This window comes from Cannabis sativa, unplaced genomic scaffold (genome assembly GCF_029168945.1).
Source record: "Cannabis sativa cultivar Pink pepper isolate KNU-18-1 unplaced genomic scaffold, ASM2916894v1 Contig3, whole genome shotgun sequence".
Classification (NCBI taxonomy): Eukaryota; Viridiplantae; Streptophyta; class Magnoliopsida; order Rosales; family Cannabaceae; genus Cannabis; species Cannabis sativa.
The window spans coordinates 3,896,347-3,968,435 of NW_026870039.1; the positions used below are offsets into that span (position 1 = coordinate 3,896,347).

The 72,089-nt window shown below is 32.6% G+C and overlaps 4 protein-coding genes and 1 pseudogene across 4 annotated transcripts; all 5 read right to left on the reverse strand.

The window, feature by feature from the left end:
• Positions 1 to 23,826: 23,826 nt before the first annotated feature.
• On the reverse strand, positions 23,827 to 24,596 carry LOC133033164 (pathogenesis-related protein 1B-like). Its single transcript, XM_061107785.1, has one exon. The coding sequence runs from the start codon at positions 24,517 to 24,519 to the stop codon at positions 23,959 to 23,961; it is 561 nt and encodes a 186-aa protein (XP_060963768.1). The 5' UTR covers positions 24,520 to 24,596; the 3' UTR covers positions 23,827 to 23,958.
• Positions 24,597 to 33,110: 8,514 nt separating this feature from the next.
• On the reverse strand, positions 33,111 to 39,442 carry LOC133033118 (protein SCO1 homolog 1, mitochondrial-like; annotated as a pseudogene).
• A 2,914-nt stretch (positions 39,443 to 42,356) lies between these two features.
• LOC133033165 (pathogenesis-related protein 1B-like) lies at positions 42,357 to 43,120 on the reverse strand. The gene has a single exon (XM_061107786.1). The coding sequence runs from the start codon at positions 43,044 to 43,046 to the stop codon at positions 42,486 to 42,488; it is 561 nt and encodes a 186-aa protein (XP_060963769.1). The 5' UTR covers positions 43,047 to 43,120; the 3' UTR covers positions 42,357 to 42,485.
• Positions 43,121 to 53,788: 10,668 nt separating this feature from the next.
• LOC133033166 (pathogenesis-related protein 1B-like) lies at positions 53,789 to 54,539 on the reverse strand. Its single transcript, XM_061107787.1, has one exon. The coding sequence runs from the start codon at positions 54,458 to 54,460 to the stop codon at positions 53,900 to 53,902; it is 561 nt and encodes a 186-aa protein (XP_060963770.1). The 5' UTR covers positions 54,461 to 54,539; the 3' UTR covers positions 53,789 to 53,899.
• An 11,425-nt stretch (positions 54,540 to 65,964) lies between these two features.
• Positions 65,965 to 66,872, reverse strand: LOC133033239 (pathogenesis-related protein 1-like). Its single transcript, XM_061107911.1, has one exon. It carries the CDS (start codon positions 66,604 to 66,606, stop codon positions 66,076 to 66,078), a length of 531 nt encoding a protein of 176 aa, XP_060963894.1. The 5' UTR covers positions 66,607 to 66,872; the 3' UTR covers positions 65,965 to 66,075.
• Between the last annotated feature and the right edge of the window lie 5,217 nt (positions 66,873 to 72,089).

Sequence of the window (72,089 nt, forward strand, 5' to 3'; positions counted from 1 at the left end):
GCAAAGAAATTCTTCTCAAAACTGTTGTTCAATCTCTTCCCGCTTATGTTATGAGTGTGTTTCTCATTCCACTACTTGTGATGAAATTGAAAAGTTGATGGCTCATTTTCGGTAGAAAAGCACGAGTAGCAAAGGCAATGGGATTATTTGGATGAACTAGGACCATCTCTCTCGTCCAAAGAATGAAGGCGGGTTAGGCTTTCATCTCCTGTTTTAATTTGGCTATGCTTGCAAAGCAAGGCTGGAGGTTTCTATGTCATCCAGAATCTTTGGTTTCTATGATTTATAAAGCTCGATATTTTCCCCATGATGATTTTCTTTCGGCTAATTTGGGACGAAATCCTAGCTTTGTTTGGCGAAGCATTTGAAGTGCCCAAGCCTTGGTCCACTTGGGAGGTAGACGGACTATTGGAATAGGCTCTTCAGTCAATATTTTGCACCATCCTTGGCTCCCTGGTGTCACTAATCCCTATGTAACTTTTTCTCATGTGGGTCTTGTTGGCCAAACCGTCAGTTCTCTTTTTTCGGTTGATGAAAGAATGTGGGATATTGAGCTTGTCCGAGATATGTTCAATGAACGAGATGCCAATTTAATTCTTAGCATTCCATTAAGCTTATCGACATCATCCAATTTTTAGTCTTGGTCCAATGAAAGCAGATCTAGTCACTTCTTTGTCAAAAGTACATACCGCATTCTCCAGGCTTCTATGATCCAAGAATTGGAAGTAATAACTTAGGCTTTTGGTAGAAATTATGGCAACTGAAGATCCGAACCAAATTTAGAAACTTTCTCTAGCGTGCTGCTTGTGGGATCCTTCCAACCTCCGTCAATCTCAGGACAAAACACGTTGATGTTCCCTTGCTCTGTCCTGTTTGTAATCACATCATCCTTTCTAGTAGTTTTTCGTTCTCTTGTTGGAATAACATGGGTCTTCCAGCTTGGGTATCACTTTATCTCTCTTTTGCTAGCTGGTTAGACAGTATTTTCAATTGCCTTGATGATGATCGTGTATGTTCTTTAACTAAGGTATGTTGGTCTTTGTGGAAAGCAAGAAATTCTATTGTATGGAAGGACAAAGTGCTCATTATTGCAAATGTCGTAACATGAGCCCGTATAGCTCTTGATCATTGGCTAAAAGTTCATGATAACACATCTCTATCTTACATCTACTCTGGTAATGGTGATGATGGAGTTGAGCGTTGGACTAAACTGGATACAAATACAATTAAGATTAATGTTGATGCTGCTATTTTTGCTAGTGACAATAAGCACGGATATGGTTTGTTGCCAGGAACAATTCAGGATCTCTCATTGAAGCTAAAGCTTACTGTAATAACAGTGTCTTTGCCCCTGAAGTTGCAGAGATCATGGGAATTAAAGAAGCTCTAAGGTAGGCCAAAAACCAAGGATAGCAACATGTTGAACTTGAATCAAACAGTTTAGTCTCTATCCAAGCCATTCGCAGTCACTCTTCCTTTTGCCTCCATCTTTGGGAACTTGGTTCAGGATTGTCACTCACTTCTGCTATCTATGCCTTTTAGTCAAAATTCATTTTGTAAAACGATCAGCAAACCACCTAGCACATGTTGTTGCTAGGATTTCATGATCCTTTTCTGGTCGTAGCATTTCTGTGTCCAATGCAGCAGCACCTATGCTTGATATTTTGTATTCTGAATGCTAAATTAATGAAGTTGCTATTTTATCACAAAAAAAAAACCTATACAATTGTTCAACTAAGGCAAATGGGCCTTCACATTTGGGGTTATTCATGTGAGGGAGGGCTGGGTTCAGTATGTCGTACCCACTTCTATTGACCCTTAACTATCACACAAGGCCCAAAAGGAGAGAAATTTGACCCTAATTAAACAAGGATTATTTACACCACATACTAAAATTTCTAACTTTTATACTTTTTTACTGTGGGGCAAATTTTTTTTCAAAAATACTGTGTAAGTTTTATACTGTGTACTCTGTTAAATTTTTACTATTGTTCTACGGTTGTCTTTAAGTTGTTCCACTGTTATTTTTAGATAAATTTTTTTGTGTTCCACTGTTGTTTTATAAAAACACAGTATTTTTGAAAGAATTTCTATGTGGCAGTATTTTTGTAAATGTTAACCCAAATTCTAGTATTTTTGTAAGAGACATGATTACTTGAACGTAATCTGCAAGTGGTCTCACTACTTTCTTCAACTATCACTGAAAGTACCAAAATATGTGCCTTTATGAAAATATATATATTTTTTATATTTAGGTAACTCTTAAATAATTAAAGTAATTTTAAAACTATATTAGTGTAATACATTTGCTTAGAGTAATTTTTTTTTTAAAAAATATATTAAACTATTAAATTACATAAAAATTAATGGATTACATATCATTTATTATTCAATATACTCATTATTATACAAAACATAACTTAAAAATTATAAAAATGATACTAAAATACTAGAAAAATAGAACATATTATAAAATATAAAATATTAATAAAAAGATAGTTAATATTCAAAGACTTAGAGCAATGTAAATGTATTTTGACTTTATTTTTTAATTTAATTTTTATTTATATTTTAATTTAATTATATTGAAATAGTGACATAAGTACCTAAAGTTTTGAGTTTACAAGCGGCATAATCCCAATGTTTATTTTTAGCGGCATAAGTACCCAATGTTTGTAAAACTGTAATTTTTCTCTAATTTTGTCAGTACAAGCTCTATTATTTTCTTAAAGATACCACATATAAGGTCCAAATTCTTAGACAGAAACATGTAGTATCAGTTACTTCCAAATGTTCTTTTAATAAATTCAAAACGGAGTCTGTACTGACAAAACTGGAGGAAAATTACAGTTTTACAAACATTGAATACTTATGCCGCTAAAAATAAATATTGGGTTTATGCCGCTTACAAACTTAAAATTTTGGGTACTTATGTCGCTATTTACCTATTATAATAACATAATATATATGTATGAAAGAAAATAAATTTAGATTTTTAATAAAAGGAAAAAAAAAAATTATGTTAATTGAACTTAAAAAAATTATAGGAAACATAAAAAAATATTTAAATAATTTCTCTCAAAAATAAAAGTAAACAATTACAAGCATCCACCAAATCAAGTTACTCAAACTCTTTCTCATCATTCTCCGATCGGAGTTATCGAGTCTGATTGTTTCGACTAAGGTTGAGTCTTTACAACCCCTTCGAATAACAATGAACAGATCTTTCCTCAATTCATGAGATACAATTGAAGCTTCATTGTATGATCCGACGAACCCAGATTCTTTGCTGCAAACTTCGACCAAATCGCCTCTGGTATACATTATTTTAGGAAAATTTAAGACATGCGAATATTTTCGAAGAATATATATGATCAAAATCATGAAAATGTATGTGATGATTATTTTATATATATGAAAATATTCATAGTTGTTAGTTTCGATTGTCATAATTTCAAAAAATTCAACCAGCAAAATAATTCTACTAAAATTACTTTCAATGTCTATTTCTAATAATTTTGTACAGCTTACACATTATTAATTTCAAGTTATTTTGAAACGGTTTATTCTTCTCATTATACTTATTATTGGGTGATTATACAATGTACTGATGCACCCTTGACTTGTTTCGGCTTCCAGAAGAATTTTTTAGTCTAATTTTTTTTCATATTCATATATACGTTATAGCTATTGAAGAGAACCTACAAAATTTTAAGAAATTCAGAATAATTTACAATATAGAAAATAATGTTCAAAATGTCTATTTTACACGCGTATAAAATAAAATAGTCACGCGTGCAACACACTGTTTGAACATATTTTTCGGCATTTAAACTTTTCCAAATTTCTTAAAATTTTGCAGGATGTCTTAATTAAATAACTATAACGTACCTGATCATAAAAAAAATTTGACTAAAAAATTATTTCGGGTGTTAAAACAGTTAAAGGTGTATCAATATATCCATTTCAAAAGGGTGCATTATAGAATTTCCCCTTATTATTTATTTTGAATGCTTTTCTTTTGATCGCACAGTAATTTCTCAAGTATTTTGAAACGGTTTTCTTCTGATGATATAATTAGTTTTCACTCAAATTTGTTCAGTTATTTAGGTAGATGTAATTTAAATTACATTATATCAATTCAAAACCTTATATTTACATTATTTGTAGTTTATTTATTATTAAAGTGTATTAGTTATTGATTATTAAAGTTGTAAAGTTATCGAGTGATTCAAGTTATTAATTATTTGAAGTAGCTTGGGTTCAGGATCTACTGCTTCCATTAATTGACAAGATAAGTATTCTCATTTTTCACTTAAAATGACTATTGTTGCTATTTACCAATAGTACTGTTTAATTATAGTGAAAATTTGTTATAAACTTTGTAATAATGTTTATTTATTTATTATAATTTTTATTTATTTTCTTACTAATGTATTCTTTTTTGTTTATCTGCGGTTAAAACATTATCTCTCTTTAAGGGAGTCAATCTTCACAACAAGTACACGATTCTCACATTTATGCTGCTAAGATTTCCCTCCTGCCTAGAGTTGTTCCTTGCTGGGATTTTTCGTTTCCTTTGTAGAGAGTACTGTTGCTGAAGTTGTTGTCATTTTTCGTTCATTCTTTTTCTGAAGGTGTCTCTGATTGGAGTTATTTTTTTTAGATCTATTAGGTTCTTGTTATCTATCTTTCCGGGTGTATATCTTCTACATGTAATGCGAAATTGTAATACCGCAACACATGAGTTAGATATGCACTACGAATGGAAAACGAGGTTTCTTGGTTAGAAGAAATTCCTCATTATTTAATAACCAGTGTATTGTTTGTCTCTCAAGAATAAATTGGTTATTATATTAAAAAAAATAAAAAAAAAATTAAGAAACCCTTATGGAGTTGGTTATTTTAAAATAACTGACACCATAGGGACCTTATGGCGTCCGTTATTATGACCCGACACCATAAGGTCCCTATATGAAATAACTGACGCCATAAAGTCCCTATAGCGACGCTTATTTTATATCCCTTTTATACTGCTCAGAATAGTGTCGGTACTAAATTTCGCAAAAATTAACACTGGAAACCTTTAAAAACTACCTCTAAAACTTAGTGATAATACCATTAAATAATCACTTTGTGAGATTAAATGTTACAATCTATATAGTTCACATAATTTTGCCATCAATATCGCTAATGTAAATCTCACACACAAACACATGATACACATCTATGTAGTCAATTTTCGATAGGCGTGGAATGCATCTTAAATAAGGATAATTAATTCAAATTACTTAGTGTCAAAATTGTGTCTTGACCTTAAACCACATGATACCTTACTAATACTACTCACAAAAATTCACATGCGGATAAGTCTTTTTGTCACAAAAATTCCATAAACCACAACTAATACTATTCACAGGGCCATGACTTGGAGGTCCAAGTGTTTCTGTTGAGAATTATGGGGTTATATCTCAAAACTAATGGCAATAAATGGAGTAACCCATATTGATTCAATTTTCTACTATTTATTTTATATCCAGTAGTTCATGTTCTATGTGAGATAATATCCTTTCTTATTTTATGTACCCTTTATTTTATTTTTTTTAAGAAAAAATATTATTCACAGGCGGCTTGACCTTCTATCAATAGAGACTAACTATATTATTTTTTGTGGTTGAGTCTTTTCTGCCGAACGTCAATCACGGGCCTATGAGTAGAAAGGTGACCATAATTTGGTAAAATTACAATATTATTATGATTTAATATATATGACGACGGAGGATGACGTCATTTGGCATCCTCAATATTTTATAAGTTAATTTTTTTAATGTTTTATTTCCACCATTAAAACATATATAATATTAATATTATATGTACATAAATTTATATGTTTTATACTTTCATCTCACATAATTTTTTTTTTTAATTGGATAAATAATTTATTCGTATTCATTTCTGAACAAACTTTACAACCTTACACCTTGAATCAATCAATCTAATTACAGGTATTACATATTTTGTTTACCCAAACAATATCCTCTCTCTTCCTATATGACTTTCATGTAAGTTTCGAATCCTTCTCACAATAATCTGTTTTGTATAGTTAATAATATTCCACAAAGGTTTATTCCTCCCTTTCCAAATTGTGTACAAACAAGCCTTAAAAACAAGCATGTGAACTTCTGGCGTGAACTTGCTCACTTCGCAAAAAATAATCCAATTGAGACATCATGTAAATGTGAATTACTATATATTTTGGATTCAATAAAAATTGTATATCAAACAATAAACATGAATAATACATATAAACATAAATGATTTCTAATCTTCTATTGATAACAACTAAGATTATATTAAAATGAATTCTATTTGAGGCATATAATCCCAATTAGGTGGACACTATACCAACCCAGTTGTTCTTAATGATCAACCTCTGCCACCCATGGAGGAACCTCCATTGGCGCCTCGTACTTAAGGAATGGCCAACGTGGAGCTACCCTTGGGCACCACGACTAGATCTGTTTCCCCAGTATTATGCTTGAAAGACGAGGCCATGAATTGGCGAGCCAGCCATTGGCAAGCCCAATGTAGACTTGGGAGAAGATCTTGAGTTAACCAAACTTAGAGAGGCTGTCTGTCAAGTCGGCCGAATTGAAGAACCACATGATGTTGGTTGCGATGTATTCACACAACAGAGACAAAATTTTTTGAGATGGATGGGTGACCAAGAGTACAACCTCTGATCTCACCAGGTGGAAATAGACTGTCATAATATAGAAGCTAGTGACTTGATAAGGCAGTTTAATTAGAGAACTGCCAGAAGAGGGAGACTAGTTGATAGATCAGGGAGGGTCCACAGAAAACTTTCCAACCAGTTTCCTCATGGAACTAGGATAGACCTTCTCCTGCTTGAAGGAGGACAAGTCTTGCCACAAAGATCTTGTGGCAAGAACAGCTAAACCCTAGCAACTAATGGTCTAGTGGACCAGCTAGGGATGTCTGGCTTAACAACACCCCCGATTGGACAAACTTTCTCCAGCTAGCCCCTTAGTGGTGAACCTCTTGCCAAACAGGGTGAACTCTTGTTGCAGAGCATCCTTGTAATGACCGCACATTAGAATATAGATTAGTAAACACAATTAGCGTTAATTATTGATATTTTTATAATTATGCACGAATTTATTATATTGTGGGTACCATTATTAGAAATGGACATTAGAATTATAGTTTCTCCATTTTGGAGATTTTATTAAACTGTAGGAGCATTATATGTGTTATATATGAATTATGCAATTTTTATTATTTTGCTCGGCGATGACGAAAAATGCGATGGATGGTTGTTAGAGTCACATGGGTAAGTCTAGAACTTTTTTCTTAGTGGGATGAATATTTGAGATAAATATAATACCAGGGTTAGGCAGGATTGTGGTTTTGGACCATTTTATCCCTAGACTTTATTTAGCTTAAGTATAAGTGACAAGGGCATTTTGATAATTTTTATTAGTGTGATGTGGTGGCTATTTGGAGGCTTGACAGCTATCATTTGATTATCTTAGCTGAAGTAATTGTTTTAGACATTTCATTTAGAAAGAAAATTAAGAAATTAAGAGAAAAATTAAGAAATCCCTTCTCTCTCTCTTCTTTGCTCGACCACCACAAGGACCAATAAGATCAACCCTAACCCTGACAATTTTTCTAGATTTCAGCTGGAAATTGAGGTGTTTCCAAGTGGAGGTAAGCCCTAGCACCATGATTCTCTAGGTACTTAAGCTTGAAGTTTAGCCTTTTAATTCAATTTTGAGTTGCAGTGGTTGTTAGGGTTTGAAGGAGTTGTGATTCAATTTCTAGGTTCAATTTGAGTTAAGATTGAGTTTTAGTAACTGATTTTGGTGAGTTTTATGGTGAATGATCAAGTTTGAGATTGAAAACTCAAACTTGAGTCATTAATGGCATGTTTTGTTTATATGTGTATTTCTTGGTTTTCTTCCTTGGAAAATGTTGTTGGATGTTGTACTAGGTGTTTTGGAAGGTTTGGCACGAATTGGGCACGTTTTGATCAAGATTTGAATAGTTTGGGAAAACTGGGTGCAAATTAGTTAATCGGTTTGACAGGTCCTGTAAAACCGGTTAACCGAAATAGGGACAGGTTTTCCAAATTGTTTGATTCATCAATTCATGCTATTTTCTAAGCCTTGGTTGCTTTATTCCTTGATAATGAGGATATTATTGTACTAGTTACCAATAGCAGAACCGTTAGTTGGGGGTTGGGTTTCCCAGATTAGGGTTTTGGCATGTCGTTTACCCGTTTATGTGATTGTGATTAGAGCATCCATCCAGCACGAGATTTTCTGTTCAGGTCGGCCAACTAACTTGACTTCAGAAACGAGGTAAGAATAGCATAAAACATATTGTATATATGAGAATGTATGTATGTGTGATATATAGGCATGCTTGTTGTGATTCGTACACTACCAACACTAGTACTGTGGTGGTACAAAGTGCATTGGTATAGTGTACAATGTTTAAAGAGTACGTTACGATATTACCAGCACTAGTACAGAAAGGTACGAGGTGTGTGTGGTATAGCACTTAGTGGTACTCGGGGTACGAAACAAACCCTACCAACACTCGTACAGAAGTGGTACATAATGTATGTGGTACAATGGTTGTACCCTAGTAAAGAACATTCTTACTCATTTGTTAAGCCTTGTAAATAGGTGTATGGGCGCCTAGATACAAGTTGATATTATATTATTTGTTATATATTTTTCTTACTAAGTCTGTTGACTCACAGTTGCTACTTCCATGTGTAGGTAAAGGGAAGGCAAAAGCTGAACAGGAGTGAGCTCTGGGCTAGGATGGTGATTGTACATGTCGAGGCGACACGACCTGGAGTGTTCGGTCTCGGGACATCTGGGGTTGTATTTTTGTAGTCGCTATGTGACAAAATTTTAATATAGTAATTTAATTAAAATTAATTTGGCATGATTTTCAAGGAAAACCCTATGATTAGCAAAGGTGGCACATCAATTAGAAAATCACTATAGCGTATCTAAGTTTTAGGACGTTACAATCCGGGAGCGTGTAACCCAAAGGCCAATCATTAATCAGTTATGTTTTGGAACAATTGGAAACACCGAAGACAGCAACAACTTGAGAAGTGACTCCAATCACTTCAAATACATAGATCCATCTTGTTGGAATTTATTTTACCAGGATCTTAGATCTACTCACAAGTATGTTGATTAACACCCTAAATATGAACTTTCTAAAACGATAAAATAAACACATATAAAGTTTAGGAAACCTTACATTGGGTGCAGCGGAATATAATGACTCCTTCTGTTCAGATATCTAGCCCTTGATTCCTTTCTGTAGCAGAGCATTATCAATATCTGAACCTGGATCTCTTTCTCTGAATCTTTGATGCTGAAAGCTCCTTCTTGCTGAAAGTCTTTCTTCACGATCTTCCTCACTATGATTGAGGTATCACTTGCTGTGTGTGGGCACTACTCTTACACTAAGAATTTCGAAATCTCAATGAGGAAGAGAGAGAGTGGGTTCGGCCAAAGAGAGGGAGAGAGAAGGCTCAGGTTTTTCACTGAAGGAAAAATAGAAAATTTAAGTGTAATTTTCCTGAAGCCTTCACTATCTATTTATAGCATTCCACTAGGGTTAGGTTTGAATTATTTGGCATTAAAATAATGAAAATATCAGTTTAAATTTCCTACAAAAGTGGCTGGCCCTATACTAGTGGATTTGGGCCTCACTTTTTGCAATTTTGCCGTTTTATCTTTTATGCATCTGATTTTCTCAAAAATGCCAATTTTCAAATTCAACCATTTAAATGCCAATTCTAACTATTTAATAACTATAAATAATTATTAAATAATATTGTCATTTATCATATTTATTAATTGAACCATACAAAGTATCATAATTAACAAATATGCCCCTAAAACTCTTTCTTTACAATTTCGCCCTTACTTAGTGAAAAATTCACAAATAGACATAGTCTAATTTGAGAATTATAATTGATTAATCAAAACCAATTATATGAGTCTTACAAGAAATATTATCTCAACTAGTGCGGGGACCATGGGTCTATATAACCGAGCTTCCAATAAGTAGATCAAGAATTTAGCACTAAAATTCACTAACTTATTAATTCTTCGTTGAATCCACGCATAGAACTTAGAATTGCACTCTCAGTATATAGAATGCTCTATATGTTCCACCATATAGACACATCATTAGTTATCCATTGTTATAATCCTAATTTGATCAATGATCCTCTATATGAATGATCTACATTGTAAAGGGATTAGATTACCGTTACACCCTACAATGTATTTTATTCCTTAAAACACTTGACCCCGTATAAATGATATTTCAGCTTATGTGAAATGAGTACTCCACCATTTATGTTCGTTTGGTCAAGCTCGAAGGAGATCATCCTTTGCTTACTATTCGCCAGATAGAAGCTATAGATTCCATGTTTATGCTAGCGCTCCCACTCAATTGCACTACCGTGTTCCCAAAATGTACGTATCACCCTGACCTAAAAGTAGGCTTAACTAACAAATCAAAGAACACGAATAGCCTTTCAAGATTGAGCCTAATCATAACAGGATTAAGAACATTTGATCTAGGATCAACTAGGCGATATTGACTTGAATAGATATTACGGTAAGTTTAATAAATCTAAGTCAAAGTTCAATATCGGTCCCTTCCGATGCATACTCCATGCATCCAACCTGAGCTTTACTTTAACCAATGCTCTGGAAAGAACATAGCACTTCTCCAAATGCAAGTAAACTCGGTTGTAGATTATCATATCGGCAAAACCCTATGTCCGATAAATCTAGGAAACTTTATTCACATAGTCATGTTTACTTTCCAATGTGTTGACAAGACAATAAACAAGATCAAGTATGTGAAAAGGGTTTCGTATGAATTTATACATTATGTACATATAATCATGAAATAAATCATGTGAACCATGCAACATTAAATGTTATTTCTGATCTATATTAATAAGTAAATCTGATTATATTGAAATGAATTTTATTTAGGGCATAAAACCCAACAAACTCCCACTTGCACTAATATAAAACAAAAAGTGCGTTTCAAATAATCTCAACACCTTGATATACAAATCAAGTCTAGTAGTAGTAAACTCCTCGTAATAGGATCTGAAAGGTTGAATTAAACACAACCTTTTCTCCACTATTACTCTTCCTTAATCACAAAATCATTGATAATGTGAAATTCCTCTCTATATGTCTACTCTCTTGGGATACTGGATTCTTATACCTTTGGCAACTACTCTTGGTTAATCAGGAAATTAACTCTAGTAGTTTAGGCAATTTGGAATGGTGCCAAAAATGTATAGAACTTTCCTTAGACTGAATAAGTACCTTTCCTGCAACTTTAACATTCAGTCCCTTTCTAGTAGACCTAGAGACTTCAGATAGGTTTTTACACTTCTCCAAAATCACTATTCCACCCTCAGAGTAACCACCATCTTATCAGAAAGATTTTCTAGCACAAAGGCAAATTTCGAAATCTGATATGGTGTAGTCTAAGAGTTTTAAACACACCCTTATAGACTAACATATAGTTCCTCTTCTTAATCTTAAGATTTACTTGATTGTCTTCCAATGTTCTTCTCCTGGATTAATCTAATACCTACTCATTACTCCCACTCAACAGCAGGTGTCTGGTCTAAGGCATACAAAAGCATATCTAAGACCTCTCACTGTTGATATAAGAAATTCTTTCATGGCTTTATCTTTTCTGGAATAGTTAAGACTTTTCCTTAGATAAATAAAATCTATACCTAAGAAGTTGTGAACCTTCTATAGATTGCTATTAGAAAGAAAATGCTTCAGCATCTTACTAAAGTAAGTTGCTTGCATTAGAGTAAGTAATTACCAGGTATACCACAAGCCATAGGTTTAGATAAACTCAAACCTATAATACTAGGAACAAGAAGTTTTGTTAAGTCCATTGAATGGACTTATAAACGAAAATTTCCTTTTATGTCCTTGTAATAGAAAACTTTAGGTTATTCCATGTGAATGGATTAAACCATAGTTCTATTGGCTTCTCTTCTTAGTTTCTTATCTTGACAATCCATTACTTGTTGAAACTCACAATGGATTTTAATCACTAGTGTCTCCCAAGTCATAAGAAGGTGAGTTCCTATAAAATCTCCCACTACGACGAGGTACCGTGAATTATGTCGAAGAAAACTAAATGGTATTAACCTCTTTGGTTGTGACAAGACAACAGAGGCAGTGGGATCATCATATGTCAAATAAGATGATAGAACACTTTTGGAATCAAGAAAAAATATCTCCTTTATTTGCTACTTGTTTTCAGACTTAGTCATTATCTTAGAAAAGTAGTATTTGTTTGAACAAACACTTTCTTACCTATTGACAATGGGATGGTCCACCCCTAATCACTTAGAATAGCTAACAAACCATGGTTAACAGTTCTAGCTTTTCTTAAGATTTTGATTAGGTCATCCATGAATCTAGTAATGATTTACATTAAGTATACAACCATTACATCATTCTGAAATTGTATTACCATAGATGGAATTAGGCAACGACTAGTAACTAATCATCAATATGCAAATCGAAATTTCTGGGGAGGTAAGTTTGGATATAATTCAAAAATCAATTTAATGATCTTTGAACTGCATATCTACTAACTATTTCTCCACCCCTATCGCCCGCAAGATCTTTAACCACTTACCTTAATGGTTTTAACCATTGCTAGAAATTAATGAAAATTTTCAAACATTTCAAATTTCTTGCTAAAAGGTATAATCTAGAGTTATCGTTTTAAGAATACAACGAAAAATGCATATCCACCCCTGAATGTACATCCATCTGCAAATGAGATGAACTACTTTCAGTGGATATAGGCATATTAATTTTTGCAGAGATTGATCTTGTCAAATCCACTATGAACAAGATACAAATGCCATAGATTAAAAAAAAATGTGGTAGTGTCTTTTGATGACATAGGTTTAGTTACATCAAAGAGTTCTTAGAATACTGCAAGTGGATCCTGGTCACAGAATACCTAACTCATATTCCATACAGTTTGAATCCATTAATAGAAGATGGATATTAAACACTTGAGAAAGTGTCAGTGTATTGTATTCTGGAATTAGAAATATAAGAAAATTTCTATTTGGAATCTAAAATTAAAGTCAAAGACTTAAATTTATACCAAATATAATGAGTAATTCTATCTTGGACCACCACTACTAATACAAACTCTAAGTCAGATTTGCCCATACAAGTAGGAGATTTCTAAGATTGAGGATTTATATCAATTGGGAATAGAATTTCGGGATTATAATCATATGCGTCATTTAATTTCTTAAGAGAAAATATAGAATGACATGAAATGATTTATAGACCATTCATCCAATGATATGTTTTGAAGCTAATTCGAAATGAATAAGCTAAGAGGAATTAGGATAATTTCGTTTATAAATAAGAATCCAACGATGCTTCGATTAGCGAATGTCAAAGTGATCTTATTTATACAATCTTCTTGTTTCATATCGTAAAAATACTAATCTAAGGTGTCATCAATTGATGAACAGCTAGATGTCGCATATACAATATTTATCTTTCGAGATCTAACACTATTATGTATGTCTAATGGTGAAAATCCACTAGGGATTTATCTCATTAGATAAACAAGCCAAGTTAGACCAACAATGAAGATTCTAAATTAAACTACAACTTAATAACAGAAAATAACATGGTTCAATATAAATTCATACACAATTCAGAAATTATAAGCATATAGCAAGTAGGAATGACAAGTGAAAATACTAAAACTTACAATCCTAAATAATTTCCAAGGTTTTTCAACAAACTGATACAGTGTCCCGTTTAGGCGAGAGTCAAAGCATCATCCATTGAATAGAGTTGTCAGCTCATCTAAAATGATAACCATTCTAGCAACTTTTTATTCGATCAAGATTGGAATTCAGCGTTGTCCCGTTTAGGCGAGAGTCAAGGCAATTCTATCTTATGAGCTTCCACCATTATTTCATAACTTGCAAGTCAAGTATGGTCGCCACCATTAGGGTGATCCATACCATACAAAACACTTACAAACTACTTATCATGCGAGGTTAAACGGTGCGAAATTGCTAATGAACGTTCCTCCATTAGGAAGGATTACTCATTAAAACAAACGCGGTGTAAAACCCACAATGGAGATCGAATATCTTAATAATAAAGCTCATTATTTAAAAAAGAGTTGTATTTTCTTTGATTCTCTTTATTTATTCTATTTATTTTAAATATATATTTATTTAATTAAAATTTCCAATTTAGAATGAAAAATTCTAAATATAAATTTTAATTTAATATTTATAAATTTTACTTAGATGGATATGAAAATAACATGAATTATTTCCATCTTAGTAATAATTTCCAATAAATATTTAATTTAAGTTGTTACAAAATTAATTTAAATTAATTTACAACTCAAATTTGATTTTCTATAAATATATATTGCATTTCGAAAAATTAAAGTATTTAAGAATACAATTTTCGAAAAAAAATGCATATTAAAATAAAAAATAAATCCTGGAAAAATTATTCTAATTTAATGTTGGCCCAAAATTAATTAATAAAATTAATTTACAACAAAAAATATAATTTTCCTATTTAATTAAATATATAAGAAAAATTTCAAATATTTAAGTATGATGATGAAAATCAACTTAAATATTAATTTTCTATTTAATTAAATACACTAGAAAAATACTTCAAGCAAAAATATCATCTATCTAGATTTTCCTTTGACTAATTAATTCAATGTCTAATAATATACTTTAATTCAATTTATTTTAAATTAATCAATAAATGAAAAAAATCATTGATTTAAGTTGGTCCAAAATTAAAATAAATAATTTACAACTTTAATCTATTTTTCAAATAAAATTCGAAATTCCAGCATTTAAGAAATGCAATTTCGAAATTTGATTAATAAAATAAAGAAAAAAATATTTTTGAAAATTATTTAAATTTAGTTGAAAAATTAAATTTCAACTAAAAATAATTTTCTATTTAATTAAGTGTCATGAAAAAGAAATATTTAAGTATCATGATGAAAATCAACTTAGATATTTAATTTTCAAATTAATTAAATGTATTAAATTCAAGAAATAAATAATTAAGTGTAGAGAAGGCTTAATTATTAATCTCTAGTTTAATACTAGGAAAAAATATACTTAAAATAAATTGTACCAAAATTAATTATTTAAAATAATTAATTTCACAACGTATAATATTTTCCTTTTAAATATTAGAAATAATAAGTAGTCTAGAAATAACTATCTAGAAAATATCTTATTTGACTAAGTATCCTTTCCACAAAATTTAAAAAAATATCTAATTTAGGTTGTATTAGAAAAAATCTAGAACCTAAATATTTTTCAAATTTAAATTTAATTAAATATCAAAAATTAAGTTGTAACCACTTAATTTGAAAATATTTCATTTTAAGTTAATATTCGAAAAGATATTAACTTAAAAATATCTAAAATATTCCATTTTAAGTTAATATTCGAAAAGATATTAACTTAAAAAATATCTAAAGAATCTTAATAACCAATGCCTAAAATTCCTCAACTTAATTTTGAAATTTTAAATCCAAAAGATATTCAGATTTAAGTTGGTTAGTTGTAGATAACTAAATATCAACTTAAATAGGAATATTTAATGAAAAATTTAAATTAAGCTGCAGAAAGAATCTAGATGGTTATAATTCCATATTTAATTAAATACAAGAAAATACATATAGTTTAGCTTAGAATAAAATTCTTTAAACTATATTTTTCTTAAATTAATTTCAAAATAAATGAAATTAATTATGTTGCTAATCAATTTTATTAGGTTAAACTAGTTTAATTAACCTAGTACAGTTGTTCAAATCAGGCAAATGGGCCTTCACAATTGGGGTGGTTCATGTGAGGGGGTGCTGGGTTCAGTATGTCGTACCCACTACTATGGCTCCCAACTCTCACATAAGGCCCAAAAGAGAGGAATTTAACCTTAAAATGAACAACTGTTATTAATTGAATAGGCCCAAAAACTAAATGGGCCTAAATAAAATCTATCAAGAACTATGATAATTTATTTTAGCAACAACAACCTATATGCATCTATAATAAAATTAAACACATAGGCTCACACAGGCACACTTTGGATGAGTCCTATCATGTTGCTATGTCATACACATATGAAAGAAGTGTTGGGTTTTATGTCCTAAATAAAACTCTTTACAATCTGATTAGTAATCAACATAAGAAATTTGAAGTGATTGATGTTTGCATGAATTTTACATGCTAATGGTTTAATATGTTTAATATGTTTATTACATTCATACACACAAAATCAGTTAAATCCAGATCATATGTTTATTCACAATTACAGTATCGTCAACACAGTGGAATGTGATTGTGATCGTATGAATCAAAAGTTTTGGTCCCTGTTTCATCAGTGTTATTGGATTTACACTAATGTGATAATCAGCGATGATGTGTACTTACACTTGGAGTAAGTGTTATGTTCTTTCCAGGACATTAGTAAAGTATACTAGTTTCGAATGTATGGAGTATACATTGGACTGGACCGATATTGCAACTAAGTTAAGATATTACAAACTTACCGTTATACATATCTTTCCAAGTCAATATCAGTAGTTGATCTTAAGATTGAAAAGAATCTAAATCCTGATATGCTTGGGCTCAACTCAGGAGTGCTATTCATGTTCTTTGATTTATTAGTTAAGCCTACTTTTGGGTCAGGGTGATACGTATATTTTGGGAACATGATAGTATGATTGAGTGGGAGTGCTGAACATAAATATGGAATCTATAGCTTCTACTGGTGTATAGAAGTTAAGTGATGATTCCCTTCGAGCTTAGCAAATAGAAGTAAATGGATGAGCTCTTGTTTAACTGACTAATTATTAGATCACTAAACACCATTTACAGGTAGCTAAGTGTTTTAAGGGGCAAAATACATTGAGGGGTGAGAACGGTAAAGAAATCCCATCTCGATGTAAATCATCTATATAGAGGATCTTTAAATCACAATAAGATTATAACAATGGTTAAATGAGATAGTATATTGGTATCGTGAAACATACAATATGCTCTATATAAGTCTGAGAGTGCAATTCTAAGTTCTAAGAGTGGATTCAACGAAGAATTAATAAGTAGGAATTTACTTGGTAAATTTGGTTCACTTATTGGAAGCTCAGCATATAGATCCATGGTCCCCATTCTAGTTGAGAACATTCTGCTTGTAAGACTCATTAATTGATTCGAGATTGATCAATTATAATTCTAAAGTTAGACTATGTCTGATTTTATGAATTTTCACTAAGCAGGGGTGAAATTGTAAGGAAAAGAGTTTTCTAGGTTTATTTATTTATTAATAGACTTTATATGTCTGATTAATAATTAAATTAAATGACAATATTATTTAATAATTTATTTTAATTATTAAATAATTAGTTTTGGCATTTAAAAGGTTAGAATTGGAAAATTGGCATTTTTGAGAAAATAGAGATAAAATTTGATAAAATTGCAAAATTAAGTGGGGCCCATTACAACACCTATGGCCGGCCACTTATAAGGTTTTTTCAAATTATTATTTTCATTATTTTAATGCCAAATAATTCTAAACTTAAACCTAGTAAGTTGCCTATAAATAGAAAGTGATGGCTCAGTCAAAATACAAGTTTTCAATAAGCCTTTCTGACAGAAATTTCTCTCTTCAGAAAACTGAGCCTTCCTCACTCTCTACCTTGGCCGAAACCTCTCTCCCTCTTTTCCTTCATCTTTTTCGTGACCTTAGTGAAAGAGTAAGTGCCCACACACAGCAAGCAGTAACTCAATCATAGATTGGAAGACTGTGAAGGATCAAAGCTTGAAGAAGAAGGAGATTCGGGCTCAGATCTTGATTATACTCTGCTACAGAAAGGAATCAAGGGTTAGAGATCTGAGTGGAAGGAGACATTTATTCCGCTGCATCAATGTAAGGTTTTCTTAACTTTATATGTGTTTATTTTATCGTTTTTAGAAAGTTCATATTTAGGATGTTAATAAACATACTTGTGAGTAGATCTAAGATCCTGGTAAAATAATTCCCAACAAGAAGTTTGTAAATATACCTGTTACAAATTATTAACTTGACCAAGGGAGCCATCAGATCATTAGATCTGGCAAAAAGTAACCATGGCTATTTGCAATCAAGTAATAATAGGTTTTGAAAACTTACACACAAGCTAAAACACATACTCCTGCAACAAGGTTAGCTGGATAGTTGGATGTAGGATTTATTTAATTTTAAATTCAATAATTAATTTCGAAATTAAATAATTAATTAAAAAATTTGAATTTAAAATTAAACCTACAATTTTGAAAAATTAGGTTTCAACCAACCTAAATATCATTTCAAAATTTGCTAACTACTTTTAAAATTTAAATATTATTTTATAAATAATAATTAAATAAAAAATTAGAAAAGACAAATGAATATCTTTTTCAGATTTTAAATGTAATTTAAATAAATAAAATAACAAAATTTAAAAATTAGCAAAATATCTTATATCTATTTAAAATTACATGATTATAGTTATCTTATTTTAAATTTAAATAAGGTCAAATTATTTAAAAAAAAAAATAATTTAAAAATTTAAAATCTGACTTTAAATTTAAAAATAAGATAATATATAATCAAATTTAAAAATAAGATAGATAATTAAGCAAAAAAAAGATAGATACTAACTATTTTCAAATTCAAATTACACTAATATCTTGAATTAAATTTAAAAAATATTAAAGTAATTCAAAATGATAACTAGAATTGAATTAGGAATAGTAATAGTATAAATATAGAACTACACAAAAAATCGGAAGTTAATTCCATGAAAAAGCATGAAAAAACGAAGAAAAACGAAAAAATTGTGAGCTGTACGGAGAGTTTTCGCGATCGCAGGAAAATTTCAGCACAGCTCCCATTTTTTCGAATCTTCAAAAAATCATAACTAATTCAAATTAAATCGAAATTGAGTTCTGTAAAAAAGTAACTTGCTTAATTTTTTCCATTCTATCCAATAAAAATAATTCCAGAAACAGAATCGCAATTATTTTTCACGAAAATTTACAAACATCAATCAATCATCAAATAACACTCAATACAACATGATACCATCCAAAAACAAACAAACAATCGTTTTAAAGTCCAAATTTCTTGAAAGTAAATCAATTACCATGGCTCTGAGGCCAGTTGTTAGAATTTATTTTACCAGGATCTTAGATCTACTCAGAAGTATGTTGATTAACACCCTAAATATGAACTTTCTAAAACGATGAAATAAACACATATAAAGTTTAGGAAACCTTACATTGGGTGCAGCGGAATATAATGACTCCTTCCGTTCAGATATCTAGCCCTTGATTCCTTTCTGTAGCAGAGCATTATCAATATCTGAACCTGGATCTTTTTCTCTGAATCTTTGATGCTGAAAGCTCCTTCTTGCTGAAAGTCTTTCTTCACGATCTTCCTCACTATGATTGAGGTATCACTTGCTGTGTGTGGGCACTACTCTTACACTAAGAATTTCGAAATCTCAATGAGGAAGAGAGAGAGTGGGTTCGGCCAAAGAGAGGGAGAGAGAAGGCTCAGGTTTTTCACTGAAGGAAAAATAGAAAATTTAAGTGTAATTTTCCTGAAGCCTTCACTATCTATTTATAGCATTCCACTAGGGTTAGGTTTGAATTATTTGGCATTAAAATAATGAAAATATCAGTTTAAATTTCCTACAAAAGTGGCTGGCCCTATACTAGTGGATTTGGGCCTCACTTTTTTGCAATTTTGCCGTTTTATCTTTTATGCATCTGATTTTCTCAAAAACGCCAATTTTCAAATTCAACCATTTAAATGCCAATTCTAACTATTTAATAACTATAAATAATTATTAAATAATATTGTCATTTATCATATTTATTAATTGAACCATACAAAGTATCATAATTAACAAATATGCCCCTAAAACTCTTTCTTTACAATTTCGCCCTTACTTAGTGAAAAATTCACAAATAGACATAGTCTAATTTGAGAATTATAATTGATTAATCAAAACCAATTATATGAGTCTTACAAGCAATATTATCTCAACTAGTGCGGGGACCATGGGTCTATATAACCGAGCTTCCAATAAGTAGATCAAGAATTTAGCACTAAAATTCACTAACTTATTAATTCTTCGTTGAATCCACGCATAGAACTTAGAATTGCACTCTCAGTATATAGAATGCTCTATATGTTCCACCATATAGACACATCATTAGTTATCCATTGTTATAATCCTAATTTGATCAATGATCCTCTATATGAATGATCTACATTGTAAAGGGATTAGATTACCGTTACACCCTACAATGTATTTTATTCCTTAAAACACTTGACCCCGTATAAATGATATTTCAGCTTATGTGAAATGAGTACTCCACCATTTATGTTCGTTTGGTCAAGCTCGAAGGAGATCATCCTTTGCTTACTATTCGCCAGATAGAAGCTATAGATTCCATGTTTATGCTAGCGCTCCCACTCAATTGCACTACCGTGTTCCCAAAATGTACGTATCACCCTGACCTAAAAGTAGGCTTAACTAACAAATCAAAGAACACGAATAGCCTTTCAAGATTGAGCCTAATCATAACAGGATTAAGAACATTTGATCTAGGATCAACTAGGCGATATTGACTTGAATAGATATTACGGTAAGTTTAATAAATCTAAGTCAAAGTTCAATATCGGTCCCTTCCGATGCATCCTCCATGCATCCAACCTGAGCTTTACTTTAACCAATGCTCTGGAAAGAACATAGCACTTCTCCAAATGCAAGTAAACTCTGTTGTAGATTATCATATCAGTAAAACCCTATGTCTGATAAATCTAGGAAACTTTATTCACATAGTCATGTTTACTTTCCAATGTGTTGACAGCACAATAAACAGGATCAAGTATGTGAAAAGGGTTTCAGATGAATTTATACATTATGTACATATAATCATGAAATAAATCATGTGAACCATGCAACATTAAATGTTATTTCTGATCTATATTAATAAGTAAATCTGATTATATTGAAATGAGTTTTATTTAGGGCATAAAACCCAACACATCTAACTCCAGCAATTTGCGTGATCTACCCCCTGTCAACACACATGCTACACCATCCAATCACAGAAGAATAGGAGGCTAGGCCCTACCTAGTGTAGGGATAGCCGGCCATGAGCAGTAGCCTAGAGTATGGCTGGCCGGCTAAGGCCATTTCCCCTACCCATGAGTGGCTGGCCAAAGCCAGCAATCAGGTCTAGGCCTAGCCAGCCTCGAGCAAACCCTTTCACAGGGTATGGCCAGCTAGACTTTGGTCAATTTAGGGCAGCAGCCCATCCAAAAAGGGACAATTAGAAAGGCCTCTACAACATCGGATCTTTTTGTGCAAGCGCAGTTGGATCAGATAAGATACATGATCAAGGGCCTAGCTGGCCTAAAACCTTCAGATCGTGAACTGGATAGGTCAAGGGGTTCATCAGTATGGAAGATGTATACCAGACGAGAGGACCCATTAGCACACATCAAGATACTTCTAGATGCAACTTGAACCTTAGAAGATTAATGGTGATGCGCAGTGTCGGATCTTCTCAAAAACCCTATCAAAAACATCTTAACAATGGTACTTCAAGTTAGCTCCAGGAAGATTCAATTCTTGGAGTGAATTTCCCAAAAATTCTACACCAAGTTCTTATCCTCAACACTGATACCATCGTAACTGGAAGATCTTGTTGAGGTTAAACTACGAAAAGCCAAACCTTTGAAGGATTACGTCCAAAGGTTTATTGCCGAAGCCACCAAGGTTAAAGGCCTAATAGAAAAAATTCGAGATAATGCCATACTTGTGGCATCCTTCCATTGAGTGACTTCTAGAAAGATATTTGGAGGATCTAAACGAACAATATAACGAGTTCCTTGACAGAGCTGACGACTTTATCAAGCTAGAGGAAGCTGTTTAACAAGCCCAATCAGGGCAAGTAAAAAATAGGTAGTCTAAGAGTGCCCTACAGCCCCAAGACATGCCAAGTGTGCAAATAGGCAATAAATATTCTGCCCAAACCTCTATTGGCATAAACACTAGGGGCAAGTGCAATAACAACAACTCCAAAAGAAACAGTGTCTTGATAGAGATAAAGTATTGAGGCCTTATTTCAGTAATTATATTAGTTCACTAAAATGTCATTGATATGTAGCTAAGCGTTTTAAGGATAAAATACATTGAAGGATAGAACAATAAATTTGTCCATATTCGATGTAGAATATCTATAGAGGATCTTTGACTTTTTGGATTCAAACAATGGATAATTCATAGCATATCTATTGCTTGGTACATATAGAGCGTTCTATATAATTAAGAGTGCAATTTCGAATTTATAGTGGTGTAAGGAGGAATTAATAAGTTAAAGAATTTACTTGGTAAATTCAAGTTCTACTTATTGGAAGCTTGCATAGATAGGCCCATGGTCCCCACACTTGTTGAGATAATACTACTTATAGACTCAGTTAATTGGTTTTAATTTATCAATTATAATTCTAAAATTATACTATGTCTTATTTATGAATTTTCGCTAAGCAAGGGCTTAATTGAGAAAAAAGAGGTTTTAGGGTTTATTTGTTAATTAAGAGACTTTGTTAAGTCTAATTAATAAATAAGATAAATGGAAATTTTATTTGATAATTAATTATAATCATTAAATAAATAATTTTGACATTTATAGAATTGAAATTAAAAAAATATGGCATAATTGAAAAAAACGATATAGTTAAAATAAAGTGGTAAAATTGTAACTAGTGAGGCCGACATGTGTGGCCAACCACTTAGTGTAATTTTTCCCGTTATTTTATCTTTTTTACTCCATATAATTAAATCCTAAACCATAGTTGAAATACTATAAAAGAAACATGATGCTCTTATGCTCATCAAACCTACATCAACCAATCTAAACCTATTTTTCTAACTGTGTCAAACAACTACTAAGTGAGAGTTTCCTTCTATATTGATTTCGAATCATTCTTGTTGTTCTTCTATTAATTCAAGCCTTTAGTGATAGAGTACCACGCCCACACATAGCAAGTCAAGTACTCAATCATAGTTTGGAAGACGGTGGGTAACCAAACCGAAGGAGAAGCAGATCTAGGCTTAGATCTTGTTATTACTCTGCGACAAAAAGGAACAAGGGATAGAGATCTGAGCGGAAAGAGACATATTATTCTACTGCCATCAATATAAGGTTTTCTAAACTTTATATGTGTTTATTCTATTAGTTTAGAGAATTCATATTTTGGATGTTAATCAATATACATGTTAGTAAATCTAGATTCTGGTAAAACAAGTTCTAACAGTAACTCATATAATTTGTTTTCTTGTGTATATCTGAAGCTCATGTGGGATAGAAGCTCAAAGATCAATATTTGAGGTATTTCGATCTTCTTCGTTGTACATTTATATATATATATATATATATATTCAATTTTGTTGATTTTTTCGCAATGTAAATTAATCATATATGTTTTGTATTTTTATAAAGTAATTTCTTACAAATTCTAGTAATTAGCTATTTTGTTTATTAGATTGAGAATTTTTTTTTCAAAATAATAAGACTTCGGCTTAAAGTTTGGGGAATGAAAAGAGAATGGAAGAAAATGGACTGAAAAGATAGATAAATCAATTAATAGTTGGAGAATTTTTTTTTTTTTTACCACAACAATAATTATGTATTTTGGCAAAAAAAGCTTTATAACTTCCACACAAAAAGTTCCACATGCAGGACATAATTTAATAGGGTCGTTGCCCTATATAATTCCCCGGGGGATCATAGCTACAAATGACAAACACCAATCCATTGTTGCTACACTTGGTTGTTGCGCATCCAAGGCGAATGGAGTCGCGCCACACTACCTGAAGGTAATGGCCACACCCGTCCTCTTCCTTGCACGTGTTGGAGGTGTAGTCATACATGGTCTTCTCGGTGGCCCAAAACTTCACAGCTTGCTCGCCTGTCATTTCTCCGTAACCTGCAGCTAAATTCTCACCATAAATTCCTCCAGAGTGCTCCAGCTCACAATTCTTACTTATCATTGAGTTTGCATAGTTTCTCGCATAAGCAACTAAGGTCTTATTCCACGTCATTGGGCCAACGCCAACCTCTGCTCGAATGGCATTGTGGGTATCGAGGAAGTCAAAGTGAGAATGTTTATTGTGAGAATGTTTACGATGAGATGACTTTTTGCCTGGGAATGGTTCGGAAGTTGTGCTAGCAATCATTATCATCATCATCACCAGCAATATTTGTCCCACCAACAAAACCTTTATTGAAGCTTTGTGATTTAGAGACATTTTTAGAGGTCTTATTAATTTAAAATTATTGGAGATGATGATGATAATTGATTTAAAAGTTTTTATTATTGTTGAATAGTACTGACACAAAAAGTTCTTATTTATAGTGAATGAAAACAGTTATAATTAGTAAATGGAAATCAAGTTATATTTATAGATTTAAAAAGTGAATTTATAGTTAATTTGAATTAATAAAATAGCAGAGTACAAAGAAATTACAATAAAATAGGGAAGGAAACATAAGTATCACAAATTTAAGGGGTGTTTTTTTGGACATGTTTGAATCATATAAGCTATTATTAGCTCTTCATTAATTTGTGGAAACATTAATTCCTAAATTTGCAAGTATCCACTATATATAACGAGTTTCAGGAACCACATATCAATTGAGGTTTTAAGCATCTTTTTAATTTTAAAATAATAAATTTGTTATAAATATTAATAATTATGTGGATGTCCAAATCTTTTATTTATTACCATGAATTGTAATTAACATTCCTCTTTACCTTAGTTTCCCTTTTTCTTAGTTTCTTAATATCTCACTCTTGTATTTGTATAAATAGGGGTTCACCCCATTGGAATAAACAACTCAGAAATTCTCATTCACTTTCTCTTTCTCTCTTCATCTTCTTCTTCTTTCTTCTCATCTACTTTATATTATTTTATATTATTTTATAATACGTTATCAGCACGAGTCTCTGCCCAAGCTTCAAGCATGAGTCTCTGTCCAAGCTTCAAGCATGAGTCTCTGCCCAAGTCCCAATGTAAGTATCTTGTTAAAGTTCTTGAATTGTTTCAAAGTCAAAATACACTAAATATATTTATATATATACTCCTCTGACTGAAACAATTTCAAGAATCATTTGGTTTCTTTTTTCTTTTTATCTATATATCTATATATATATTCTATATGTATGTATATATTTTTATATATTTATTATTGATTTCATATATATATAATGGTCTTATCATTCATAATATTTACAATATATATGTGTGCCTATGATATGATAGAGAAAATCTATATAAATTATACATATATCCAGAAGATTATATATCATCGATAAAATATTGCATATATCCTAAAGATTATGCATCATCGATAAAATATTGCATATATCCTAAAGATTATGCATCATCGATAAAATATTGCATATATCCTGAAGATTATGCATCATCGATAAAATATTGCATATATCCTGAAGATTATGCATCCTTGATAAAATATTGCATACATCCTGATGATTATGCGTCCTCAATAAAATCTTGCATATATCCTGAAGATTATGCAAACGTAATATTCATTATATAGTTGATGAATATATAATGAAAGAGATGAATACATATTTATATATATGTTCTTGTATTCTTTGAGGACAATGAAAAATAATCTAATATCGATATAGATTTTGACAAACATTTTCTGAAGTAAATGTTTTATATTTATCGAAGAAAAAAAAATGATTGTATTTATGTGAATACAACTAAAGAATCATTAAAAATGATTATTATTGATGCAATTTTATAGTGGGTTTTGAATACCCAAAAAGAATGTTAAGAAAATTGCATTGAAACATTAAAGTATAAGAATAACAATGAGCATGACTAATGTTATTTAAATAAATGAGGCAGTATTTATTGTTCATCATTCCCTGCAGAGAATGATACGAATTGAAGTCAATCACTTTTAAAGATTCCTCGTATTAGTCATGTTATTATACATTGTAATTACTTGCAATGTTGGAAATTATTGAATCTGACATATGTTAAAGATTAAATTTTGCATACATCTTGGAGACTATGCAAAAATTGCATTCATATATTCTTTGAAATATCGTAAAAGAAATTGTTGAATAATTTCTTATATTTTTTATGGATGAACAAGTAATAAATTTTTTAATAAATTTATAATAATGTTCTACTTGTTCAACGTCATTCCCCGAAGTGAATGTAATGATTTTAAATAATCAATGACATTATTCACTACTCAAATATTTCCAGAAAAAGTGGAAACAACTAAAAGATGAGATACCACACATAATCAAAGTGCATGAAATTTATATATCATGTGTGGAATTTAATAATAGTGGTCGCGTACCTGTAGTACGGACATACTTATAATCAAGATAAACGTATACTTGATTATTTAATAGAATGTGAATTGTACAAACTTATTGTACATTTAGAATATTTAAATATCATTACCTAAAGAGAATGAATAGACATGAAATTCTATTTCAAAGAATATAGATTTCACATATATTGGTAATGCCAGAAGCAAATTAATATATACATATTTTATTATTTCTTGAAATCAATAGTTTCAAACTATTGTTGGTACATGATATGTATATATATAGTTACTATATAATTCAGTTTGCATATTCCCAAAAGTGGATATATAATTTACTAATATTTGTTAGTGATCCAATATAATCAAAGTGATAAAGAATCACAAAATGATTATTTGAAAAGCTTCCTGAAGAAGTCTTACATACAATTGCTACTTTGAGTAGTAAAATATTTTGGTATGTACCTAGATGTATAACTTTTATCTAGTTATGAAAGTGATAAGAAATAACTTATTATATGTACTGGTTGTACATTTAAATATATAATATATCAAGTCATGATAATTAGACTGATGAATAGTCTATTAATAAATTAGACGACTTGTTAAAAAGATACCAGGAAACATGAATGATATATTATGGTTATATCTATTTGACCATTATAACAACATGATGAAGTTGTCATGTACATTTTACATTATACACATCATTGAATTGATGATAGTGATTCCTGAAGAAATATAAAGTTTGATAAACATAATAGTGACTCTTGAAGAGTGTATGTTTTGGAGAATAATATAATTATATTATTCGTGTATATAAAAATGAAACTTATAATGATTATGTTGTAATAAATTTACATTACCTTTGAAAGTTTCATTGAAATACAAATTATAGTGAACCTGAAGTTCATTAATTGAATTATTTTGACATGATAAATCATATGCAATAAATTGTCAAAGGATTTGACTAAATTTTGTTGAAGAACCAAAAGATTCTTCTCATTGTTAATTTATAAGGCTCAAAAGAAGAATGTGCATATATTTGCACATATAAAATATTTAAATTATATTTCTTTAACAATCTTGAGCCATTGTTAGATTTTTATTGCATAGTTTCTTATCGATGTGATAAGATTATATGATCATGCATTTACAAAATGTGTAATTTATGTATTTCTAATTATACACATATGACTCATTCTTAGAAATGAATTAAGTTCATAAGTATTGAACTTGAAACTGAAGTTATTGAACCTGAAGTTCAATGTCATATAATATATATGAGTTTAAATAGATATTGATTCATTGTGATATATTGAAATCCCTACAGGTGTATTAATATTATTAGATATCACAATTTCTTAAAATTCTCTCGATTAGGGGGAGAGAAGCAGTTGGGATCGATGATAATTTTTGAAAAATGATCCTTGCACAAAGTTATAAGAACGATATAGTTCAAAATGATATATACCAACTGCAAATCAATATTACTCAAAGTTGAGATAGAATGAGTTGAAAACGCCTGAAGCGTAAATGAACAATATAGAAATTATTAGTAAATGTTCATTTGATTTGCCCTGAAGTTGTTAAATCTAGAGGTACTCATGGAGATACCTTAATGTTATAAAGTATTAAAATGATAACCGTGATGAAAACGGTACTCGAAGAGACTCCCAGAGAAGTTAGACATAACACATTTAATCATAATTGAATCCCTGAAGTGATTCGTTATAGGTACCTATAAATGATAAACATATTTGAAAATATGTAATTTAAAGAGATCTTTATAAGTTATGTCAATATGGGAGGAAATTATCATTTATTGAAATTTTTGTCGACAATAAATATTGAATGTGTGCATATGCAATAAACTAACATGAGATAGCAAGGATCATTGTATTAGATTTGTCGAGAATTATCGACATACATTTTGATTTTTGGCCAAAATATTATGACGCAATCCAGGCAAATTTACTCACATAAAGTGAAGTAAGACCTGTAGGGTGTGCAAATAAATATTTCTAATGAGAAATTTGCATATATGTATTTGTACATAATGAATTGTTGTACAAAGTTTGCATAGACATGAGATTGATTGAAGTAAGGCTTAAATATTGAGAAAATATAATCATGATTTGATTATAGCCTGGAATATATTTTATGAGGATTTATAAGCGTCACATAAATGTTGCAACAAAAGGTTATTTATTTGGAGCTCCTAATATAGTGAGAATTTGAAATAAGCCTTATCTAAAAATTCTAGAAGAATTTAATACATGTCTTAAGTGATATAAATTCAAAGTCGCGTGCACTATATTACAAAGATCTTTGTATGAAATAAAGACATGTAAGTAAATTATTATTTGAAAAATACCTATGGTTGTCTATGCAATATAAATACGTAAATTATACGTTGTGATAGACTCTTAAAGAGTTTTTGATTAATTGAAGAACAAACTTTTATTTCTTTTGTATTTCGAGAAATATTAATGTATAAAGTTTGTTCATTAGTATTGAAGTCCTGAAGTACTTCATATGTATCAAGAATTATAGATATATGATCATTTGATATGGAAATTAAGATCATAAAACAAGATGGAATAAATATATGGTCTTGGAGTACCATCATTGTCACAAATGAAAATTTGTAGTACCATTAATGTGTTATGTTCATATCTACTTGAAATTTTAAATTTTCGTATGAACAAAGTTGTGTACACACATGAATGATACAATTAGTTGGATAAAGACTAATGTTCCACGAACCCCTCATCTATAATTTAGAAGTCCATACATACTCTGGAAGAGTTATAGAAAATATATGATCAAAGATTATACATGGTGATATTTTAAAAGTGATAACAATAATCTTATGACATCTATTATCACCAAAAGAATTATGGATCATATGTGCATGAGGGGGAGACATATTCATGTTGCACTCTTTTTCCCTTAGCTCAGGTTTTGTCCCACTGGGTTTTCCTGACAAGGTTTTTAACGAGGCAACTTGCAAATAGTTATGAATATGAAATATATATTGTACTCTTTTTCCCTTAGCTCAGATTTTGTCCCACTGGGTTTTTCTGGCAAGGTTTTTAACGAGGCAATTATAAATCATGTTAACATACTTGCATTTTATGAAGCAAGTAGAGAATGTGTGTGAGTGAGATCATTGACATAGCATATTTGGGAAACATATGAATTGCACTCAATAAAGAAGTATCAACCCAAGCAATTCTCTATGGATAATACTGCTTGCATCGCTCAACTAAAAGGATGGTACATTGAAGGAGATAGAGTTACAACACATTTCACGAAATTCTTCTTTATACGCTTCAAGAAAATACATATTGGTGTTCAACATATTTAATCAAGTGTCAATCTTACAAACTTATTCACAAAGTTATTACCAACATCAACATTTGAGAAGACGGCAGACAAGATCGAAATTCGTCGATTAGAAGATCTCCACAAATGCCTAAATGAGGGGGAGGGAGTTAGTTTACACTATACTCTTTTTCCTTTGACCAAGTTTTCAGCAAGATTTTTAATAAGGCAATTATTATGGACATCCAAGGGGAAGTGTTATAAATATTAATAATTATGTGGATGTCCAAATCTTTTATTTATTACCATGAATTGTAATCAACATTCCTCTTTACCTTAGTTTCCCTTTTTCTTAGTTTCTTAATATCTCACTCTTGTATTTGTATAAATAGGGGTTCACCCATTGGAATAAACAACTCAGAAATTCTCATTCACTTTCTCTTTCTCTCTTTATCTTCTTCTTCTTTTTTCTCATCTACTTTATATTATTTTATATTATTTTATAATAAAATTGAGGTTTTAAGCATTTTCTTTGTGAAAAGTATGAAAATTTACTACCAAACGAATATATATAAACAAAATATAAGAATTGAATATAATTTGAATTACATTATATTAAATTCAAAATTTTAATATATAATTTGGGTAGGTTTATTAGCTTTAGATAGAGAAAAGTAGAGAGAGATTGAAGAAAATGAACTTTGTAGAATATGGATTGAACTAACAAAAAAATCAATAACTCAATAGAGCTTCTATAAAGAGTAGTAACAAGTGAGTACTGAAAAACTAACTTATACTCTTGACAATTCATCAAACCACTATAAAAAATTTATTTTAAGTCATAATAAAAATTGTAACTAAAAGTAAAAAAATTGTAACTAATTATGAATCATTATTCCTGTTGTGACTAAAAGGTTTGTGACTAAATGTATTAGTAAAAAAAAATTACAATTTTTTGTGACTAAAACATAATTCGTGACAAATTGTATTTAAATATTATGTATTAGTTACAAGTAACATTTTGTTGTGACTAAAAGTCACATTTAGTCACAAAAAATTTATGTTGTGATTAAGAAGTTGTTACTAATTGTAACTGTTTTTTGTAGTGAACACTTTTCAATCTATAGTATAAATTTATATGCATTTGATAAATTTTTTTTTTAATATTTTTAAATTATATTTTTATCACTTGTAAAAGAAAAAATTGTAGTTTATAAAAAATTTAGGTTGATATTGTTTGTTAATAATAAAAATAAAAATAAAAATATAAATATAAAATATTTTTTAAAACAAAATAACAAATGAGAAATTTAAATATTAATTATTTTAAATACTTTTTCCTTCTAAAATTATTTTTCTTTTTTGTAATATATAATAAATAATTAAATAAATTTTTAGCAAAAAATAATTTATTATAGAGTGTTTTAATTAAACAGCTTTTTCTAAAAGTTGAGTTGTGCCAACTTTAACTTTTAGCTGTAGCTTTTCAATAAATTCTTCAATAAGTTGTTTTTTAACTGATTACCAAATACCTTTTTGTCATAACTTTTTTAAAAAGTAGTTGTTAGCTTTTCCAAAAGTTGTGTTAAATGTGCCCTTTGTGCCTTGAGGAAATATGTTTAGGCCATTTCTTCCATGAAAGATAACCTTTATATTCGATAGGTCAACTCGATATATATAAAACAAAACAATTGGTGTGACTATGAGGTCCCCAATGCATCAAGCTGGTATTGGAAAAGGGTTGCACAAGTGAAAGAGAAGTTAAAGAATTTTTTTATTGAGAAAGATATTCACCAGTACAACTACTCTATTGCTAAAATATTCATCAATGTGTAGCAGCCTCTCATGGAAACTGAAAAACTAAGTTTTTGCAAATGTCAATAATATATATGAAAATATAAAACTGTATACGTCTGCAGAAGCATAATGTAATTCTGTTACTGTAGAACCCAATTTTGCAGCGACAAAACAGAACAGACAGAATATAAAAATAATTGTAGAAAATTAAATAACTTGACACAAGAGATTTGTACGTGGTATGAGTGTTCTTTCGAACACTCCTAGTCCACGGGGCCACACCCAAAGAATGAAATCAACTAATAAAGTATCAACAATTACAAAGACAATTGACTTATACAAGTTTAGACTACCTCTAAATTATTGCCGCAATCCTTATTTGTATTGCACTTTATGAATCTGACTTCTGAAACACCTAAGCGCGAACTCCCTTCGTCTTATTTGAAGTGTGAGTGCTTACTTCCTCCCGAAGTAAGGCTTCAACAAGTCCTCTCCCGAAGACCACTCTCTTGTTCAGTCAAGTCGTTCTAACAAACTCTCGGATAGAGTAAGAACTGATATATATATATAAAACACTAGAACCTAGATGAAGAACTAGGTTCTCACATAACAAAAGCTCTCTTCACACAAATAAGAAAAATGCAAAAAAATAAATACTAGAAGAGTTGATTCGAATGGCTGCTCTCTAGGTTCTCTTTATAGAACGTAGAAACCCTAGAGACAGCCACAAAATCGAATCTACAGCTGTACAAAACTTTCCTAAGAAAAACTCGATCTGCAGCATCAGAATCAGAATCTGACGCAGCAAATCAGACCAGAAAAGGAAACTTGCCATAAACGAGTCTGATCTTGTATTGGGTCTTGATATATACCTGCTATAAACAGCGAATATGATCTGATATAATCAAGACAAAATCGAACTTAACAAGGAAAAAGGCAATAATCAAAGTTTCCTTTAAAAACCAACTTTCCATAAGAGAATTGCTTATCTTACAAGAAGTTTCCATACAAGAATTGTTCAGCTGAAAAATGCATCTTTCCTAGCATAGAAAAGAGCAATAAAAGCCGAATAAACAAGGTAAGAAAATCGGTTATGAATGCAAATAATTCTTACCATAAAGTAAAAAATATTTTGGCATCTAACTTACAAAAAAAAAGACTTTACAAAAACACTACTACAAAAAGTATAATTCCCGCCAGTTTTTAAGTGTCATTTAAAAAATTTATGTCGGTTTAGAAAACTGACGTATATACCATAGTCGTAAATAGTTTTTTATTAGGGTTATTTTTAAAATGACGCAAAAAACAATTATCTTTATTTAAAAATCGACACAAAATATGCACTCTTTTTTTTTTTATCTTCTACGTCGGTTTAGAAATGACGCAAATTTTTTTGTGGTATTTTCAAACTGTCACGAAAAAACTTATACCGTCGATTCAAAAAAGACACATAAATTGTTGAAATACTTTTCTTCACCTGTCGGTTATAAAATGAAGCATAAATGTAGGTAAGGGAAAATTACAAATTTTCATGTAATTTTTGCAATTTTCCTTGTCTGCATTATCAAAATTTAAAATAATTTTATGTAATAGTAAATACATAATACAAAAAAAGTTAAAATGTGTTATGTAATTCAATTTTAAAAAATGAATAATTCCCAAAGGCACTTTGTGTCTGTCGTTAAGAACAAAACTGGATTCTACTTCTTGTAGTTCTTTATCTTTTTTATTATACCATCAGTAAGTGAATCACCATCGTTATTCTTTCATAAACTGCATGTTAGGACTCATCAAGTATCTACAAAAAATGTACACGCATACACATATTAGAGGACACAAGAGAAATCAAAAAAATGGAAAGAAAGAAAGAGGATCGAAGCGGCAACAGAAATAGGAAGTGTCAACTTTTAGAATATAATGAGAACAATACTATGTATGTAAAATTTTGCAGCCTTATTTATATGATCAAGGACTTATGAACCCATCACGATTATGGTAGGAATGTCATTTGGTTAAAAGAGATGATTAGGAAAATACAATTACATAAATATGAGCAGGCAAATAAGCAAGTTGGTAAGGAATTCAACAAAGTTTTTTCCATTGAAAAAAATGGAATAAAGGAGGAGGCATACATGACTATGGAATGATCAACAAGATAATCAGAATCGTCCTCTGCTGTCTTCATATAGTAGACTCGATATGCACGAGCAACACTCCAGATCTCCTGTTAACCCTATTAACTTTGGATGGAACTCTGGTTGTGGAAGAAAATAAGAAATTATATGACAAAAACATTAACCAATTAGATAATATAGAATAAACAATGAATATTCATATATGGAAAGAAAAAGCACCTTTGACCTATTCAGCAACTTGCTTGACGGTATCTCTCTCGGGATCACCAGAGATGAACATAGGTACAATTTCAAGCCCCACTTTTTGTTCTACACGAGAATATTTTTATTATAGTAACATTTTATAGTAAAACGTTATAACTAAATCTAACATGCTTATAGAGAAACAATATATTTTCTCTAAAGAAAAATAGGAGATTCCTAAAGGCAAAGGGAGGTGAGAAAGGAGAAGTTGTTAAACAATACAATTAGTAACCATTTATTATATTACTTAATTGGTATTTTCTAGACTAAGGACACATGTATGTGGTCACTAAGGACACGTGTATGTGGTCCTCTTATCTGTTGTCTATATATTACAATGTACAGAACATTTTCTAATTAAAGGAATAGAACAATATTTTTTCCTTCTTCAATATTTTCTTTATGGTATCAGAGCCACTAACAGCTCAATGGCCTCACAAATCAGCACATCTCATTCTGTCTCCCAACCACCAACCACGCATGTACCATCTGAACCTCTTGTCCCATCCACACCCACACCTTCTCCATTAACACCCATCCAAAATTTAACATCTTCTTCTCCTTTACCCACCCTTCCTTCTGTAAACCAACCCATTTCTGTAAAATTAAATGAACACAACTTTGTGGTCTGGCAAACTCAGATGCTCAATATTATTATTGCTAATGGTTTAGAGGATTTCATCAATGGCTCACGTCCATGTCCGGTGATCAACAACTCAGATCCGACTGCTCAAATTAATCAAGAATTTCAGACTTGGCAGAGATACAATCGTTTAGTTATGAGCTGGATTTATGCTTCCATAAATGAATCAATGTTGGGTCAAAATTGTGGGATATACTACTGCCTTCGACATTTGGCATGCCTTGGAGCAAATTTATGCAGCTGCTTCATTCTCTCGTCTCTCGGAGCTTCGTACTCAGCTGCAACATATGAAGAAGGATGGACTCACTGCTTTTGCATGTATCCAGAAATTTCGGGGTCTTTGCAACACTCTTGCTGCTGCTGGAGATCCAGTCTCCTACACTGATCAGCTGATCTATTTCTTGGAAGGATTGGGTCGTGACTACAATGCCTATGTTACCCCTATTCAGGCACGAGCTGAAAAACCCACTATGGAGGAGGCATATAGCTTACTTCTCACCTATGATGCTCGTCTAAATCGTCAAAACTCAGTTGATACACTTAGCTCCCTTCAAGCCAACTTTGCTAATCTTTCTCCTCACAAATCTAAATACAAACACCACTCTTCTACCCCATCCACTGGTTCTCCATCTCAAAACCCCCATTGACCCCCTTCGTTTTCATCTCCTCCTCCCAGATCTTCTCCTACTTGGACCACTACACAGTCCTCTCCTAACCCATCACCCAGATCTTCAAATCCAAATCGACCCAAGTGCCAAATCTGTTTCAAAGTGGGCCATACTAATATTTGCTATCATCGCCAAAACTTGAACTATCAACCTGTTCCATCCCCACAGAGACCATTTAATGCTTTTTTCTCTCAACAAACCCATGGCCTCCAACCTTCTCATCCCCATCGAGACCACTCCCTAACTTCTCTCCATCAACTCCTGGTCTTCTGCCTTTTCCATCTACTCCTAGCAATTTTTCCTATTCAGATCCATCCTGGTACATGGATTCAGGGGCATCTCACCACTTTACCCCGGATCTGAACTTGCTAGAGAGCGCCCAACCATTCACAGGCACTGATCAGATTGCAGTGGGTACTGGTAAGCATGCTTCGATTTCTCATTTTGGTTCTGCTCATTTGCCAGCATATAATTCTGTTATCAAATTATCTACTGTCTATCACTCTCCTTCCCTTTCCAAAAATCTGCTCAGTGTGTCTAAATTATGTGCTGATAGTAATGCTTTCGTTGAATTTTATCCCCATTGTTTTTATGTCAAAAATCAGGTCAGCAAACAAATTCTTCTGACCGGTCTTCTTGATAATGGCATTTACAAAGTCACGAGTCCATCCTCCACTTCCTCTGTCACTCCATTTCAACTGTTTCAAACCTCCACTTCTGATCCTAATTTATGGCACTCTCGTTTGGGACATCCAGCTTCAGATGTTACTAATCGTGTTTTAACTTCTTGTAATTTTTCCATTCCTAAGAATACTAAGCTTTCTTTCTGTAATGCTTGTCAACAAGCCAAATCTCATAGGCTTCCTTTTCTAATTTCTGTATCTCGGGCTACAAAGCCTTTTGAATTAATACACAGTGACTTCTGGGGTCCATCTCCTGTTTCTTCAATTACTGGTGTTCGATATTTCATATTGTTTATTGATGATTATTCCCGATTTACTTGGTTATATTTACTCTCCTCCAAAGATGAGGCCCTACCTGTATTTCTTACTTTTAAACAAATCATTTTAACTCAATTTGACACTCCCATTAAGCATGTTCACACTGATTGGGGCGGTGAATTTCGCTCCCTCACCTCTGTTTTTGCCTCTCATGGCATTATTCATGAACTGTCTTGCCTCCACACTCCTCAACAAAATGGGAGAGTGGAACGTAAAAATCGTCATGTTGTCGAAATGGGTCTTGCCTTGCTTGCTCATGCCTCTGCCCCTTTGACGTACTGGCCTTATGCCTTCACAGCTGCTACCTATCTTATTAATAGGCTGCCAACCCGTGTTCTTAATCTCACAAGTCCATACTTTGTGTTATATAACAAACCACCTCAGTATACTCATCTTCGTGTGTTTGGTTGTGAGTGTTTTCCTTTTGTTCGTCCTTATAATGCCCATAAATTAGAGTTTCGCTCTCAATCTTGTGTTTTCCTCGGCTATAGCAGTCGTCATAAGGGTTATCTTTGTCTAAATCTTGCCTTGGGCCGTCTTTATGTAACTCGTCACGTTGTGTTCAATGAACACCATTTTCCCTTCTCCACTGTCCAAGCTTCACCAACTCAAACACCTCACTCTGTTATTACTTCTCTTCCCTTTATTCCTCCATATCCTCTTTCATCTGCTCCCTCTTCATTACCTTCTCCACCCATTCATATACCTTTAGTGTCCTCTCCTTGTCCAACTCCACCAGTATCTAGACCTTCCATGTCCTCAACTCTACCACCCTCCTCTTCTTCTCCACCTACAATGAGTAATTCTACAACTGATTCTTCTCCATCTAATCCACCTGCTGGCAATGTTCATCCCCAAAATGAGCAATCTTGCATACCCCATGATACTCATTCAATGATTACTAGGGCTAAGTCTGGAATTTTTAAACCAAAGTTATTTTCAAGCATCCTTAAGAGTGTGCCTGTTGAACCATCTAGCTTTACTGAAGCAACTAAACAGAAAGTCTGGAACACAGCAATGAATCATGAAATGATTGCACTACTTTCACAGGGCACTTGGATCCTTGTTCCCCCTCCTCCAAATGCTAAAATTGTGGGTTGTAAGTGGGTGTACCGCATTAAATTACATGCTGATGGAACTGTTGAGCGGTATAAAGCCCGCTTGGTGGCTAAAGGCTACCACCAAACTCATGGTCTTGACTTTCATGAAATATTTAGCCCGGTGATTAAACCCACTACTATTCGTCTTGTTCTCAGCCTTGCTGTGTCCTGCAATTGGCCTATTAAACAATTAGACATTCAAAATGCATTTCTACATGGGGATCTTGAAGAAACCGTCTATATGAGCCAGCCCCAAGGATTTATTGATCCTGACCGCCCTACTCATGTATGCAAGTTACTCAAGTCCTTATATGGTCTCCGCCAGTCTCCTCGAGCTTGGTTTATGAAACTTAGCAATGCCTTATTTCAGTGGGGTTTTCAAGCTTCTCGAGCTGACACTTCGATGTTTTACTTCTCTGCTGGTAATTCTTTTCTTATTGTTCTAGTGTACGTTGATGATATCATTATCACAGGTTCATCTTCCACCACCATTGCTTCTTTAATGACCTATCTCAATAGTCAATTTGCTGTGAAAGATCTCAGTGATTTACATTACTTTCTTGGCTTGGAAGTTCATCGTTCCTCTGCTGGGTTACACTTAAGTCAAACAAAATATTTCCGTGACTTGCTATCTAAATCTGGATTATTGGATTCCAAACCTTTGTCCACTCCTCTTGCTTTGGGTTCACTTTCTTTACATGATGGAAGTCCTTTACCATGCTCTACTGAATATCGGAGTCTTGTCGGTGCTCTCCAATATTGTACTCTTACTCGACCCGATCTTGCCTTCTCGGTTAACAAACTTTGTCAGTTTATGCACTCTCCAACTGATGTTCATATGCAGGCTGTGAAACGTGTTCTGCGTTATTTGAAGGGTACAAGTCACCTTGGGTTGCTGGTACAACCACATTCAGATCATGTTCTTCATGCCTTCACTGATGCTGATTAGGCATCATGTCCTGACGACCGACGCAGTACAAGTGCTTACTGTATTTTCCTTGGACATAATCTCATCTCTTGGTCCTCCTCAAAACAGAAAGTCATTTCTCGCTCAAGCACTGAGTCGGAGTACCGCGCCATGGCCAATGGAGCTGCTGAAGTTTCTTGGATCCAATCTCTTTTGTCCGAGTTGGGTATGCCGTTGTCTCATCCTCCTGTTCTTCATTGTGACAACATTAGTACTTTACATTTGGCATCCAATCCGGTCCTCCATGCTCGAACTAAACATGTTGAATTGGATTGTCACTTCATTCGTGATCGTGTGCTCAACAAAACTCTCAGCCTATCCTACACTCCCTCTGATGAACAACTTACTGATTGTCTTACAAAGTCGCTGGCATCTCATCGTTTTCATGCTCTTTGGACCAAACTCAATGTGCTACCTCGCCCAATGAATTTGAGGGGGGATGTTAAACAATACAATTAGTAACATTTTATTATATTACTTAATTGGCATTTTCTAGACTAAGGACACATGTATGTGGTCACTAAGGACACGTGTATGTGGTCCTCTTATCTGTTGTCTATATATATATTACAATGTACAGAACATTTTCTAATTCAAGGAATAGAACAATACTTTTTCCTTCTTCAATATTTTCTTTAGAAGTCAACTGTAAATTCATAAATTTACTTATTTTATCAATCACAGCAGCTAACTTTATTAACTCATTTAGGCAGATTTCAGGGCAGTGAGTAGAACCAAAGTACAATAACATCCATTTTCCCAAGAAATCCTTTTCAGTCACTCACTTCCCTCAATGGTTGATAAGATTAAATGGGCCTCCAGTGGCAGCTTTTCCAATCGGTAGTCCTTGTTTTACTTTTTTTGAAGCAGTATATATCTACAATAGAAAATTTCACGATACATATACTAAAATACTGAAGAAAGAAACAATGTTTACTTACTTTCTTTTTGTTGGAAGTGAAACCCATAAAACACAGGGTTTACAAATATATTGAGATAAAGATCTAGTCATAAGCAAATGGAAATCCCAACTGAAAAGGTCCTAGGACTATATTGTGGACATTGTCCCACATGGAATAAATGGTAGAGAATTGAGCCATATATAAGAACATGGGCTACTCCACTCATTGCCAATTGGTTTTGAGATGGAACCCCATGATTCTCAACATGGTATCAGAGCCATATCCCTTGCGGGCAAGTGATCATATCCGATCCGCACCTATACAGATAGTGACCATGTCCACTCTGATACGGTTCAAGATTGATGAGTAAAAAATAGCCATCATCTTGAGGGGGAATATTGTGGACATTGTCCCACATGGAATAAATGGTAGAGAATTGAGCCATATATAAGAACATGGGCTACTCCACTCATTGCCAATTGGTTTTGAGATGGAACCCCATGATTCTCAACAGACTACAAACACTGGAAGGCTACAATATAACATTGACATACAAAAACAGTGGAAAAAAATTGAAAAGCAAAACAAATTGGGCAGTGTAACACCACAGGATCTCTAGGGAAAAAAGGCGAATGGCGTGACATTTTTTCAAAAACACAAAGAGTAGGCATTCAAAAATATAAATGACACCAAGCTATGGCTGTGCTTAACTAAATCAGATTGTTCAAAAGGACTGGATTTAGAACTTTACAATTTGAATCTGATTGTGCCCATGCTTTTCAAGCTTTCAATAGGAAAGATATGAACCTCTCTTTCTTAGGAGTTGTTCTTGATGATTTGAATTTTATTGAAAAAAAAAAAACATTAATGCCACCAATCATATTTCTAAGCTTGAAACAAGTTTTAAAGACCTGATAGTTACAGATCCAATATTAAATCTTCACTCCTAAAAGAACAAACTTTAAATACACGTACACAATACTAAACTAATTATTTTAGAAACAAAAAAAGTTAATTATATATATATTGGTTATTTTAACAAACTAGCTTAGTTTTCAAAAGAAAAAAAGTAGTTTAATTTTTGGACAAATTCTAACTAGTAACTAGTAAACTTGCATTTAAGCAAATAAAAAACTTTTTATGTATATATAAAGAGTGAGATTGTATGACCAAAACTGGGGTTTGAGTTTGTTTTAGAGAGGGCATTTTCCCAATTTTTTAAAATGAAGTAATAAGAGAAAATAGGGGAAAATAAATCTTTACTCACTCACTCACTCCCCCCTAATCAATTAGACTATGTTTTATTTATGAATTTTCAGTGAGTAAGGGCTTAATTGAAAAAAAAAAAAAGAAATTTTAGGGTTTATTTGTTAATTAAGAGACTTTGTTAAGTCTAATTAATAAATAAGATAATTGGTAATTTTATTTGATAATTAATTATAGGGTAAATTGCGGCGTAAATACCTAATGTTTCAGATTTTATACACTTAAATACCTAATGTTTATTTTTGCAGGCAAAAATACCTCATGTTACAATTCTCTTACACTGTTACTACCACTTTCGTTAACATATAAATATGAACACGTGAAGGGTTCAGATGCATTACAATTATTTTTATTTTATTTTAAAACTTAATATTCTTAATATCAAAAACTAAATGCTACTTGTTTAAAAACGTGTTCTCATTAACAATTTTCACATGATATTGACACTTCAATTCGATAATCATGTTCCATATACTATACTGGTTCACTCAGCTATGGTAATTTAGTATTGCATCTCTCTTATTTTTTTTATTTTTTTTTTTAAAAAAAGTAATATTTAGTTTTTTATATTAAGAATATTAAATTTTAAAATAAAATAAATAAATGTAATGCATTTGGGCTCTCCACGTGTCTATATTTATGAGTTAATAACGGAAGTGGTAGTAACGTTATAAGAGAATTGTAAAATTGGGTATTTTTGCCACCAAAAATAAACATTAGGTATTTAAGTGTATAAAATCGAAAACATTAGGTATTTATGCCGCAATTTACCCTTAATTATAATTATTAAATAAATAGTTTTGACATTTATAGGATTAAAATTAGAAAATATGGCATTATTGAAAAAAAAAAAGACAAATGGTTGAAATAAAGCAGTAAAATTGTAACTAGTGAGGCCGACCACTTAGTGTATTTTTTCCCGTTATTTTATCTTTTTACTCAATATAATTATATCCTAAATCCTAATTGAAATACTATAAAAGAAATATGATGCTCTTATTCTCATCAAACCTACATCAACCAATCTAAACCTAGTTTTCTAACTCTGTTAAACAACTACTAAGTGAGAGTTTCCTTCTGTAGTGATTTCGAATCCTTCTTGATGTTCTTCTATTAATTCAAACCTTTAGATAGAGTACCATGCCCACACATAACAAGTCAAGTACTCAATCATAGTTTGGAAGACGGTGGGTAACCAAAATGAAGGAGAAGCAGATCTAGGCTTAGATCTTGTTATTACTCAGCAACAGAAAGGAACAAGGAATAGAAATCTGAGCTGAAGGAGACATATTATTCCGCTGCAGTCAATGTAAGGTTTTCTTAATTTTATATGTGTTTATTCTATTAGTTTAGAGAATTCATATTTTTGGTGTTAATCAACATACATGTTAGTAAATCTAGATCATGATAAAATAAGTTTCAACAGTAACTCATATAATTGGTTCTCTTGTGTAGATCTAAAGCTCGTTTAGGATAGAAGCTCAAAGATCAATATTTGAGGTATTTCGATCTTTTTCGTTGTACAGTTATACATATAATTAATTTTCTTGATTTTTTCGCAATGTAAATTAATCATATATGTTTCATTTTTTATAAAGTAATTTCTTACAAATTCTAGTAATTAGTTATCTTGTTTATTAGGTTGAGAATTTTTTTCAAAATTAAAAAGACTTCGAGTTAAAGTTTGGGGAATGAAAAGAGAATGGAAAAAAAGGGACTGAAAAGATAGATAAATAAATTAATAGTTGGAAAATTCTTTTTTTTTCCACAACAATAATTATATATTTTTGCAAAAAAAACTTTATTAACTTCCACACAAAAAGTTCCACATGTAAGACATAATTTAATAGGGTCGTTGCCCTATATAATTCCCCGGGGGATCATAGCTACAAATGACAAACACCAATCCATTGTTGGTACACTTGGTTGTGGCGCATCCAAGGCGAATGGAGTTGCGCCACACTACCTGAAGGTAATGGCCACACCCATCCTCTTCCTTGCACGTGTTGGAGGTGTAGTCATACATGGTCTTCTCGGTGGCCCAAAACTTCACAGCTTGCTCACCTGTCATTTCTCCATAACCTGCAGCTAAATTCTCACCATAAATTCCTCCAGAGTGCTCCAACTCACAATTCTTACTTATCATTGAGTTTGCATAGTTTCTCGCATAAGCAACTAAGGTCTTATTCCACGTCATTGGGCCAACGCCAACCTCTGCACGAATGGCATTGTGGGTATCGAGGAAGTCAAAGTGAGAATGTTTATTGTGAGAATGTTTACGATGAGATGACTTTTTGCCTGGGAATGGTTCGGAAGTTGTGCTTGCAATCATTATCATCATCATCACCATCAATATTTGTCCCACCAACAAAACTTTTATTGAAACTTTGTGATTTAGAGACATTTTTAGAGATCTTATTAATTTAAAATTATTGGAGATGATGATGATAATTGATTTAAAAGTTTTTATTATTATTGATTAGTACTAGCTAACACAAAAAGTTCTTATTATTTATAGTGAATGAAAACAGTTATAATTAGTAAATTGCAGTCAAGTTAGTTAATTTGAATTAATAAAATAGCAGACTACAAAGAAATTACAATAAAATAGGGAAGGAAACATAAGTACCACAGATTTAAGGGGTGTTCTTTTGGACATGTTTGAATCATATAAGCTATTATTAGCTTTTCATTAATTAGTGCAAACATTAATTTCTATATCTGCAAGTATCCATTATATATAACGAGTTTCAGGGACCACATGTCAATTTTTATCTATTATTCTACACAAAGCTCAAAGTAAAAACATATTGTGTATTTTAGAAAAAAAAAAAAACAAGTGCTTTATTAATCTTTTTTTTCCTTTTTGTTCCACATGTTTAATTTTAAAATAATAAATTGAGGTTTTTACCATTTTCTTTGTGAAAAGTATGTAAATTTACTACCAAACGAATATATAAGCACAAAATATAAGAAATGAATATAATTTTAATTACATTATATTAAATTCAAAGTTTTAATATATAATTTGGATAGATTTATTAGCTTTAGATAGAGAAAAGTAGAGAGAGATTGAAAAAAAATGAACTTCGTAGAATATAGATTGGACTTACAAAAAAATCAATAGCTCAATAGAGCTTCTATACATAGTAGTAACAAGTAAGTATTGAAAAACTAACTAACGCTCTTGACAACTCATCAAACTAACTTTTAACTGTTATGAATCAGATTGATCTAAGAGCTGAAGAACACTAACGAATAACAACATAATCCTCAAACCACTATAAAAAAATTTATTTTTAGTCACAATAAAATTTGTAACTAAAAATAAAAAAATTGTGACTAATTATGAATCATTATTCCTGTTGAGACTAAAATGTCTGTGGATAAATGTATTAGTGACAAAAAATTATAATTTGTTGTGACTAAATGTATTTTTAGTCGCAACACTTGTTGTGACTAAAACTAAATTAGTGACAATTTGTATCTAAATACTATGTACCTTTTGTTGTGACTAAAAGTCACATTTAATCTCAAAAAAATTGATGCCGTAATTAAAAATTTATCACTAAATGTAGCTATTTTTTGTAGTAAACACTTTTCAATCAAAAGTGTACTATCACACCAGGAAGAATGAATACTTGAATGTTAATTTAGAGGTGGTACATAGCAAAAGAATCAAAGGAGTGCTTTCCTCACTTATTAACAACATAATCCTAGAGACAACAAATCATCTAAGACTCTCTAACATAAAAATGGAAAAACTTAGCCTTAATCACATGGTTTTGGACATCCTTACATAGATACCTTTCAATTAAGTTGGTTGGGATTGTCATAGCTGACTTTTGATTGAGAATAAGTCAAGTAAGTTTTCAACTAAAAAGTTTAGGTTCAATAAAGCTTGAACATTTTAGACCACTCCGTATGTTTTTTGAATCTTTGAGTCAGTTTGTCACAGCTATGTTGTGGGGAAAAGTAGTTCTAGTTGTGCTGTAGGAAAAAGCAGCTGTAACAGAACTGTAGAGAAACGATAAACTGAGTATTTGACAAATTATAAATTTTAAAGTACTGCTAGTTGTTAAGATTCTATTATAATAATATAATATTTTAATATAGTTCATTATAATCACAAATATATATATACAAAAAAATTATGTTATGTAAAATTTTTATTTTCTATATATTTTTAATGAAATTTTTTCTATAATGTAAATTTACATGCATTTAATAAAAATAATTTTTAATATTTTTAAATTATATTTTTATTACTTGTAAATAAAAAAAATGTAGTTTATAAAAAATTTAGGTTGATATTGTTTGTTAATAATAAAAATATAAATATAAAATATTTTTTAAACAAAATAACAAATTAGAAATTTAAATATTATTTATTTTGAATATTTTTTCCATCAAAAATTATTTTTATTTTTTGTAATATATAATAAATAATTAAATAAATTTTTAGTAAAAAAAAAATTATTATAGACTGTTTTAATTAAAACAGCTTTTTCTAAAAGTTGAGTTGTGATAGCTTTAACTTTAGTTGTAGTTTTTCCATAAATTCTTCAATAACTTGTATTTTAACTGATTACCAAACACCTTTTTGTCAAGTGAATCAACTGCATATTAGGACTCCTCAAGTATCTGCAGAAAATGTCCACGCATACACATATTAGAGGATACAAGAGAAATCAAAAAAATGGAAGGAAAGAAAGAAAGATGATCGAAGCGGCAACAGAAATAGGCAGTGTCAACTTTTAGAATATATTGAGAACAATACTGTGTATGTAAAATTTTGCAGCCTTATTTATATGATCAAGGAGTTATGAACCCATCAGGATTATGGCAGGAATGTCATTTGGTTAAAAGAAATGATTAGGAAAATACAATTACATGATCATGAGCAGGCAAATAAGCAAGATGGTAAGGAATTCAACAAAGTTTTTTATTGCGGAATGAAGAAAAATGAATTGAGCTTTATTGATTGAATGAATGAATTACAGAGAAAGGAGACAAGTATATATAGCCTAGGGACCAACCGACCTACAGGACTTAACAATACTAACTAACTTAACAATACCAACTAACTTTCCTAAACAATAGCAACTAACTTTCCTATCTGTTATTAACAGATTACAAACAAGTAATTCAGTAAAAAAGGTAATCGAACATACAGTAAGAACCTTCAGTATAAGACTTGCAGTAAGATACAAAATTAGTAACTTAGACTAACGCTTAGTCTTTAATATCCCCCCCTCAAGATGGACTGTATAGATTATATACAGACATCTTGTTGATGTGTGTTGCGAGGGTTGTGGAAGGCAGTGGTTTGGTGAAAGCATCAGCCAATTGCAAGTTGCTGGAGACAGGAATTAGACGGATAGTTGCATTGTTGATTTTGTCTCGAATGAAGTGACAATCTAACTCGATGTGTTTGGTACGTTCGTGGAAAGTGGGGTTGTTGGCGATATGTATAGCTGATTGGTTGTCACAGTAAATAAAGGCAGGAGTATCTTGTTGAATTTGGAAATCTTGGAGCAAGTATTGAAGCCATGTAAGTTCACTTGTCGTGGCAGCGAGAGCTCTATATTTTGCTTCAGCAGAGCTTTTAGAAATAGTCGGTTGCTTCTTAGTTTTCCAAGAGATTAAGCAATCTCCTATGAACACACAAAATCCAGTAGTAGATCTTCGTGTAATTGGACAAGATGCCCAATCCGAATCTGAAAATCCTCTTAAATGAAGAGAAGAATTTCTGGGGTATAGCAGCCCTTGTCCAGGACTCCCTTTAAGGTACCTAAGGAGATGAGAAACGGCTTGCATATGAGGAGTTCTAGGATTGGCCATGAATTGACTCAATGTGTTGACGGCGTAGGTAATGTCGGGTCTCGAAAGTGTGAGGTAGAGTAATTTCCCAATTAATTGCCTATAGGTTGAAGGATTAGTCAAAGGTTCTCCTTGTTGGTCATCAAGTCGAGTTCTCGGATCCATGGGGGCCTTGGCAGGTTTGCAACCAATGTATCCATTGTCTTCAAGGAGTTGTAAAGTATACTGTCGTTGAGAGATGAAAAGACCATGAGAAGCACGGGCAATTTCAAAGCCAAGGAAGTACTTCAGCTGACCGAGAGCCTTGAGTTTAAACTGCTGGTGTAAAGTGTTTTGAAGTTGATGTAAGGCTTCAATGTTGGGGCCTGTGATGACAATGTCATCCACATAGACAAGTAGAGCAATGAATTTGTCATCTTTGCCTCTTGTGAAGAGAGTATAGTCAGCCTTTGATTGTGTGAAACCTTCTTGTAAAAGAGCTGATGTGAGTTTCTTGTACCATTGTCGAGATGATTGTCGTAATCCATAGATGGATTTGTGAAGTTTACAAACTAGATTAGTACCTGTAGGGACATCATTAGACACGGTTAGACCAGGTGGTAAGGCCATATAAACCTCTTCATTGAGGTCTCCGTTCAAAAACGCATTGTTTATGTCAATTTGTAAAGTATGGCATTGTTTAATAGTGGATATAGCAAGGAGGAGTTTAAAAGTGACCATTTTGGCCACAGGTGAAAAAGTATCAAAGAAATCAAGGTTTTCTTGTTGCGTATACCCTTGAGCAACAAGTCTAGCCTTGAATCTTTCAACGAAACCATCACTATTGAGTTTAATCTTGTAAACCCAACGACAACCAATAACTCTTCTATTTGGTGGGAGAGGAACAACACTCCAAGTCTTGTTGCTTCTGAGGGCAGTGAGCTCAGCATCCATAGCATCAAGCCATTGTTTAAAATGAATTGCTTGTTTATATGTTTGTGGCTCCTTCAAAGATGTGACTGCAAGTATAAATGCTTTATATGATTCGGTTAGTCTAGCATAAGAAAGGTATTTATTTAAAGCATGAGGTGTAGATGATTTGTCCTGTATTGCAGAATGGCTTTCAAAGTCTCTAAGGTAGGAAGGAGGTCGAGTGGTTCTTGTGCTTCTGCGAGGGACATCCACTACTGTATCATTGTGATTGTCACAGGTGTTTCTTTGTGTTTCTGCAGTGTCTGGTGGTGTACTGTCTGCACCAGTAGGCGTATTATTTTCTTTTTCTACATATGAACTAGACTCAGGTATATCAGTAGTAATGTGTTGGTAATCCTCAACAATAGTTTTTGAAACATTATTAGAGGGGACAACTGTGGTAGTGAAAGGATCAACATTAGTCTCATCAATATTTAATTTAAGAAAAGGGAATATGTGCTCATGAAATATAACATTTCTTGAGATAAAAATTTGGTGATTATTAATGTCATAAAGTCTATAACCTTTCACTCCTTGAGGATATCCAAGAAAGACACAAGTGCGTGCTCTAGGGTCAAATTTGGTCCTATGAGCAGTGAGGGTAGAGGCAAAAACCAGACAACCAAAGACTTTTAAATGTTGATAATCAGGTTGTCTTTTGAATAATAATTCATAGGGAGTTTTGTTTTGTAAATTTGGAGATGGAGTGCGATTGATCAAAAAGGCAGCTGTCAAGATGCATTCTCCCCAAAATTTTATGGGCATATGAGCCTGAAAGTATAAGGCTCGGGCAACATTGAGTAAGTGTTGGTGTTTCCTTTCAGCAACGGCATTCTGTTCAGGAGTCTCAACACAAGTAAAGTCATGTAAAATTCCATTTTTTAAGAAAAGATCTTTAAAACTTAGCTCGGGAGCATTGTCAGATCTAAAGGTTTTAATCATGCAACCAAATTGATTTTGAACATAAGCTAAGAATTGAGGAATAACATTTAAAGCATCAGACTTATGGTTCAAAAGATAAATCCAAGTAAATCGAGAGTGGTCATCCACAAGAGTGAGAAAGAATCTAAAATTGGAATGAGAAGGTACATGATAAGGACCCCAAATATCACAATGCACAAGATCAAAAATTTTGTAAGCAAATTTACCACTATTTTGAAATGGGAGTTTCTTTTGCTTAGCCTTTAGACAAATGTAACATGGTGAGTCTTTATGCAACAAAGAAGTATTACATTTGAGATTATTTTCTAACAATTTCAAGTATTTATCAGATAGATGTCCCAGCCTAGCATGCCAAGTTTCAGCCGTGACATTGAAAATAGGATAACTAGCAGCTTTTTGGTCCAGGATGTATAGACCATCTGTACAATTACCTCTAACAATCCTCTTCTTGTTGGCAAGGTCCTGCAATATGAACTCATTAATGGTAAATTTAACCTTCACATGATTATCATTTATCAAGCAACTTACAGATATTATATTATACTTGAAATCTGGCACAAAAAGAACATTTTGCAATTTAATTTGATCTGTGACAGCAACAGATCCACTTTGATGGACAAAAATAAAATTCCCATTAGGAAGAAGTAATCTTGTAGGGGTGACATTGCATACATATTGAAACAATTTTATGTTAGAGCAAATATGTCTAGTTGCCCCCGAGTCTAAGATCCATGAATCGTTAATCTGAAAATTAATTATGTTAGACAACACAATACCTTGGTTACCTGTACCATTGTTAGTTTCAGGATTGGGAATATTAGCTTGCTGTCCAGCCAACAAATTGAGGAGCTGTTGATATTGCACAGCTGTTAATTGAGGCAGCAGGGTCTGGTTTTCCACTGGTTTGCTGCTGATTTCTTGGTTGGTCTGCAATTGATTAGCAGCAGCGTCTTTTGGTTTGTTTTTGTTGTATCCAGGGGGATACCCGTGGATCTTGTAACACCTCTCAACGTTGTGGCCAAGGATGTTGCAATGAGTGCAAAATGGCCTATTTTTCTTGGGTGGATGAGATTTATTTCCTTGAGAATCGGATCTGTTTGAGTTGGATTTATCTCCTTGAAAGGCAAAAGCAACTCCAGGATTAGGCTCAGAATGTGTGCTAAGGTTTCCCTTCTGGTTTTCCTCTTGAGTAACAAGGTGAAAGACCCTATTGATTTCTGGAAGGGGATCCATAATCAATATACTTCCACGAACTTGGGAGAAGGAATCAGAAAGTCCCATGAGAAAAGCCATTATGTGTTCCATGTGATGGTGTTCTTGAAGTTTCTTGACACCACCACAAGTACACCCATTGCAAACACAGGCTGGTCTATAGTTGGACAATTGTTCCCAAATGGTCTTCAATTTAGTATAGTACATACTTACAGTTTGATTTTCTTGTTTCAAGTTCATCAAATTTTTTCTTAAATTGTATATGTGAGGACCATTTCTTTGATGAAATCGGACCTTAAGATCAGACCATATAGCAGCAGCGGATTCATCATATAAAATGCTAGATGAAATTTCTTTAGACACAGAATTTAATATCCAAGAAATTACAATGTTATTATTCCTAAACCAAGCATTGTACATAACAGTTTCAGAAGGAGAGGGTTTAGGGATGGTACCGTCCAAGAAGCCAAGTTTATTTTTGACTGAAATAGCCAAGATCATGGCTCTACTCCAAGACATGTAATTGTCTTGGCCAGTAAGAAGTTGAGACACCAGCACATTACCAGGATTGTCACCATGGTGCAAATAGTACGGATGTGAAGGATCTTCAAGGTGGCTTCTCTGTTGAACCACTTGTTGATTCAGGTGAGCTTGAAAAGTCGAATTGGAGGTATCTCCAACCATGGCAGGTGTTCCATCATTGTCGATACCTTGATTTGAGCTTTGATCATCAGTTGCCATTCAAGATTCGTAGTAACTTCAGTAGTAATAACTTTCGAACAGAAACTGAGAAGAGAGAAGAAAGAACAGAACAGAACAGAGTTCTTGGTGTAGCGTCGCCGGAGAAGAAGCACGGCGAGAGATTGGATCAAGGGAAAGCATTCCTTTCCCGCTCTGATACCATATTGCGGAATGAAGAAAAATGAATTGAGCTTTATTGATTGAATGAATGAATTACAAAGAAAGGAGACAAGTATATATAGCCTAGGGACCAACCGACCTACAGGACTTAACAATACTAACTAACTTAACAATACCAACTAACTTTCCTAAACAATAGCAACTAACTTTCCTATCTGTTAGTAACAGATTACAAACAAGTAATTGAGTAAAAAAGGTAATCGAACATACAGTAAGAACCTTCAGTATAAGACTTGCAGTAAGATACAAAACGAGTAACTTAGACTAACACTTAGTCTTTAATATTTTTTTCATTGAAAAAAATGGAATGATGGAGGAGGCATACATGGCTATGGAATGATCAATAAGATAATCAGAATCGTCCTGTTGTCTTCATATAGTAGACTCGATATGCACGAGCAACACTTTGAAGCTCCTGTTAACCCAATAAACTTTGGATGGAACTCTGGTAGTGTACGAAAATAAGAAATTATATGACAAAAACATTAACCAATGAGATAAGAATAAACAGTGAACATTCATATATATGGAAAGAAAAAGCACCTTTGACATATTCAGCAACTTGCTTGACGGTATCTCTATCGGGATCACCAGAGATGAACATAGGTACAATTTCAAGCCCCACTCTTTGTTCTACAAGGAAATATTGATTATAATAACATTATATAGTAAAATGTTATAACTATGTGTAACATGCTTATAGAGAAACAATATATTTTCTCAAAAGAAAAATAGGAGGTTCCTAAAGGCAAAGGGAGGTGAGAAAGGAGAAGTCAAGCCTTAGATATTCATCTAAATCCTAAAGCATCATAACATATGAATGAATTGAACACAGATACATAGCATTACAAATCGAGAAACACATGATATTCAACTGTAAATTCATAAACTTACTTATTTTATCAATCACAGCAGCTAACTTTATTAACTCATTTAGGCAGATATCAGGACAGTGAGTAAATCCAAAGTACAATAACATCCATAAACCAAAAAATCCTTTTCAGTCACTCATTTCCCTCAATGGTTAATAAGATTAAATGGGCCTCTAATGGCAGCTTTTCCAATAGCTAGTCCTTGTTTTACTTCTTTTGAAGCAGTATATATATCTACATTAGAAAATTTCACGATATATATACTAAAATACTGAAGAAAGAAACAATGTTTACTTACTTTCTTTTTGTTGGAAGTGAAACCCATAAAACACAGGGTTTACAAATATATTGAGATAAAGATCTAGTCATAAGCAAATGGAAATCCCAACTGAAAAGGGCCCTAGGACTACAAACACAGGAAAGCTACAATATAACATTGACATTGAAAAATAGGGCAAAAAAAATTGAAAAGCAAAACAAATTGAGCAGTGTAACACCACAGGATAGTGCATACACAGAAGAATGCATCAAACTAGGATCTCCAGGAACAAAAGGCTAATGGCGTGACATTTCAGAAACACAAAAAATAGGCACTCAAAAACATAAATGACTCCGAGCTATGGTTGTGCTTAACTAAATCAGATTGTTCAAAGGGACTGGATTTAGAACTTTACAATTTGAATCTGATTGTGCCCGTGCTTTTCAAGCTTTCAATAGGAAAGATATGAACCTCTCTTTCTTAGGAGTTGTTCTTGATGATTTGAATTTTATTGAAAAGAAAAACATAAATGTCACCAATCACATTTCTAAGCTTGAAATAAGTTGTAAAGACCTGATAGTTACAAATCCAATATTAAATCTTCACTCCTTCAAGAACAAACTTTAAATACACGTACACAATACTAAACTAATTATTTTAGAAACAAAAAAAGTTAATTATATATATACATATTGGTTATTTTAACAAACTAGCTTAGTTTTCAAAAGAAAAAAAGTAGTTTAATTTTTGGACAAATTCTAACAAGTAACTAGTAACTAGTAAATTTGCATCTAAGCTAATAAAAACCTTTTATGTATATATAAAGAGTGAGATTGTATGACAAAAACTGGGGTTTGAGTTTGTTTAGAGAGGGCATTTTCCCAATTTTCCAAATGAAGTAATAAGAGAAAATAGGGGAAAATGAATCTTTACTCACGTACTCACTACTCCCCCTAAAAAGAGCTCCCTCATATTAGTCCCAAATTCCAAAAAAAGAAAAAGAAAAATGAAGAAAAAGTTCATTTTAAAACCCTCTTTATTTATAGGCCAATGATCCCCAAACTAGTTGAGATATACTGCTTGCAAACGCACTTAATTGATTTTAATTAATCAATTATAATTTTAAAATTAGACTATGTCTTATTTATGAATTTTCACTAAGCAAGGGCTTAATTGAGAAAAAAAAAAGAGATTTTATGATTTATTTGTTATAATTAAGAGACTTTGTTAAGTCTAATTAATAAATAAGATAATTGGTAATTTTATTTGATAATTAATTATAATTATTAAATAAATAGTTTTGACATTTATAGAATTGAAATTAGAAAATATGGCATTATTGAAAAGAAAAAAAGATAAATGGTTGAAATAAAGTGGTAAAATTGTAACTAGTGAGGCCGACATGTGTGGCCGACCACTTAATGTATATTTTCCCGTTATTTTATCTTTTTTACTCCATATAATTGAATCCTAAACCCTAGTTGAAATACTATAAAAGAAATATGATGCTCTTATTCTCATCAAACCTACATCAACCAATCTAAACCTAGTTTTCTAACTCTATTAACCAACTACTAAGCGAGACTTTCCTTCTATAGTGATTTCGAATCCTTCTTGATGTTCTTCTATTAATATTTCAAACCTTTACTGATAGAGTACCATGCCCACACATAACAAGTCAAGTACTCAATCATAGTTTGGAAGACGGTGGGTAACCAAACTGAAGGGGAAGGAGATTTAGGCTTAGATCTTGTTATCACTCTACGACAGAAAGGAACAAGGGATAGAGATCTAAGCTGAAGGAGACATATTATTCCGCTGCAATAAATGTAAGGTTTTCTAAATTTTATATGTGTTTATTCTATTAGTTTAGAGAATTCATATTTCAGGTGTTAATCAACATACATGTTAGTAAATCCAGATCCTGATAAAATAAGTTCCAACAGTAACTCATATAATTTGTTTTCTTGTGTAGATCTGAAGCTCGTGTAGGATAGAAGCTCAAAGATCAATATTTGAGGTATTTCGATCTTTTTCGTTGTACATTTATATATATATCTTGTTTATTAGATTGAGAATTTTTTTTCAAAATAAAAAGACTTCGGCTTAAAGTTTGGAGAATGAAAAGAGAATGGAAGAAAAGGGACTGAAAAAGATAGACAAATAAATTAATTATTGGAGAATTCATTTTTTTTTATCCACAACAATAATTATATATTTTGGCAAAAAAAAAAATTTATAACTTCCACACAAAAAGTTCCACATGCAGGACATAATTTAATAGGGTCGTTGCCCTATATAATTCCCCGGGGGATCATAGCTACAAATGACAAATACCAATCCATTGTTGCTACACTTGGTTGTGGCGCATCCAAGGCGAATGGAGTTGCGCCACACTACCTGAAGGTAATGGCCACACCCATCCTCTTCCTTGCACGTGTTGGAGGTGTAGTCATACATGGTCTTCTCGGTGGCCCAAAACTTCACAGCTTGCTCACCTGTCATTTCTCCATAACCTGCAGCTAAATTCTCACCATAAATTCCTCCAGAGTGCTCCAGCTCACAATTCTTACTTACCATTGAGTTTGCATAGTTTCTCGCATAAGCAACTAAGGTCTTATTCCACGTCATTGGGCCGACGCCAACCTCCGCTCGAATGGCATTATGGGTATCGAGGAAGTCAAAGTGAGAATGTTTATTGTGAGAATGTTTATGATGAGATGACTTTTTGCCTGGGAATGGTTTGGAAGTTGTGCTAGCAATCATTATCATCATCATCACCATCAGTATTTGTCCCACCAACAAAACTTTTATTGAAGCTTTGTGATTTAGAGACATTTTTAGAGATCTTATTATTGGAGATGATGATGATAATTGATTTAAAAGTATTTATTATTATTGATTAGTACTTACACAAAAAGTTCTTATTTATAGTGAATGGAAACAGTTATAATTAGTAAATTGCAACCAAGTTATATTTATAGATTTAAAAAGTGAATTTATAGCTAATTTGAATTAATAAAATAGGAGAGTACACAGAAATTACAATAAAATAGGGAGGGAAACATAAGTACCACAGATTTAAGGGGTGTTTTCTTGAACATGTTTGAATCATATAAGCTATTATTAGCTTTTCATTAATTAGTGCAAACATTAATTTCTATATCTGAAAGTATCTATTATATATAACGAGTTTCAGGAACCACATATAAATTTTTATCTGTTATTCTACACAAAGCTCAAAGTAAAAACATGTTGTGTATTTTTTTTTTCAAAAAAAATAAACAAGTGCTTTTTTAATCCTTTTTTTTTTCTTTTGGTTCCACATCTTTAATTCTAAAATAATAAATTGAGGTTTTGAGCATTTTCTTTGTGAAAAGTATGTAAATTTACTACCAAACGAATATATAAACACAAAATATAAGAATTGAATATAATTTTAATTACATTATATTAAATTCAAAGTTTAATATATAATTTGGATAGGTTTATTAGCTTTAGATAGAGAAAAGTAAAGAGAGATTACAGAAAATGAACTTTGTAGAATATGGATTGAACTTACAAAAAAATCAATAGCTCATAATAGAGCTTCTATAGAGAGTAGTAACAAGTACTGAAAAACTAACTTACACTCTTGACAACTCATCAAACTAACTTTTAACTGTTACGAATCAGATTGATGTAAAAGCTCAAGAACATCCTCAAACCACTACAAAAAAATTTATTTTTAGTCACAATAAAATTTGTGACTAAAAGTAAAAAAATTGTGGCTAATTATGAATCATTATTCCTGTTGTGACTAAAAGGTCCGTGGCTAAATGTATTAGTGACAAAAATTATAATTTGTTGTGACTAAATGTATTTTTAGTCACAATACTTGTTGTGACTAAAACTAAATTAGTGACAACTTGTATCTAAATACTATGTATTAGTCACAAGTAACTTTTTGTTGTGACTAAAAGTCACATTTAATCACAAAAAAAAATTATGTTGTAATTAAAAATTTGTCATGTAGCTATTTTTTGTAGTAAACACTTTTCAATCAAAAGTGTACTATCACACTTCACACCAGGAAGAATGAATACTTGAATGTTTATTTAAAAGTGGTACATAACAAAAGAATCAATGGAGTGCTTTCCTCACTTATTAACAACATAATCCTAGAGAGAACAACAAATCATCTAAGACTCTCTAACAAAAAAGCGGAAAAACTTAGCCTTAATCACATGGTTTTGGATATCCTTATATAAATACCTTTTACAATTAAGTTGGTTGGGATTGTCATAGCTGACTTGATTCAGAATAATTCAAGTAAGTTTTCAACTAAAAAAAGTTTAGGTTCATTAAAGCTTGAAAATTTTTGACCACTCCATATCTTTTTTGAGTCTTTGGGTCAGTTTGGCACAGCTATGTTGTGGGGAAAGATTAAATGGACCTCCAATGGCAGCTTCTCCAATAGCTACTAGCTAGTCCTTGTTTTACTTCTTTTGAAGCAGTATATATATCTACAATAGAAAATTTCACGATAAATATATTAAAATACTGAAGAAAGAAACAATATTTACTTACTTTCTTTTTGTTTTTGTTGGAAGTGAAACCCATAAAACACAGGGTTTATAAATATATCATGAGATAAAGATCTAGTCATAAGCAAATGGAAATCCCAACAGAAAAGGGTCTTAGGACTACAAACACAGGAAGGCTACAATATAACATTGACATAGAAAAATAGAGGAAAAAAATTGAAAAACAAAACAAATTGAGCAGTGTAACACCACAGGATAGTGCATGCACAGAAGAATGCATCAAACTAAGATCTCCAGGGACAAAAGGCGAATGGCGTGACATTTCAAAAACACAAAAAGTAGGCATTCAAAAACATAAATGACACCAAGCTATGGTTGTGCTTAACTAAATCAGATGGGAATTTTGATTTTATATGCTTAAATAATTAAAAAATTTTATTATTATACCAAAAACTTAAACCATAAAAAAACTATACTTTTTTTTTTCAAAACCCCAAAAATACCCCCCTCACAATTCTCTCTCTCTCTGCATCATCTCTCTCTCTCTCTCTCTCTCTATCTCTCTCAGCCAACTCTCGCTCTCTCAACTCACAGTCGGACCCAAACGCCACCCACAAACCCAAACCCCATCGGACCCAAACGCCACCCACTCTCGGACCCAAACCCACTCTCTCTTCCTCTCTCTCTCAAATCGCAAAAAAAAAAAAAAAAAGTTTCACAGCCGATGGTCGGACCTTGGGGTGCGACCATCGGACCTCTCTCTTCCTCTCTCTGAAATCTGAGAAAAAAAAAAAAAAAGTCCCACAGCCGATGGTCGGACCTTGGGGTCCGATGGGGTCCGACCAATCGGACCCATCGGACCCCAAGGTCCGACCATCGACCTCTTTCTTCCTCTCTCTGAAATGCGAAGAAAAAAAAAAAAAGAAAGAAAGAAAAGTCCCACAGCCGAAGGTTTCGTGGGTGGCGTTTGGGTCCGAGAGTGGGTGGCGTTTGGGTCCGATGGGGTTTGAGTTCGTGGGTGGCGTTTGGGTCCGACTGTGAGTTGAGAGAGAGAGAGTTGGCGGAGAGAGATAGAGAGAGAGAGAGAGAGAGAGAGAGAGAGAGAGAGAGAGATGATGCAGAGAGAGAGAGAATTGTGAGGGGGGTATTTTTGGGATTTTGAAAAAAAAAATATAGTTTTTTTATGGTTTAAGTTTTTGGTATAATAATAAAATTTTTTAATTATTTAAGCATATAAAATCAAAATTCCCAATCAGATTGTGCAAAAGGACTAGATTTAGAACTTTACAATTTGAATCTGACTGTGCCCATGCTTTTCAAGCTTTCAATAGGAAAGATATGGACCTCTCTTTCTTAGGAGTTATTCAATGAGTTCTGCGAGAGGAACAAGATTTTTAAGAGCTTCTCGTCAGTATCAAGGCCTCAAGCGAATGGGCAAGTAGAAGTTGTTAATAAGACCTTGAAGGATACTATCAAAAAAAAAAAAGTTGGACGCTGCAAAAGGTAGATGGGTCGATGAACTACCACAATTACTTTGGCTCACAGAACGACTGAGAAAACAACAATAGGGCATACTCCATTCTTGTTGGCATTCGGCTTGGAGGCAATGCTTCCAGTAGAAGTCAATATTGCGACCCACAGACGAGATTTCTATAATCAAGAAGAAAACTAAGAACTCTTGAAATTTACCTTGGATCTACTTAAGGAAAAATGTACTGAGTCGCAAATTACTAATGTAGCATACCAACACTACGAGAGAGTCAAGAAGAGGCTTTTTAACGTGGGTGACTTGGTACTAAAGCGAGTATTTGCAAACACGAGAGATGCATTTGGAGGAGTATTTAACCCAAACTGGGAAGGGTTTTATGTGATCAAAGCAATAGTGGAAACCGAGATTTATAAATTAGCTCGGCTTAACGTCTCGCTAATAAAGAACCACTGGAATGTTGAGCATTTACGGCCCTACTACCAGTAAACTAATGTTGTAATCTCTCTTATCTGGTGTAATATTTAGAACTTCAATTATTAATAAAGTTGAATTATTCCCCAAGTAATTACAAAGTTTTATTCTTCAAAATTACTTGAGAGGCATATATATGTGTATTATCAACTGGAAATTATGTGGAAATACATAATATGTTGCAAAAAAAAACCCCCCATTTTTTTTTTAAAAAAAAAAAATCAAAGTTTTTTAAGTGGTTGATTGGAGTCATATATGGACGATGCGAAGTCAAAAGTAGCAGTTGTAAATGAAATTTAACTCATAAAAACAACGATAAGCTACATGTGAAGCTGTTTAACGGCTCGCATTTTTATAGGAATGTATTAACACGAGGCACCAAGATGCCTTGAGAAAATACTTAATCTAAGGTGTGAATAGAAGGCTTAACTATTCATACAGGCAATCAAAAATATATAATGTGATTCACGAGATGAATTATTTAAAGTATGTTTCAGTTTGTCTAAAAACAAATTATAACTATTTACGCGAAGTAGAGAACTGATAACTACTCGCAAATCGAAAGCATAACAGATAATATTTTCTCGTGCACATAGTAGATTACTAACTAATTAAACTATATCAAAGGAAAATATAAGAGCCATTGAAAGCTTTAAAGTATTTTAAGTTTGATCAAAGTATAATTGTTTAAATTGTGAGTAAAAACACAAGTAAGCAAACATATTAAGTTCGAATGCAAAAATGCGAGGCAATAAATAAAAGATAAAATAAAAGCAAAGTTGGCCATCCAACTATGCAAATTTGTCTTTACAAAAAAGGGCAACAAAGGGAAAACTATTGTCTCGGCCATATGGCCATTTTCCTACAAAAAATAATTAAAAAACCAAGCGTACATAGTAGGAGACTTGGATGGTTCTTCTTCTTCTTCTCGTGCTGCCTCGGCCTCCTCCTCTGCTTTCTTGGCTTGCTAGCAGTAGGCAAGGACTTCCTCGATTCCCTTTCCCAGGAAACTCAAATCCATTTTTGGATTCGCCATCCAATCTCGATAGATGGAGCCCTTGGCAATGGCATTGCATCGCTCTTTGGTGTTGGCCACGACCCCCTCGAGCTTTGCGGTGGTTGCACTGAGATCTTCCTAGAGTTTTTGGTACAGCTCAGACTTGTCCTTGGCCTCCTTCTGAGCTGCCTCAAGTTCAGCTTTGTTAGCCCTCTTCACCTACTCGACCTCTTTGTTTAGGTGAGAGATCTCTGACTGAGCCTCATTCCATTTCTTGGCCACGGCTTCACGCTACCCAATGGTCTTCTAAATCTTGCTCTCCAGTTTTCTCATCCTATCGAGACCCCGACGTTGGGCGACAAAAGAGATGAAGGTTTGCTGAAAACCAATAAACAAAAATGCATAAGTATTTTTTAGGGTTGAAAGGAAAAGTAGAATGAGAAGGTAAAGAAACTAACCGAGAGACCAAAAATGACACTCCTCTCAAGCATCTCGTTCAGGTTTCCATTATTGATTAGATCTCAATCATTAGGCAGGAAGGATCAGAGGTGACGCCAACAAGCCGTAGCATACTGCTCAGTCCAAGCCAGCGCTCCCAGCCTCGATGGGCAGAGTCTCCGGCACTTGGCTCGAGGAGGTTGTAACCTGACTTGTTTCATGGGAACAGGCTCTTCGGTATGTGCGAGGGTAGGACGATGAGTTTGAACTTGGTTCTCAGGAGCCTTGAGGTCTATTGTCTGCGAGGCTCACTTCTTATTGGTTGTCGTCTTCCTGGGCCTTTTGAGGGGCTCCACGTTGATGTCCAAAGAAGTTTCTGAGGTAGCTAACCTTTTCTTTCCCTTTTTCCTGGAAGAATGGAAAAGGTCCTCGAGATCCATATCTGCGAGACAAAAAAATGTGTTAACACCTGTTTAAAAATGGGTAAAAGGGAAAATGGGAAATAATTTCCCACTTAAGGGATTTACCATAATCATAAGAGGACGAAGAATGAGGACTATAGTATTCACTAAATATTCTAGATCCTGTGATCCTGAATATGTCATAAGGGTTAATTGGTTCTAAGTCCCAACTCAAATCTATATGACCTGACATGTCCAGCATACTCTCATACTTCTCGGCAATCCCATAGTAGGAGCTAGTACAGCTAATCTGAACATGGAATTCTAGGTACCAACTATCGAACCTATGTGTAATGTGATCTATGAGAAAAGGATTCCAGGTGTAAAAATTGTACTGACTATCTCGGAAAGACACTAGCTAGTGTGGTACGCTTGGCCCTAAGAACTGTGGGTGACCATCCACATTGATTACCTCGGGATGCTCTTTCTTCAGCTTCTCGAAGGACTACGTTCTGAAGGTAATGCGCATGAGCCACATAATCCTGAGTTTCCTCATCAGCTGGGATCGGAACATGCTGCTACAATGTATACTTGGGATATTTATAATTACTAGTATACTCGTTCACAGCGAGGAGGCCCACGGACCTCAGGTTTGCCTCGTTCATAAGAAACTCGACAGATCGGAGACGAAAGGGAAGACCCAGCAGGAGCCTGTGTCGCTCGAACATCACGGAAGTAGGGGTTGGTCTTTTTGAGACCGCTGTCAGAATGACAAAATTACAAGTCAGCGAGGCCAAAGTTAAAAATATGGAATAATCTAAAACCAAATGGAATGGAAAAAATGTAGACCATAAAAATAATTATCGAACCCAGGAATGTAAAGAAAAACAAAAAAGAAGGATGAGACACTTACAGTTTGAAATCGGGTTGTGGTGCGATGAACGATTCTGCAATTAGGGATGGAGCGAATGACGTGATGATCTTCGTAATACCTTGTGATCGAACAATAGATCCGTATATACTCGCAAAAAGAAAGTGAGTGATAGTGAGGGCATGCAAAGCTTCGTAAAGCTGGGATAGAGTTTTTCGCAGAAAAGCTCAAAAAAAATTTGTAATGGCAAAGATGGTGAAAAGGTGGTTCCTTTTTCAGTTTTACACCATTGGGTCTGGACTCCGTTAGATTGAATATACAAAGGATCTAACAGATAGAAATAAGAGAGAAGTGGAAAAGATACCCTCTGCAATCATTTAAAAAGCACTTTTCATTGAAAATGACTTTTAAAGGGGAAATTGTTACACCCGAAATTCGGCTGGTACTTCAGAAAGTACACGTGTCATTCTCAGGGAATATGAATCAACAAAAATATTGATAATTATATCAATAAATATTAAATGGAATAACTCATTAAATGCAGAACTAATAGAGTATATTTATTACTCGCAGATTGCACAGTCTTTAACATGTTTAGGATGTACAAACTATTGATTCGTGTATTGACGAGAAACCATTTCGTGTCAGAAGACATAATCCCAAGGAGAACATAAATAGCGGATAGGGAGACATCCATCTCGCTCTAGGAAGGCATACTCTTGGTAAACTCCAGCTCGCTGCCATGGTTATTGTTGCTATTGAGAACCCCCAGGACATGATTGTCCAGTCTACAAGGCCTTATGGTCAAAGAACAGTTCTTAAATTTGCTCAATACACTGGTGCTCATGTCATTGCTGGAAGACTTACGAATAAATCAAGTTGTTCATGTTCAAGTACCAAGTGAGATGTCCCGGCGAGACACGTTTTGCAGCGTGTCTTATTCACACGTCAGCATTGTCCCTTTAAAAGCGGGTTAAAATATAGCTTTATGATTTTCAAATAATAACTACATATATTTATGTGGAGCATAATTATAGCTCACAATTTCGAGAAAATATCGTTGTAGGATTCGAATTTGAATGTAATTAACTACCAACTTATGTTATAATAAATAGGGGCAGAATGTATGAAAAAGGGGACAAAAAATCCTTAGAGAAAAAAATACATACACTGATTGTAAAGAATGTTCTGTATCAGCAAAATCTGAATAAGAATGACTCGTGGACTATGCAGAGTTAACTGCAAAACCACGTAAAAATCTGGTGTTCTTTGTGTTTCTATTATTTTTCTTAGATCACTTATAATTCTGTGCCAATCTATTACGAAAATAGGCTCATAATCGTTAACGAAAATCTGCGTTCACATCACCGTCTCATATCTCTCCTATATATAGATAGTTTTTACGGAAGATTTTTATAAATGAAGTGAATTTCATTTATAAAATAAAAAAATAATCATAATGATTATTAATAAAATAGGTGATAAATAATATGAAATTATTTTAATCAATTGATGTATTTTTAATTGAAAATAAAATTTTAATAAATCTTATAAATCTTGATATAATTAATAATTTTTGAAAAATGTCTAATTTAATTAATGTTTACCTAAGACATGTTCAAACTTCACTTAAAGTCTTGTTAAAAGTTGAGAAGACCAGCTTATATTTTTGGGAGTATTTTTAACCAGCACTAAATACATTGAGGAATCGTTTGATAGTATTATTACAAATTCAAGCCGCAAAAATAACAAATTATTGGAAAATATTTATTTACTTTCGTATATAACGACCGACCCGTGATTTTTATTTTAGTATATATTGATCACATGCATAAAGCTAAGGCCGAAAGCGATATTAGGATTATATAATCGAGCTAAAATTAATTGAAATAATAAGAAAAGACAAACAAGAAAAAAGACCCCTAATTTTATTTTTTTATTATTAATTGAAATAATAAGAAAAGACAAACAAGAAAAAAGACTCCTAATTTTATTTTTTTATTCCGCAACACGTGAAAAACAAACATTACTGCGTTTGCATAGGTGTCGTATGTATCAACAAATACAATAACACTACCTCTTTTATCTATAACAAAAAAAATATATTTCTTTTATTGGATTAATTTGCTCCACATGTTATCAACCATAGCAGCTACCTAACTGCATATATTATATATCTCGACCTTTTGCAATTCCTTCCACCACAAGGAAGAGACATTTTATCTCAATTTTTAAGTTAACAACAATAAAAAACGAGATAAAATGTATGTTGAGACATTTTATCTCACTTTTAAATTTGGTGCCTTAAATATACAGCTAATTTCCTTTTTAGAGAAGGACTCTGTTTAGTAGAACCTTTAGACAAATATCAAGTGAAAATTAAGTTCAACACTCAATTTTTATGGAAGAAATTGCATTGTATACCTACTTTATTTTACTTGTTTTAATTTTTACTTTAATTTTCATATTCTTTAAGATATACCTACTTTTATAGATGATATCTCCTTTATATCATTTAGGTTAAAGAAAATTGTGTGTTGAATTTAAGTGGAAGGTAAGAGTATATTAGACAATCCACTCATAAAAGTGGGTAGATTTTAATGAAATATAATGGACGGACGCATATTCCCAAGAGCTTGGAATACTGATCACCTCCAAAACTACTATCAATAGTTACATTTAAACTAAGTGAACAATGATATGTGCATTATCTCAATTAAATTTAAACTAAGTGACCTCAAAAAATTTTAAGGCACTTAGATTGGTACTAAGGCATAAATATATGTAAAGGCAGGAAAAAAAACCAAAAACTCAAGGAGTAATCAATACAAGTGCTTTCTTAAAATAAAAAGAGTTGTTCAAAAAAGAAAAGCCTGGGGAAAGGCTATAAAAATGTCCCCCTAACAAAAAAGAAAGATAAGAAAAACTAAAAATTAAAAAATATATCGTCTTAGTGGGGGTAGTAGTAAGAGGAAGTGTAAGAAGATTTAATTAATCTACTCTCGAGGGAAGGCGAGGACCCATCTGGTCAGCCAGGGACTGGTCAAGCTTCTTTGCTTCTCCCAGAAGCGAGCCACCGTAGCCTCAGGATCCGACATGAAATGGAGGCGAGGTTCAAATTTGTTCAATTTCCAGCACATAAAAACTATATCCTTGAAGCGCTTCACACAGTGCTTATAGGTCACCACAGTTAATAATGCATCCCTCGCAGCCTTCGCAACCTCCTTCATAGTCTGATCCCAGAACTCACAAAACTCCTTCAACTCACTGACATACTTGCTCAGTTTCCATGTTGGCTTTATATAAGTCTTTAAGAGCCTTGGGTCTGGTTGTGAGTCCCTGAAACTCTTCTCAAGCATTTATAAGGTCCTTCTTCACTTTGGTCAACCTAGTCTGGGTGGAGGCAATGATCTCATCCTTAGCCATCAAAGTCTCCTGGTCCCACTCCCTAAGGGCCCTCTCGGCCAAAGTGTCATTCCGAAGAGTCTCCATCTGACTCTCAGCTTCCCCAAGCTTCTTTAAAACTCAACCCATGCCACCCAGCTCTAAGATGGCAAACCCTTAGTCGATTAACGTCTTCGAAAGACGACCGATCTCCGCAGCAATCTGACAACAATAGATAGAAGTGGATCAGATCTCAAGGAAAAATAACTCACCATCTCGAAAGCAAAAGTTGCCAAAGTCCACCTAAGTAGCGTTTGAACCAGTCGGTCTTAGGATCAAGATTTAGATCCCAGACCTCACCAATGTACTCGCCTCGAAAGGGTCCATCTTGAATCTCCCTTAGCCACTTTTTTAGAGCCACGGCTTTGGCATCACCTTTTGATAGCTCGTCCACGGCATAGTTTTGTTTGGCAATGCAGAGCTGATTTTTCTCTTCGTCGGGGTGGGCCAGAGTCAGGAGGATGGCTGGAGGGGCAGAAAAATCTTCAACCTCGGCTGGAATCCCAAAGTCAGTACTAGCGCTGGGGTAACAGAACATTTTGGCTTTTTAGAAGGCTCAGGAATGGAAACCATACTTTTCTATTTCTGGTCGAGTGGGTATAATGGAGTGGGCATAAAAATTGGCTTTTATCCCAATTTTTATGAATAAATCGCGATAATAGAATATTTTTTATTCCAATTTTTTAAATACTTTTTATCATACTGTCATACATCCCGATTTTTATTTTAGTAAAAATTGGAATAAAAAGCCTTAAAAACCAAAATAAAAAACCTTTTCTTGTAGTAGTGTTCATTCTTATAAATTTATAATTACTTTAAAAAGCAATTTTTTTTCTTTTTTAGTAAGAATAAAATTTCATTTAGACATATAACTTTCCGAATTGGATCCTGTCAAATAATAATAATAATAATAATAATAATAATAATAATAATAATAATAATAATAATAATAATAAACTTTTCGAAAAGGATTTCTTCTAATTTAAAATTTCAAAATAGTATTTTTCGTACTCTATACTACGTAATTATATGCAAGATTATCTCTAATTATAGGCAAGTTATTATTAGGGAATTTTGATTTTATATACTTAAAAAATAAAAAAAAGTTATTATTAAACCATCGGACGGGACCAATTTTTCTCTCTGAAATCGCAGAAAAAAAAAAAATGGTCCCGTCCGATGGTCGGACATGGTCCGACCATCGGACGGGACCAATTTTTTTTTTTTTTTCTGCGACTTTCGGGGTGCAATTTTAGACGGTCTGAGAGAGTGGGGCTGGGTCGGGGTGTTGGTGCGGGTGGTCGGAGGTGGCGGTGAGGGTCGGAGGTCGGAGAATGGAGGTGGTGGTGAGGGTGGCGGCTGGGATGTGAGATAGAGAGAGAGAGATGATGCAGAGAGAGAAGGGGGTATTTTTGGGGTTTTGAAAAAAAAGGTATAGTTTTTTTTAGGTTTTAAGTTTTTGGTTTAATAATAAATTTTTTTTATTTTTTAAGTATATATAATCAAAATTCCCTATTATTATTCCGACCCTAACATTTACCTATTTTAGCGTATTTATAGTTACAATGGAGGATCCATTGGTCAAATGACTCAAATCACTTTAAAACAAATTAAACAAGGAACAATTATTTGCCCATTTACAGTAATATAAAATATATAATAATTTAAAGATTAACGAGGAAAATAGTAGATGACAACATATATATTTAACCAGAAATTAGTTCTTTTATATAATTTCCACAAATTAGACCATACAATAACATACATTTATATGGCACATATCCATTATATAGTAAATAAAATATTAGTAAATTTATTAATAGGGTCGCTCCCCAATATAATTGCCCGGAGGATCATAGCTACAAATAACGAAAATCAAGCCACTGCCGCAATTAGCTCTAGCACAGCCAAGGTGAATGGAGTTGCGCCACACTATCTGAGTGTAGTGGCCGCACTCGCCACCCACGCACGAGTTGGAGCCGTAGTCGTAATTGGGCTTCTCTGTGGCCCAATACTTGACAGCCTGCTGCCCACTCATTTCCCCATAACCTTCGGCCAAGTTCTCTCCGTAAGGTCCACCCGAGTGCTCAAACTTACAGTTGTTTTTTACTCTGTTGTTGGCGTAGTTGCGTGCGTAAGCTGCTATGGTCTCGTTCCAACTCATAGGCCCGACTCCCACCTCTGCGCGGATGGCGTTGTGGGTATCCACGAAGTCATTGTGGTAAGGAGAAGAGTAGTGCTTTTTACTCGCTGGTGGTTTCGAAGCAGTAGTACTAGTGGTACTACTCATTATTATTGTCCCAACTAAGAAGAATACTATTGAGGATATGATTTTTAGGGACCTCATCTTATTAGAGAGTATTGATGAATAGTTTAGAGGCGTTTTCTTTTCTTGGTACAAAAGTGATACTAAATGGTTGCGACTTTCGGTTATTTATAGTGGATCCATATAGGGTAGATATATATATAATAAAGTTAAATATAATATATTTTTTCTTTCATTTTGTGGTTTAGATTTTTTATACATGCATGAAAGGAAAAAGACTCAAAAACTTGTGTCTTGTTTTTCTTTATTATTAAATGTCAATCAAGTTATTCATGGATTCTCTCAAAAAAAAAAAAAAAATCAAGTTATTCATGGAAAACCCTACATAATGATTTTGTTTTCTCTCCTTTCTTAAATATGTGATTTGAATCTTTCATCGTTAAGAAAAAAAAAATCTAACTTTTTCCTTTTTAGGGGGACTTTTGGATCCGTAAAATCCAAAAACTATTTAGGTATATTTATACAAAATTAAACAAAATTTCAACGGCCAGTTTATTATTGAATCCCTATACTATATGTATGCACATTTCATTACATTAAGATGTCATTTAGTTGCGAGGAATAAAAAATATAAAAATAAAAATGACAATGACAATGACAATAGGAATAGAAATAGGGAAATTTACAAAAGTACTGAAATTTGGGTTAACTTTTACAAAAATACTGTCACATGGAAAAGTTTTTAAAAATACTGTGTTTTTATAAAACACCAGTAAAACACAAAACAGAATAACTCAAAACAACAGTAGAACACCAGTAAAACACTAGTAAAACACCAGTGATCACTTAACACAGTATACTGCAGTATGAAACTTATAAAAAAAACACAGTAAAAAAGTAAAAAATACCGCCTGACAGTATTTTTGTAAAGAAATAGCAAAAGTTAGTATACCATGTAAATTTCCCTAGAAATATATTTTTTTTCTCATTTTACATTAGAATGGTATTTTTTTTTTTCAAAATAGAATAGTCATTCTATTAAAATGGTAGAAAAAACATTTCATTAGAGTGATTCAATACTTTAAAATGCAACCCAACAAAAGAATAGAATAAAAATTATTTATTTTCTATTTCATTAGATTTTATTATCTCCAACCAAACACCACTAAGAATTCGTTTGGCATGTCATATTACATTGTATTTTATTGTATAACATTATATTTAATTATATTTTATGTAATATTTTTGTATAAAACTATATAGTATTGAATTGATAAGCACCTAAATATAATATTTTACTGTAAATTAAAATTTAGGATAATGCTTCAGTAGAAGTATTAAAAATGACTTTATGTAGAGTTATTTTTTTTTTAACATGTATCATTAATTATTTTATTTTAACTATGTCCATTAAATATTAATTCTGTTGTAAAATTAGCAGCAATAACACCAAGAATATTCAAACTCCAAAACCTGCACTCCAAAACCTGCACTAAACTGTTAACAAAAACAACAATAACAATTAAAGACAATGCAATATAACAGAATTGAACAAGGGATAAGACAACAAGTTTTATCCTGGTTCTGGTCTTAGAGATCAAGGTTGATCCCTAGCCATACTCTAGCTGAGAAACAACATCTTGATTTCATTAATATGGAGAATAAGAGTAGATACAAGCACTAATATCAGAGAAACAATGCTCTTCTGCACTCGTGAAACACACCAGAGAAACCGTCACAGTTTCTCAATCACTACCCAGTACACCCTTAGTTCTTGACCCCTTCAAGAACATGATTCCACAGCTTAGAAACCTAAGCACTCAATCTCAAAAACTCTCTCTCTCTCTCTCTCTCTCTCTCTCTCTCTCTCTCTCTCTCTCTCTCTCTCTCTCTCTCTCTCTCTCTCTCTCTCTCTCTCTCTCTCTCTCTCTCTCTCTCTCTCTCTCTCTCTCTCTCTCTCTCTCTCTCTCTCTCTCTCTCTCTCTCTCTCTCTCTCTCTCTCTCTTAGAGGTGAGAAGAATGAGCTATAAATAGACACATCTCACAGCTTGAAACTAGGTGCAATGATAGCACCAACTAACTAACTAACATAATTGAAAGTTAGTTAAGTGTAGGAGTATTAGTTTGATTTAGAGGATCAACTACCACAAATTTTCACCTTGATTCTCTGAATCAAACTGGTAGCAAATCTTTTCACATAAGCCTTGATGATGTTGATATCTCAATATATTCAGCAAGTACCAATGATCAACAAACAAAGACAATGCATCAGTTTGCTGAAGGTGAGAACCTTAGTTCCCATGTCTGCAGGGTTGTCACTTGTGTGCACATTTTCTAGCTCTAAAACCTTGTCCTCAATCTTCTCTTGAATCCAGTATAGTTAAATGTCAATGTGCTTGCTCTTCTAATGGTACACAGGGACTGATGTATCAATAATACCGCACTAATAAGGCTACACTATTTTTAGTTTTATTTGCAGGTATTTCATATATATACACAAACCAACAAAAGACTTTCATAAAAAATAATTCGAATATAGTCAGTTTATTCATATTTTTACATTTGTTGAGTTCGCGTTGATTGACAGTGTTCTTAAAGTTCTTTATTTACAAAAATATTGTTAAACTATAACTCATTATTCATCAGTGCAATAATAATACTTTGTTAAATCTTTTCTTAATGATGTCCAAAAAAAGTGTTCATACATAGGTTCACCTACGTTGTCTATCAGTTGCCTATCAGTTGTGCTACTAAAAATATTATTGTGTGTTTTTTTAAGGTTGTCAAATATATTATAGATGCCTGCATTATATGTGTTATATAAATAGCTAATGTTGTACATGTATCTTCAATGCTCTATTGCATTTAAATTTTTTTACAAGTTTCTTAGACTTAGCTGACCATATTTGAAATTTTTAAAATTTCAGGAAACGGAATCAATCTCATTTCTCATACAGTTCAATGGGCAGTTTGTATGATCAAGTAATGAATTATGTGAATTAAGAATTATCTAATGAAAAATTTATCTCAAGGGATTGCGAAATGAAAAACATGTGCACAAGTTGAAGCAAGTGCTAGAAAGCAACAAAAAAAAAAAACACTTAACTGCAATTGAAAGACCAAGTAAAATAAAGTTACCAATCGTTGAGGATAAAGGACGATCCAAATCTATTCTTTTACATACAACTAAAATTAAGAAGAACCTGACTTCACAATGTATCCATTGTGTGAAAATGGTCAGCAACACAACAACAACTTATTAGTTGCATAACAATTATTTTAAGGTTGTATATCATATCCAAAATATTAACAGAAACATAAAACATTATCAACATCATATTTGACACATTAATGTGAAATTCTAAATATTTTCTTATTACATTAACTATTCTGTTCAATCTTTATATATGTTGAAATTGATCAAGACAAAACTGCTCTTCTAGTTTCATAATGTTATTTTTGCAATTAAGTCATTTGGTATTGCTATAGCTGGATCAGTGGTTTGGAATATTTTATAATATCTTTTCCTTTTTGGTGGTGTAATCCAATTTTTTGTAGTTCCTGCTTCAATGGTTTTCTCAAAGTTAATTTTCAGGTTGGTGATTTTATTTAAATTTATCATCGGGCAATACTGATACCAATCCCCATAAAATATTCTTCCTCCTTTCTTTTGCTTCCTTTGTTGCTTTTTTCTTCCTCATTATTCTTTTTCTCTCTTGGCGCAAATCGTTCCTCTAATTTTGGTAAATAAAAAAAAAAGTTACGTGTGTCCAAAAAGTATTTTGGTAAATAAATAAAAAGAAAGTATAAAAATTATTCTAATCTTATAAAAGTTGCTTTTTCTTGTTAATTTTTCTATAATATATGTGTTCATTTACATCAAACTCGGTCATCAGTTTGTATATTATATAGGGTAATTAATGTTTTCTTCATCAAAACCCATCTCAATTTAAAATACAAATTAATTAATATACATTGACAAATTAGAATTAAAGAGATAGTTTCATGATGTGCAACAGGCTATTAAGTCATCCTTCTAACAGTAACGACATGTGAATAAGCATCGGTCTCTCATTCTCTCAAATTATTATAAGGTATAGATATGCAAATATATAATATATATATATATATTATATACATCTCAATTAATATAATCTCTTTTTCTGTGTGTTTTACCAACACACAGTCGAACATCTTATTAAAGGATTACAGTTTGCACAGCAACAGGTTTGGATTAGTAGAAGCCGATTGAGCACGAGAAAGGAAAAGGGATCTATGTTGGTGTCATGCTGCAGCAATCTATTTTCCCTGGTCAAGCAGAAATGAAACTCTCTGAAACTGGAATCAAAGAGTTCAAGTGCCAAAAATTACTGTCAGTTGTTTAAAAGGAGTTACTAAAAATAGAATTGTAAGACTTGTTGATAAGGAGTGGATAGCACAATTTTAGTTCATTAAATAAATATGGTTCAAAAAAAATAACTAAATAAATAGAAGAAAAAGGGTTATTTTGGTACGTTGTATTATGCTGTTTTGCATTGTATAGTTTTATACTAAATTTGTTATAAAATAATATAGTAGATGAGAAGAAAGAAGAAGAAGATGAAGAGAGAAAGAGAAAGTGAATGAGAATTTCTGGGTTGTTTATTCCAATGGGGTGAACCCCTATTTATACAAATACAAGAGTGAGATATTAAGAAACTAAGAAAAAGGGAAACTAAGAAGAAGAGGAATGTTGATTACAATTAATGGTAATAAATAAAAGATTTGGACATCCACATAATTATTAATATTTATAACACTCCCCCTTGGATGTCCATAATAACTGCCTTATTAAAAATCTTGCTGAAAACTTGATCAAAAGAAAAAGAGTATAGTCTAAACTAACTCCCCCTCATTTAAGCATTTGTGGAGATCTTCTAATCGACGAATTTCGATCTTGTCTGCCGTCTTCTCAAATGTTGATGTTGGTAATAACTTTGTGAATAAGTTTGTAAGATTGACACTTGATTGAATATGTTGAACACCAATATGCATTTTCTTGAAGCGTATAAAGAAGAATTTCGTGAAATGTGTTCTAACTCTATCTCCTTTAATGTACCTCATTTTAGTTGAGCGATGCAAGCAGTATTATCCATAGAGAATTGCTTGGGTTGATACTTCTTTATTGAGTGCAATCCATATGTTTCCCGAATATGCTATGTCAATGATCTCACTCACACACATTCTCTACTTGCTTCATAAAATGCAAGTATGTTAACATGATTTATAGTTGCCTCGTTAAAAATCTTGCCAGAAAAACCCAGTGGGACAAAATCTGAGCTAGGGAAAAGAGTACAATATATATTTCATATTCATAATTATTTGCAAGTTGCCTCGTTAAAAACCTTGCCAGGAAAACCCATTGGGACAAAACCTGAACTAAGGGAAAAAGAGTGCAACATGAATATGTCTCCCCCTCATGCACATATGATCCATAATTCTTTTGGTGATAATATATCTCATAAGATTATTGTTATCACTTTTAAAATATCACCATATATAATCTTTGATCATATATTTTCTAT

Bases quoted from the DNA above. Each gene is read 5' to 3' on its own strand.
- LOC133033165 (XM_061107786.1), bottom strand. From the start codon at position 43,046: ATGTCTCTAAATCACAAAGTTTCAATAAAAGTTTTGTTGGTGGGACAA.
- LOC133033239 (XM_061107911.1), bottom strand. From the start codon at position 66,606: ATGAGGTCCCTAAAAATCATATCCTCAATAGTATTCTTCTTAGTTGGG.
- LOC133033166 (XM_061107787.1), bottom strand. From the start codon at position 54,460: ATGTCTCTAAATCACAAAGCTTCAATAAAAGTTTTGTTGGTGGGACAA.
- LOC133033164 (XM_061107785.1), bottom strand. From the start codon at position 24,519: ATGTCTCTAAATCACAAAGCTTCAATAAAGGTTTTGTTGGTGGGACAA.